General features: G+C 43.4%; 3 protein-coding genes across 9 annotated transcripts; 2 read left to right on the forward strand and 1 right to left on the reverse strand.

Moving 5' to 3' along the window:
- Positions 1-14,191: 14,191 nt before the first annotated feature.
- PRDX4 (peroxiredoxin 4) lies at positions 14,192-23,381 on the forward strand. Of its 2 annotated transcripts, XM_080363598.1 has the most exons (8): positions 14,192-14,492; positions 17,372-17,489; positions 18,492-18,608; positions 19,172-19,294; positions 19,928-20,058; positions 21,677-21,711; positions 22,860-22,906; positions 23,254-23,381. In XM_080363598.1, exons 1-8 carry the CDS (start codon positions 14,246-14,248, stop codon positions 23,255-23,257), a joined length of 822 nt encoding a protein of 273 aa, XP_080219724.1. In that variant the 5' UTR covers positions 14,192-14,245; the 3' UTR covers positions 23,258-23,381. The 2 variants fall into 2 exon arrangements, with proteins under 2 accessions (XP_080219724.1, XP_080219723.1); XM_080363597.1 differs by lacking the exon at positions 22,860-22,906 and having other exon boundaries at positions 14,194-14,492.
- A 2,713-nt stretch (positions 23,382-26,094) lies between these two features.
- On the reverse strand, positions 26,095-48,195 carry ACOT9 (acyl-CoA thioesterase 9). Of its 6 annotated transcripts, XR_013923351.1 has the most exons (17): positions 45,979-46,323; positions 45,408-45,599; positions 45,076-45,139; positions 43,578-43,623; positions 39,843-40,013; positions 39,711-39,748; positions 37,452-37,535; positions 36,792-36,895; positions 35,609-35,682; positions 33,545-33,612; positions 32,484-32,595; positions 31,237-31,327; positions 30,663-30,748; positions 29,787-29,874; positions 29,454-29,604; positions 29,101-29,227; positions 26,095-27,428 (listed from the first exon to the last, which is right to left on the reverse strand). XR_013923351.1 is itself a non-coding variant. In XM_080360028.1 (16 exons), exons 2-16 carry the CDS (start codon positions 45,426-45,428, stop codon positions 29,169-29,171), a joined length of 1,257 nt encoding a protein of 418 aa, XP_080216154.1. In that variant the 5' UTR covers positions 45,429-45,599; positions 45,979-46,323; the 3' UTR covers positions 26,095-29,168. The 6 variants fall into 6 exon arrangements, 5 of the variants coding, with proteins under 5 accessions (XP_080216154.1, XP_080216155.1, XP_080216156.1 ...); XM_080360028.1 differs by having other exon boundaries at positions 26,095-29,227; XM_080360029.1 differs by lacking the exon at positions 45,408-45,599 and having other exon boundaries at positions 26,095-29,227.
- Positions 48,196-56,949: 8,754 nt separating this feature from the next.
- SAT1 (spermidine/spermine N1-acetyltransferase 1) lies at positions 56,950-60,020 on the forward strand. The gene is made up of 6 exons (XM_080363731.1): positions 56,950-57,230; positions 57,536-57,587; positions 57,679-57,762; positions 58,963-59,064; positions 59,156-59,196; positions 59,507-60,020. The coding sequence occupies exons 1-6, from the start codon at positions 57,165-57,167 to the stop codon at positions 59,675-59,677; spliced, it is 516 nt and encodes a 171-aa protein (XP_080219857.1). The 5' UTR covers positions 56,950-57,164; the 3' UTR covers positions 59,678-60,020.
- The last annotated feature ends 10,898 nt before the right edge of the window (positions 60,021-70,918 follow it).

Raw genomic sequence — 70,918 nt, forward strand, 5'->3', positions numbered from 1 at the left:
GAGGCCCCATGCCACGGGAGAGCCTGTGTTTCTGCAGGACGTAGGACACTTCCAGATCACTCGTGGGCCGCAGAGGCTGCTTCAGGCTGTGCTGGGAAAACATTTCCAGCTTAACGGCCAAGTTAGAAAATAACACTATGATAGAAACACTGACAAGCTTGATCACAATACAATAACTGTTGGTATCACTCTAATGAAAGGGAAGTAAACAGTGCAAGGGCGGCACATTGTAATTGTTCTCTCTAGGAAATGCCGGGCTCTGAACTACCCCAGGCAATCACCAGCTACAAGCAGCTCCCTCTTAGAGAAACAATTTCTCATGTTACAATGCGAAAGCAAATTTCTTGCCAGTTTTAGCTCAAGTCATTAGCTGGATTGTAATTCTTGTGGGTTTTTTTTCCAAACTGATTTCCACCTTAATTTGATTTGGAGCACCTGATTAAATTTGCCCTCCCTGAAGAAACAGGCATTCAATTTAACTCCAGGTCAACATTATCAATGTAGCAAAATACAGGTCTCGTGGTTGTACTTTTAGCTATAGAGTAATTTTTACACTATTTTACAGCGGCATGCTCTAACCAATGACAGTATATTGGTTTGCTCCTGCACGCCTGTGTTATACACAAGCCCAGAAAGCAGTTAGAACAATAAATTGTGCAACGCAAAAGGTGGCGCAGTAACTCCTCAGAGAACTACAAAACATTGAATTACAATGTGAGGAAAGCCATATATCACCCATTGCTCAACACAGGTTACCTTTCCCAAGTGACTCTTTTCATCCCACCAAGACGCACCACAGCATGACATGCAAGGTGCAGCACAATTATTCATTTTATTTACTTGTCCCACAAGGACCTGAATTCAATAGCCAAAAGCATGGGTGTCTCTTTGGTTCATTACAATAGTCCTCAGGGCTCTTTCCTCCTCAGGTGGCTGCATCAGTGAAACCTTCTGGATAATTTCTCTTCCGAGACTCCAAGTGGACACCCAGGCTACGTATAAATTCTTTAAGTAGAGATCAAGCCTTAAGACCCTGTGCATCTCCGGGGTATTTTATGTGCCTTTCTCCCAGACTGATTCTTCATAAAAACATTATGCAGAAGAATTACATCAAATCAGATCAAAGGTCCACTTCGTGTAGTATCCCTCCACTGGCAGGAGTCAGCAGTAGGTACCAAGGGAAACAACTTTTAAAAGGAGTAACCACACAGACATTTTCTCCGCTGTGTCCTCCCCACAGCCAGCAGCCTGCCACACAGACAGTTCTGCAGGCTGGAATGTCATCTTGCTGCCTAATAACCTCTGGCAGATTTTTTTTTTCCCCGTTAATTTGTTGGGTCGGTTTTGAGCCCGTCTAACCTCTTGACGCTCCACAGATATTGTGAGCCGGGTTGCAGCTTAATCACACACCACAAGGACCAAGTTTTTTGCTGTTGTTTGCTTAAGCCACTACCCAGTAATTCCACCTGATGTGCCTTGTTATTGTTCTGGGAGAAACGCAAATAATCATTTGCTACTTATTTTCTCCATGCCACTCATGATTTTAAACACCACTATCGCATGCCTTTCTACCTTCTCTTTTTCCATCTAAAGAGTCTGTTTAATCAATCTCAATTCAGAAGCCATTCTGTATTTCTGAAAACACTTGTCAGGTTTCTCTGTCCTTTTCGGGCTCTGCTGTAGCTTTTCTTAGACAGGAATACCAGAACAGCATGCAGTAATCAAGAGGTGAATGCACAGATTATTTTGTTTTCTGTGTCTTCCCTAGCAATTTCTGACAATCTATTTGCTTCTTTGAGCATTGCTCTCCCTTGTGCCAACATTTCTTAGGATTACTGACAGCTAGCCTGAGCTCTCTTACCTGAGTGGTAAGAGGTAGTTTAAAGCCCGTCTTCAGCATCATACAGTCAGGTTTGTTTTTTCCCATGTGCATTATTTTGTGCTTATTGGCACCGAATGCGGGCTGCCATTTTATTGCAGTGCCACTCAGTATTGTGAGATTCTTCCACATTTTTAAAAGTAGATTTTTATTTTTCCTGTCCTGAATAACTCGGTTTAGGAAACATTCAGCACATTACTATTTAACACATTTTCCAGGCCACTTATGAATATGCCAGACACCGCAGATCTTAGCACAGATCCCTGTGGGATTCCACTTGTTATCTCCTACTGAAATATCTGTCTATTCCTACTTCTCACATCAGTTCCAGAGGGGATGTTTCCCTTCATCCTGCTACAGTTTTACTTCTTTAGTATCTTCCGACTGAGGAGCTTACCAAAAGCTTTCAGAAAACCTAAGCACACCGTATCAACCAAATCACCCTAATCCACATGCATGTCGGTGCTTCAGATGAACAGCAGCGGATTTCTTTCAGACACAATACCTCTTGACAAAAGACACGTTGACATCTTTCCAAAGTCTTTTATTAAAAATTGGTGTCAAATTGCTATTTTCCTTTTCTGCAGTCCTTTAGTACAGTGAATTTTGGGGGAGGATGTGTGGGGGTGCTCCTGCTCTGAAAGTTGGCTGAATCAGAGTACGCTGGGGTTGCAATGACCTAAAGTCCCTCCAGCACTAACCATGCAAACAAGGCACCACTTGCTCGTCTGACTGATGCCAAACACCCCTTCTTCTCCTGGGGATTCCCTGTTTGGTAGCTTCAACAAGCAGCCACCCATGCTGGTTACAGCAGTAGTCTCCCTCCCTGTCACAACGCTTTCCAAGCCTACCCAAAGGCACCCACGAACACTCTTGGTTTTTTCCCCCCCGCAGGTGCTCAGTTCTGTTGCCTGTTTCCACTCCTTTAATGCCCTAAACACCCCCAGCAGAATAACCTTCCCCTCAGTAGCCAGGCCTCTCCTACAGCCAGGCCGCCCTGGCCTTGCCAACTCAGGCCCTTACGGAGCTCACCTGGAGAGGCTGCAGATCTGGTTTTGTAGGGGTGAGGCCCCTGCCTTTCTCAGCCCCCCTCTGAGGAACATTACCTGACAAGCTGTCTTTTAAGAAAGGCTAACAAAAGCACAATTTACAATTCATACGGGTTGCCCAGTGCTCAAAATTTTTAACAGACACAACCATGCTGGCCCTTCCTTTTACAATTCTAGGAGGTTAATCATCTTAGTGTTACAGCTACTCATCTAAAGCCTGAGACATTAATTAAATTAATGCCAGTGATGAAGTTCGTCTAATAACATCCAGCTATTTGTCAACAGATCTGATAGTTACTCTAAATTGTTGGTGTTATTCCAAATAAAATTTAACTACGCAAACATACTTAGTTCTTTCTAATTTTACTTTTTTTTTATGTTAATGGCCTTATTCTTATCTTATTCTTATCCCTTTTCAGATTTTTCATTCAGTGCCTCAAAAAATGTAAATGTGCAAGTTTCAGTGGCAACTTAGCTTTTCCGAGTATGTCACAAGTTCTTAGAGCTTTATACATACAATCAATGAAAAATCCACTGGGATCTTAGGCACTGCTTTGCATGTATGAGGTGCTATCTGTAAAATAATTCAATCAGAAAATTCATTACAAAATGTGAGAAATGGCCCAGAACCTCCAGTCTAGTGTATGCAGAAGTTTATGAAGTGGTATAAAGGGAAAATTGTTTCCAGAAGGCATCAGACAGATAAGATAGCAAAGATAAAGACTTCCAGACAAAAAATACGAAAACAGACCACACAGTGATGCCCCAAAATTATGCCATTATAATTCAGGATAACAAGGCTCTGGTTAACAGGTAGATCTATATCCACTCATGGGAAGCAAGTCTGGGGATTAAAAATGTTCCTGTCTCTGAAAACAGATACTATGAAGTGTGTTAATATTAATGAAATATTCTCCGCTAAAGAGGTAAAACCTTCCAGTGGAAAAAAAATAATTAATTTGACTTTTCTCACCAACAAATGTATGTGCCTGTGTGTGTACATGCACATAAAGACAGCCATATGAGCTCATGGAGAACTGTGAAAAAACATGCTTTGAGCTTTGCTGTATTTTTAATATTGAAAAGTGAAAGAGATAAGGTGGCACTACTTTCCTGTGGTGAAACATCTTCAAACATTTCATTTCGGATGAAATGTCTTTTCAACAGGACCATTTACGTCACTGGGGCTACAGTATGTACCACTAGGCAGTAGCTGGTATCATTTACTGCAAAATTAAGTGTACAAAAAAAAATCTCCCTCTGCAGCACTCCAGATGCCAGGACACATGTGTGATGAACTTTTCATTACTTTGACTCATAAAGGAAAATACAGCAGCCTTAGATCCCAAACCCAATCATATTAGGACAATCACTGCACAGAAGCAGAGTTTGAATTAGCCGTTTCCAACTAATTAAAACCTAACTGCCATAGCAATGTTTCCAGCTCTGCATGCTTCACTAATGCTTCATTTTTTCCACTAATGTTCATTTAATTTCATATTTTAGCAATATTTGTGTCTCTTGTTACGTTGCTGATGCCCACACTCGGTTCTGCTTCCTCAACTCTTTATTCCACGTTAATTCTCTCAGGTGCCTGAGTTCGACCTTTCAGAAATCACATCCCTCCAAACCCAGGCCTGGCCCAGCTGTTTTGAGGTATTTTACCAGGGCAGTGGGCCCACTGGGCAGAGCAGGAGCAGACCCTGACCCTGCTCCATCATGTTGCAGCTGCAGTTGCCTGCTGGGGAAGGGAGGGTGGAAGGAGCTGCTGGGCTCTTCCTCAGCAAGCCCAAGGTGGGACAAGCCTGCAGGCATGGCAGGGACTTGGTGGTTGCACAGGTCCACATGCACTCTGTCATCACAGCTGTCTTGTGTGAGAGCCAAGACCAAATCTAACCCCTAGCAAAAGGAGGAGGCTCCTCCAGGCTCTTCTACCTTCAGCTACCCAAAGGCCGGGTGCTGTTCTTCAGGAGCATCACAATATTTGCTTATTTTCCAAAAATCCCTCCTTCAAAAGCCTCAAAATCACATGAAAACTCATCTTTCATTTATTAATAAAACAAGCCACAGTTTTTGACCCCCATGGGAACCCAGATATGTGAACCCTACACACACACATGGAACCAGACAAGTTTAAAGATCTCCAAATCTATTACTGTTCCCATGTCCCCACTTTTTATCATATGGATTGGGCAACATCGCTCAAAAGCTCACAGCACGTGGCTTATCCTTTCCTTTCTCCCGGGCTTAGGGCTCTTATGTGCCACTGGGAGTGAGGGAAAGGGGACAGTTTTAGTGCAGGGACTTCCCCCACTGGTCCGGCAAGAAGCAGGTCACTGCTGCCTAGCAGACCTCATGCTCACCACTTGTGGGAGTATCCCTGTCACCAACAGCAAGCTTTGCATCAAAAGTGTTCAGGTCAGAAGCAAAATCTTTACAGCTTCTGAAAAACAGCCAGCACCTGTAGACAGGGCAGACTTGCATTTTCTTTGAGTGGCTGCAGAAGGATTCAGCATGTTTACTGACCAGGCTATACGTTCTGTGGTCTGGAGCCTTCTTGATTTGTAATTTTTCAAAAAAACACTCACCTAGCATAGAAACAGGTCTAGGTGACATGTCCGCTTGGTGAAGGAGGACATACCCTGGGTGACAATCTTTCCCCTCCCTCCCACAATAACAACGCCACAGCAGCTCTCCTGCTGTTATCAGAGACACCCAGGAACACCAAGATGGGAACGGAAGCAGCGTGGGATTATAATGAGCTACAAATCCTTAACAAATAATTTTATACTGCCACTGCCTGGTAAAGGAATCAAGCACAAAGCCAAGCTCATTCAGTATCGACATCAGCTTGCCACAGCTGTTTCTGGCTGTATCCATAGTTTTCCAGTAAGTAAACTGACCTGACGGGTAATAAAAATGAAATCACAGAAGAGATGTTGTCAGGTATTTTTAATGAGGCGTTTTTTAAGTAATTATTCCTTGCTAAACATTAAGAGGCTCCAGTCTGTTGGTAATGTGGTTGCAGACTCACCAGGACAAAAAGCATCATGTCAGCCCTCTGCAAAATCACAGCAAATGTTGGAAATGACCTTGGAGTCTGTTTTCCTACAGGATGATCAAGAGATATGGAACCTGACTTTTCCTTTTTTTTTTTTCTCCTTTTTTTTTTTTTTTTTGAAGTGCTGCTTGTTTCATTTCCATTAACAACACCATCTGGCAGAAATCTTCTCTCTGAAATCAACACCCCAGACTAAGAGAGGAACTCTGGCCCACAAACTATTCTGTGTTATCAGCTTTCTTAACTGGGAACTTCAGCTCACTCAGCCAACTTTTCATAACAACTATTTCAAAGCGTAGGCTTGAGGAATAATTCCATGTAACAGCTAGCTGTGCAGCAGGTCAACACGTTATTTTATTTATCTCAGCAACAGTTACCATCTTCAAAATCTTGGAAAAAAATCTTTATCTTAAAATCTTGTCTTAAAATATTTTTTTAAAAACTGGGGGAATTATTTAGCAGGGCTTCCCACTCAGTGAACAGCAGAGATGGAGATGACACAAATTTTGACATGTCTGCAGCTCCAGAGCATCTCGGACCCGCCTGTCCCCATGCCTAGGGACAGGCTTTGCTGCCTGGACCAGCACGGGGAGCAGCCCTCAGTGTGCACAGGAGCTGTGCACAGGCTCAGCAGTACGATGAAAAACAGCCATTTAATTTTCAAATCACCCGACTGCACGAACAAACCCGTTGTCTTATTTACCACTTTAGACTCAATACTGAAAAAAACTGTCGTAGTATTTTGGCTTTTACTCCTTTATTGTAATTTAAGTGTGTAAATTGCACACCGTGCTTTGTTTCACGCCTCCAGAGGAGCAGCTACAAGTAAATCAGCTGCACCCAACAGTAGCAAGTATAGTATCTTCTGAACATTTTCCTCTATTTTTTGTTCTGCAATGGTGACTGAGATTGTAGGGTATAAACATACAAATGCTTTGCACATAGGTAGGATACTTTAAGTGTACTATCTTCAATACATGCAGTATCTTGAAAATCCTGTGTTTTCACTTAAGAGTTTATAAACTTACAAGCCTTTCTAAACTTCTAAGAATGAACCCTTTCTCAAGAAGAAGTAAGCACATAGTAATAAATAAAACTCCTAGCTGGAAAATATGGGCTTTTTTTCCCCTTTCATTATGGGAAAACAACAGAACTCAATTTCAAGTTTAGATGTGGTAGATCAAATATTGGCTCTTGCACAAAAGCATGGCTTCTCAAGTCCCCTTGGAAAGCTGATGATCCAAACAGAGAAGCAGCTTTGACACAAACAGGGGTTATATTAGTACTGACCTAAATTAACATACAGTTCACTACCAACACGATTTATACACTAAATTAGACTATAAGAGCTAACTGAAGGAGATTCAACATATAAACCTATGGTCTGGGGAACACAAATATTAGATCTATTTCAATTTCGGTGACTAAGAAATTTTGCTTTGCAAGGAAACCTCTAGGTCCTTGCTCTCTGAAATGCAAGCAAAATTGAATTGCAATGGATGCTACCATAAAAAATGTAAAGTCTTCATTTATTTACAGCAATTCTAAATGGAGCATGGAGATTTCTGAAGCAGCAGAGAAGAACAAGGGCCTGTGCACTCCACTCATCCTAGTCAAAGCAGAGACAATAGCTTCCTGGACTGCTATGTAAACTCCCAGAAAAATGTGTGTAGCTAGCAAAAAAAGGAAGCAGAAATTAAAATCCAATATTTATTTCATTACTCCACAGTGACCAGGTTAAAACCTAACTTCTGTTACAAATTGCTACCTCATTCACCACAAGTTTTATGGTTGTTTTTTCTTATTTTGTCCTCTTTTTTAAGAGACTACTTTAGTATTTCCAGCATCTTCACTCTCCGAGGCACAACAGAGAAAGCTTCTTACTGAAAAAATATACAAGGTTGATTACCTTTATTGTTGTAAGATGTTCACAGGAACTGGGGTTGTTTATGAGTATCGAATATAGATTTCATGTTGTATTTCCTTCACCTGTGGACCTTGAATTTTAGGGAAGAGAGAGGAAAAACAAACAAACAAAAAAAGGTGTTTCTGACACCAGATCCTCAGATTTTAGGAAATTTAAGGCACTTGGAGAATACAGGACTTAAATTTTTCTAATCAGTGTAACAGTATCTTACTGCCACCTAGTGAGCAATGTAAAAGTCACTAACACATCAAGGTGCATGGATATTTCTGGTCAAAAGCCATTTTTCTCTTTCACAAATAGAAGAAAAGGCAAATTTAGATATGGAACAGTGCTAAAAAACAGATAATACAAAAATCTTTTCAAGAGAAGACTGAAAAGGGGCAGGCAGGTAGGCATAAGGAGAGGAGCTGGGAATTTTTTAGTACCATGTTATCCCTGTATCAGGGGAATGAAGCCTCCTCTCCTCCACAAATCTTGATGTGATCACACATGCTTCAGGCAGCAGGGCCTACTTTTTCAAAAACAGCTAAACATTTCATTTTCCCCCACTTAGGCAGCTAACACACCCATAGGCTTGAGCAAGGTTGTTTTAGTGACTACCCACGGAACAGGCCTACCCAGGCGTCATCAACAACCATCAGCAACATCTGACTCTCTTCTGGCTTGAAATAATACGACATTGGGCTGCCACAGGGCTCCCTTCCACCCATGAGGATGCGGTGGCAGGCACCTGCGAGGGCAGGACGCAGCTTCGCTTTTTGTCTGAGCTGAGGTGACAAATTTTCCACCTTTTCCCAGAGGCTGACTGAGCTCAAGACTTAGACCAAAGTGCACTAGCCTCAGCTCAGATCTGAGAAGGAAGAACCAAGAGTGGGACCCCGAGGGCAGGAGCCTGTGAATCCCCATGAATGACACTGATGGAGATCACTATGCTTGGCACAGTGGGGTTACTCCTCTCTGGGTGAAGGTCTGTGTTGGTTAGCAACACCAGATGAAGCTAGGTAGGTTATTTTGGCTAGCAAGCTCCTAGCTGTGGTGGTCTTGGGGCACATCAGCAGCACACTGCCAAGGGTCTAGATGTCCAGCAGTGGTTTCTAGGTGCAGCACCTCGATTGTTCTTCATAGTCCACTGACTTGTAGACAACAGCATATGCCTAACAGGTATGGTTCAGTGTGGGCTTCCTCTGTCCTCACTGTTGTCAGTTTAACTGTCCAAAAATTGTGCGAATGCTCAGAGACATTCTAGGCACTTTATTTGAATACATGCTTGCCAATGGAAGAAAAAATGGGATGGAGCGTAAATGCACTTGTAATTCACCCCTCCAGGTGTCAGCCAAAGGAACACTGACAGGGCTGCCCAAGGGCTACATTATTTATTAGGTCAAGAAGGCTGTTTCACAGTATTTGTTTATCTTCAGCAATTTGTAGATTCTGTCAGCACCTACAGAGGCAGAAGAAAGCATGGAATGGGTGGTGCCTTAGGAACCGTGCTCCCCCATCACCCAGTGACCAGCAGTTTTGCTCACCCTTTTATGCCATGCTCAGTCAAACACACAAAGACCGTGCTCAGTCCTGTTCCTATCACACCAACCACGCAGGGTTTCTAACACTGATGCCACAAGAAGCAGAACCAGCTGGAGGAGAAAGGGAAGGAAATGAAGCAGAACTTTTCTATGGCAGGTGTGTTTGAAGAGGAAAAATATAAATTCATCTCCAAACACTAGCATATTCCCCAAAGGTACATTACAGGAATTATATAGGAATACCTGTTACACCTCTACACTGCAAAGTGGCAGATTTGAAGAAGTTTCTGTTTATATTCAATTAGCCATACTGCTTCAGCTATATTAGGAGCAGGCAGAAGTCAGGATGAACCTCTCATCAAAGCAAATGGAACCACCCCGCACTTATCAGCTTGATACACTTTTTCTTCAGGGACCCTGTGCAGTTAGTGCACACACAGCTGATCCCAGCAGCCTAGCCTAATCAAGAGACAAAAAGGAGACTCCTCTAATTGATAACTTTAATTATGGTCATTCTGATCCAATACCACTTACATAACAGATGTTTTCTACCCTGCTTTCTCCAGCAAAGTTTTCTACACTGCAGATTTTCTGTCATGCATGACAAGCAATGTAATACATTTTTCAAAATGTCCCTGTAAGCCATAAGGAGGATAAACTCAACTGCTAGTTTTGCCAGCACAATATTGAGCATCTGTTTCATCTGTTCCAGGAAACGTGACAGGCATCTTGCTACAATATACTATGTTAATTTTTCCAAGATATTTTTATATTAGGTCATTTAAATGATAGTGAGGTATTTTATCACTGCAAGCAAGGACAGAACCTCCATAACGATCTCTAAACTACTTTAGTAGCCTAAATCACTCGCCGCTCCCATAACTCTAATGCCACCATGGCAATGACACCCTGCCACAATCAAGCCCTTTGCCAAAACCAAACAACCTTGTGGGCCTGAATATGGCATGACATGCAGTTAAGACAGCCTGTTAAAAGAAAGGAAGGATTTAAGAGCTTTCCCTTTGCATGTGGTAAACTCTATCAACTTCAGAGAGCTGTACAACTGCAGCCCTGGAGCCCTCAGTACAGGAAAGACATGGATCTGTTGGAGAGGGTCCAGAGGAGACCACAAAAATGATCAGAGGGCTGGAACACTTCTGCTGTGAGGACAGGCTGAGAGAGCTGGGACTGTCCAACCTGGAGAAGAGAAGGCTCTGAGAAGACCTTATTGTGGCCTTTCAGTACCTAAAAGGGGCCTATAAGAAAGAGGAGGACAGACTTTTTAGGAGGGTCTGTTGCAATAGCACAAGGGGTAATGGTTTTAAACTAAAAGAGGGCAGATTCAGGCCAGACATAAGGAAGAAATATTTTACAACAAAGGTGGTGAAACAGTGGCCCAGGTTGCCCAGAGAGGTGGTAGATGCCCCATCCCTGGAGACATTCCAGGCCAGGCTGGACGGGGCTCTGAGCAACCTGATCTAGTTGAAGATGTTCCTGCTCATTGCCGGGGGTTGGACTAGATGACCTTTGAAGGTCCTTTCCAAGCCAAACCATTCTATGATTCTGTGATTCTGTGGATGAGTGTAGCACAGTGACAAATGAAGCAGTGTTTCCCATATTACATACTAGCAATGTAACTTAATTTTATCAATTTAAACACAAAAATCAGTATTCAGTTCAAGTATTTCATCACTGGGCAAAGAAAAAAGGCTGTCTGTGCTATCCATTTGGACACTGAAGCATGACAGATATTTGGATTTCATCTTGAATTTCATTTACAGATTTTTTAACTTTTAATCACTGGCAGAAGCTTTGATAGTACAGCAGCAGCCAGAAAGTCTTCATTGTTGCTCATCTGAACTCTGTTCCATGTCTATATATACTTAATCACATATGAACCTCAATTTAGTGCTTTCCAACTAACATGTTCAACAGACAAAACACATTTCTGTCCTTCAGGATTTTCTCCACTCACAAGACACCAGATTCTTTCCTATTTTTATTGCATTGATTTTACTGATATCCTCTCTCCTGTACTGGTATTTGCGAAAAATCTTTCAACTGAGGGATGTTAACATTATACAAAGTGCATACCTCTCAGCCTTTCAATTGTTTTCAGCTTTACTGTACAACTACTCTTCAAATCACTGCTCTTCCCTGTGGTTCAAAATACCAGCAGAGAAGAGCAGGGACAACCAAAATAACTTTGTGAGGCCATGACTGTGACTTTCTTTACAAGCAGTGACATTTAGGAGAGCTTGATATTAATTTCAGTATGACTAGAGTTGGATCATGGAAAACAGTGATCTACCAGCACATTTTAGCAAGCTTAAATGTAAGGCATGCATGAATCTGAAATCAGTGCAAGTGCAAAGATTCTTCAAGTGCTTTTCATCCACCAGGGCCAGAGTGCTTAACAGAAGCAAACAGATTTTGTTCATCCCCACTTTGAAGGCATGCCCTTGACAGAAGAAGAAAGTCAAACCTAAACAGCAGCACTGAAAAGAAGATCAGATTTTATCCTGCTTCCAACATTTTAGGAGGTATAATCAGAGCTTGCCCACCCTCAGCTCACTGTGGAAAAAACAGGACAAGGTGATCCCATGTGCCATCAAGTCCATTTTTTATAATTTCACACACGCTGATGAAGCCCAATAACTATGTAGGTATTTTGCTTCCATAGCCATCAGAGGGCTGTTCCAGAACCTTACCCTTCTGACCCTCAGTAATCTTCAACCCCTTCAGGTGGGCAAATATGCCAAAGTAAGGTTACTACCGTGACAGTAACAGTATGAATGGCATTTTCCAAGCATGATCCCTAACTTGCAGAATCTAGACTGGAACTTAAAGGCAAACATGACAAGAGATGGGAAAGGAAAGGAGTTCCTTCTGAAGAGGAGTCAGAGCTTTGGAAGAACACTAAAATCACAGGGTAAGAAGTCCAAGCAAGCTTGCAAGGTCATGTTTCTCCCACTTCTCTGAATTTAATTTTGTGAAATATATTTTTAAAGGGTGGTTTCTGTTGTAGGAAATCAGAAAAACAGCAGGATTTTTTCCAGACACAATATATCATGATAGGTGCCTTGCTAATCACTTTCTTCTTTTACAGAGCCCTTATTATTTGAAAATGGCCCTCAGTGTTTTCTTTTCACTCTGCTCTTTATGTGCCTGTTCTGTATAATTTTTAAAAGAGAGAAATTGTACTGTCCATTCTGGCACGGGTACCATACCATCCTGAAGGTGCACTTAGCACAAATCATCTGCAGAGACAGGATGCGATGCAGATGTTCCTCTGCTAAGAGCCTGACATTGTCAGTCTGGAGTAACCTTCTTAGTGAACCACCAGTTTCCCCAGAGGATGCCACCCACAGTGCTGCAAGCACAAAAGGTCAGTGGTGTCCCCACTTTTGGTAAGGGATAGCTCCAGCCATTTCACATGTTAATTTTTAAGGATCCTGGTTACAATTTGAGGATCCTGGATCCACTTGACATATGACCTGAACTGTCCCAGCCAACGAGGTATGCCTAGCATAACTTAGTTCAACCAGGCATTGTGCTACAAAGCTTCACCTACCCCTTGCCACAGCCTACTCACTGTCTCCAAAATTTTGCTTGTTATTAAATGCGCTGCTGAATTACCTTCTAGCTATGCTTATGTGTGACAAATATGTAACTGTTTTGTGATATGAACCACAATCTACTGAGCACTGAGAAAAATGACCTCACAAGGCAAACTTGGAACAAGATATTTGTGCCACAAAGATCATCACAGGGCTGGAGCACTTCTGCTGAGAGGACAGGTTGAGAGAGTTGGGGTTGTTCACCCTGGAGAAACTTATAGCAGCCTTCCAGTACCTATAGGGACCTACAAGAGAGCTGGTGAGGGACTTCTTACAAGGGTTTGTAGTGACAGGCAAGGGTTAATGGCTTTGAACTGGAAGAGGGTAGATTTGGACTGGATCTAAGAACAAATTCTTTACCATGAGGGTGGTGAGGCACTGGAACAGGCTGCTCAGAGAGGTGGTAGATGCCTCATCCCAGGAGACATTCAAGGCCAGGCTGGATGAGGCTCTGAGCAACCTGATCTAGTTGCAGATGTTCCTGCCCATGGCAGGGAGCTGGACTAGATGAGCTTTAAAGATCCCTTCCAACCCAAACTATTCCATGTTTCTATGATTCTATGAATTAAAAGGCATTTAGTAGTATTGTTTCTGTTTAGCCACATTCTTAATGCAGCCACTTGCACTACATGGTGCTCATTCCTGAATTGCTGCCCAGCTGGCAGCAATGCAAGATTTCAGATCTATGGCAGTTGGCTTTTCCACATTTTGTGTATTCATTAGGCCAGAGCGTACAAGCTGCGCTTGGCATAGAGCGGTACGGCTGTGAGTGATGAAATGCCCACAGAACCCACTCTGCCACCGATAAGGATTGAGACAGGATTATCTCATGTATTGGTAGAGAGTTTCCTTCTGCAATCACACGCACTGGACTACGTGCACGCTCCCTCTCCACATACACGTGTGTTTTTCTTTTGTCTTTTTCTCTAGGCACGTACACAACGTAACATTTGCTCCGGGACTTAAGGCTGAGCCCACAGCGCAGCGGGCAGGCAGCACCCAGCCGCACGGAACGGCAGGGCCTGGGGGTGGGTGTGCCGGGCGGCCGCGGGCCTCAGACCTCCGCCTCTCCTCAGGCAGCGGCCGCGGCGGCGGGGCGGGGGCCTGGCCGTGCGGCGTGTGCGACAGGCCGGGCCAAGCTCCTCCCGCCGCCGCGCCGCGGGGACGTGCAGTCGCTCGGCGGGCCATGGAGGCAGCGTGGCGGGGGCTGCGGGCGTGCGGCGGGGCGAAGGCCCGTGGGTCCGCGCTGCTGCTGCTGGCGGCGGTGGCGGTGCTGGGAGGCGAGGCGGCGGCGGCAGAGGCGGAGGAGCCGCGCTCGGCGCGGCAGCGAGGGGACGAGCAGTGCCATTACTACGCGGGGGGGCAGGTCTACCCGGGAGAGGCGGCTCGCCTGCCCGTCTCCGACCACTCGCTGCACCTCAGCCAGGCCAAGAGTAGGTGCCGGGCGGGACCGGGGAGCGGGAGGCCGGCGGATGCCGTACGGGTGCCCTTCGTTGCGCCGCCACCGAGGGGCGGCCCGGGGCCGGGGCGGGGGGAGGTGCCCGCAATGCGCCTCCGCCGCGGGGCGGGCGAGGGGCGGGGGGCGGTGGCCGCCCCACGGCTTGGAGCGGCAGAGCGGCGGGCAGCGCCACGTCAAGCCGAGCGCCTTGGCCCTCCGCCGTGGGACTGCGGCCCTCCCGGGATCCCCATGTGGCTGTTTCCCACACGGCCGCCTTGCCCGCCTCTCTGCACCGGCAGTAGCCCCTGGCTCTGCACGGCCCCCCCCGTGGGGTGACCGGCTGTGCCTGCGGGTGACCCGGCGGGAGCGGCACTTGCCGCTCAGCCCGCCGCTCCCGGGTGCTTCCCCTCCCCTCCCCTCCCGTTGGCTTGCGGACGTGCGGCTGCCGGGGGGCTCGGGAGGGCCCGGTGTCCTTTCCAGGCCCGCGTGTTTATGGTGTTAAACTGACAGCGAGTTAACGTTTCAATTACTACACTGGTCTACACTTAGTCTGGAGAAGAGGAGGCTCAGAGGTGACCTCATTACTCTCTATAACTATCTGAAGGGAAGTTCTAGCCGGGTGGGGATTGGTCTCTTCTCCCAGGCAGTCAGCAATAGGACAAGGGGGCATGGGCTTAAACTCTGCCAGGGGAAATTTAGGCTGCATATTAGAAAGAAATTCTTTACAGAGAGGGTGGTCAGGCATTGGAACGGCCTGCCCAGGGAGGTGGTGGACTCGCCGTCCCTGGAGGTTTTTAAACTGAGATTGGACATGGCACTTAGTGCCATGATCTAGTAAACAGACTAGAGTTGGACCAAGGGTTGGACTCGATGATCTCTGAGGTCTTTTCCAACCCCGTCGATTCTGTGATTCTGTGATTCTGTTTCACAGACATTCACCAACACTTGCGGTTCCAGATATAGCGAAGGCGATGAGGGGAGCGCTTTGAACAACGTGCAGGAATGCCTTGTGCTCACACGGTGGTTAGAGATAGCCAGCGGGCACCTCTCCTGACACTTACTGGCCATACTGGGCTGGGTTTGCCACTTCTGTGCAGACCCTCTCGTTGTGGTTTAGATGCTTTATGGCAGACTGAGGTGCAAACATCTTTGAGTCGCAGCGAGATGCTCCGGGGCACCCGTTCAAGTGCTCAGCTGCTCCCCAAAAGTCCTGCTTTTTTAGACTGAAGAAAGGAGAGAAGTCACACAAAACGTGTCTTTGCTGTGAGAATTTAGAGCTTTAAATCCTTTTCCTCTGCCGAGACAGAGCATAACTTCTGTTATAAACATTTGCAAACAGATGCTATGAGAAAAATGGAAAAGCAGTCAAGATACTTGTAACCAGCTCTGTTCTTTTTTTTTTCGTCCTTTTGTAATATTCTTACAACAGTTTAGACAAGTCTTTTTCAACCAAAATATCACTTAAAAACAGGTCAAGATACAACATATTTTATTTAATGTCTTTTCCTTCTCCCTAGTAATCTGAAGGTCAGTTGAAGAGAATGTTTTGCTGTGACGAGATTAGATTATGAGTGTCACTGTTTTGTAAAGAGCAATATTTGAAACATTGTGGAGAGCTCAAAATAACTTGAAGATTAATCCTTGCTCTCACTTGAGAACCGTCGCATACCTACAAAGACTCAATAAAAATTTAAAAAAAAAAAAAAGTTAGAGGTCTGTAGCTTGAAATCTGGTCAGAAGGAATTCTACAGAAGACTTGAGAGGATTTCATCAAAACCAGTAAACTGAAATTATCAGTCATACCTACTGATTCTCTGTACTTGTATTGCTGCGTCGCATGTGGGTTATAACATGAGAATCCAAAGCCGACTGCCTTCCCATTCACAGGCACGATGTGTCTGATGATTTGGGGTATTTTTGGCAGTCCTTGTTGTAGGTGCTCAATAACTAACAGCTGTAGGTTGTCCTAAAAAAAGGAGAGACCAACAACATAGTCCTCATCCAGATAATAATTAAGAATTAAGATTCTTTATATTCTTCTCAGCAGCATTTCCCTAGTTCCCTGGGACTGTAGGTCAATGTCCTTGACATCACAAGTGTATTCAGATCACCTTGGATCTCCAGCTTACCCTGTTCTTTGTCTCAGAGTTCACATTGCTACGAAAATAGTACCTGGCAGGATAATTTTTAATGGTTTTAATTCAAGATTAATCTCTTTTGGTAGGAAATACATTTCATGCATTTTAATTGGATTTTTTTGTAAAACACAACTATCATCAAGTTACAATTTGCTTAGGAGTTCTAATTTAATAAATACACACTGTGGTTTTAGGCATTTGTCTCCAAACATGTTGCAGCATGTATTCTTTTTGTGGACTTGAATTCCAAGTAGATTTTTTTGTGGCTAAAAACTGACAATATGAATTTGAACTGAACCATTTTATGTTTCTGATTTGCAACAGCTATTCCTAACGAAGTAGTAAGGGTTCCTGAAATCTTAAACAGCTTCCCCTTCAGTCTAACAGATGTTCTGCCATGAGCTGGTAGCAAACACATGGTTTTTTCAATGCACCCAGATAAGGTTTGTGTGGCCTTGATTATCAGTGATTCAAAGGGTTTATGTATTAGCACAAGTTGGTCAAATTATTGACTTTCCATGTGTACTAAAAACTACATTTATTAATCATTCTGTAGCCTGTGCCAGCTGTGCACTTTTTAAAGCGGTAAGAAAGTTTCATTTTGTAACTGTGTGCAGGTTGTTTTTCAAGCAAAAGGAGGAACAGTTGGCTTTGCGGCCAAGCTCGCTAGTGAACGGCTTGGTTTGAACACGTGCTTTGTATTCTGACTTTTAATTGAACTTTCTTCATATTTCAGTCTCCAAGCCAGCACCTTACTGGGAAGGAACAGCGGTCATTAACGGAGAGTTTAAAGAGCTGAAATTAACAGATTATGAAGGGAAATATCTTGTCTTCTTCTTCTATCCTCTTGACTTGTAAGTAAGATCACTGTAGACATACCAAGACTGAGTACAGCTACGCTAGACCCATAGTTCATTAATTTTGCCCTTTTTTTGAGATCTTGGGTTTTTTTGTTTGGTAGGGGCTTGGGGGAGAAGAAAGAAGCAACGAAAGAAAATATGGTATTTTCATTTGTGTTTTCATCGTGCATTGGTAAAATTGTAACACAATCTTTGCCCTAATAAATGTGTCCACTAATTTGTGTCTCCACACACACACAAAAAAACTTCCCATCTGTAGCAACCTTTATGTTCTGTTTGATGCTGTAAATCACTGCTGCAAACAAGAGACAGCATCCCATCTGTATTTTCCAGAATGTATCAAGGACATTAAAAGATGACATTTTCCCTTTAAGTTCTTTCCATAACACCCTAAGAACATCTGACATTACCCTCCTTTATTTAGAATGTGGTAACTTCAGTGGTTGAGTGGAAACACCTCAGCTTTCTACCAGACAGTCCCATTCATTTCCACAAAATGAAGACAAGAGGACAAAGATGTGTAACTACCTTGGCATTATAAAGGAAATAACATAGCTCTTGGCCATTAGCTTCAAGGCCCTAGAAATTGTGGTCTTTATTTCTTCTGTAGTGGAAGTCAAAGGTCAAAATAGTTAAAATTTGCAGACGTGCACGGTAAAAAGAAATTATAGTATATTCCTCTGAAAAAAATGGCATATTTTGCTTAAATTCAGCCACTTAATATTCATAAAGTCTAAAGGAAAGTAACAGTAAAAACAGTTATACTCAGATTGTAAGACAGCGCAGGTTTGTCATCTTCTTCAGTAATAAACTCTGTGTAACTAAGCCAGAAACTGAGGCTTAAAGATTTGTCAGGCAACATTTTGGTTAAATACTTGAAGAAGCAATAAAAGATAAGTAAAAGCTGAGATTGTTTATGATGAATCCACCATTTTAAGTTAAACAAAATTTACTGTGTCATGAAATTTTGACTTTATCTTGTTTTAAATTATCTAGTACATTTGTATGCCCAACCGAGATAATTGCCTTCAGTGACAGAATCGAAGAATTCAGAGCAATAAATACCGAAGTAGTAGCATGTTCTGTGGACTCAAAGTTCACTCACTTAGCATGGTATGTATCTTTTCCTTATCTTTTACTAAAAATTATTCATGGGTCCATCTTAGCTGAAGAACTGTATCCCCAGATTTGTAGCCTATGTAGCTGTATCATAATCTGTAAAAGCATGATACTGTTGGTACAACTGTTTAAAATATTTTTCAGTAGTAAAATTTTTTAACCCTAGTGTGTGAAAGTGCCTTATCTTTGAGTCTTGTTTGATACGTTCTGCTTGAAATATATCATGTCGCAGTCCAAAAAATATTTCAAATACAAAAGAAAAAAAGGGATAAGGGTGCAGGTATCTGTAGAGGCGCTACACTGTCCCAGTTCATGAGCACATTGGTATAAAGCTACTGTGACTGATAAGAAAGAGGTCACTGTTAATAAATGCGGCCAAAAACTGCGAAAGATCCACTGAACATTTTGCTTCGACTATGAATAGTATTCATCTCCTTTGTATGCAGAATAAGAAAAATGTCACTTGCCCTAAATCCGTTCTGATTTATGACTTTTAACTTTGTGTAGGGAATATAAGTCTTTATGAGAAACACATCTGTATCTGATTTCTTTCAAAGGATTAATACTCCTCGAAAACAAGGGGGACTTGGACCTATGAGGATTCCGCTTCTTTCAGATTTGACGCATCAAATTTCAAAGGATTATGGTGTATATTTGGAAGATCAAGGACATACACTTAGGTATTTCACTTGGTTACTGTTCATTTTGTTCTGCTGGAGTGGTACTGACTACTTCATATCTGAAGAAGCTTTTGAAATTTTTCTTTGAGAGCAATTTTTACTTGGGGATTCGTGCCGAGAGACAAAATATATATTCAATAACACAAAAAAATTAGCCATAATGAGTCAGAACACAGATGGAGGTTACTGTCCTGTTTAACAGCAGATACCTGGGGCAGGGCAAATACGCAGAATACCCCAAAACTGCAGCTACTCAGGGACCTCCCAAATACAAGTGGAGTCAAGACTAAGAGTAACTAATAGATTCAAGAGATGCATGTTTCATAAATTTGATTAGTTGCTTTTGGGATCCCTGAAATGTCTTAGCATCTGCAACATCCCCTGGCAGGGCCTGCCAAAGTCTAGCTTTATGTTCTGCAGAAAATTATCCTATTTTGGTTTTAACTTGCCGTCATCTCATGTCATCAGATGCCTCAGGTAAAGAATTGTAGGTTAGTAGTATTCTAAGGTGGTGGGTATTGTATGGTGTTTTCAGAGATCAGATTCTTCCCATCCAACAAACATGAAATAGTGTGTAAACACATCACTGTAATTCATTCTGTTTCCTAACACACACACAAAATGTCTTCACAGAGGCCTTTTCATTATTGATGATAAGAGAATCCTTCGACAGATCACGATGAATGACCTTCCTGTTGGGAGATCCGTGGATGAAACACTTCGTTTAGTACAAGCATTCCAGTACACAGACAAACATGGAGAAGGTGCTCTTTTAATTACTCTACTTTGATGTTGAAGATTGTTTTACTTAGAGTGGAAGCTGTATTTGTAGCTTTTAGGAAGAAAGGTACTCAGTAACTTTAGAGACTAATCTCATACAGGGAATGAAGTGGTTTGATTGCCCTGCTACAAGATTCTGTCATCCCAGTGCATTCATAGGTTGTTTCTAGAATAGTAATTCATGTTTTGCTTCACATCCATGAGAATGCAGAGCATAAAGCATTCCTTGCTCTGAATTAAAGCATTAGGTACCATCTGTCACAAGCATAAATCTGTACAAAATATGAGGCCGTGACAAATCAGGCCCAATATTTCGGTACGTTTTGACATGCTACAGTAATTGAGATACCAGTCATCCTTGTCCTGTGTCATTCATTGAGGATCTGTGACAAGGAACTGAGTGTGCTTCGTGCCAAGATACGTGGTGATGCTGTGAAAGTTACACCACCATACTTGGGTTTTCTTTACAAGTGCTATGAGATCATCTTCCCCTGACAAAGAAGCTTTCACTGGCTTCAAGTCATTACTTTGTCTCAACAATTTGTATCCTCCTCAGATCAAGCATAGAATGTACTTTTCACATTTCTTTAATTAATGTGTTTAAATACACACATTCTTTCATTTAAAGATTCGTTTAAGTATTAATACATGTTCAGCAGCTGAACTTCCATTTCAACTCAGCTTCACCTGGCATTTGAAAGTGCATTTATCCTAAGGTACAAATCATTATTATGCTTTGCTGTACAGATTTAAAAATATAAATGCTGATACTTAGGCTATACACAGTTGACTGAGGAAATTTAACCTCTCTTATTTAGTTACAAAGCTGTTTTACAGAATACTGATCTGCAGCGTGTTTCCAGAGTAACATTTTTTTTTTCCCAGCTTTTTCATGAATGCAGAGGAGAGCCTCCCTATATGCCTTACTGCCTTCTTTGCACAGAACAGGAAAAAAGTTCTCCGTGATTCCTAATTGCATTTGTGGCATTTTGTGTGGCAGCGTGCCTTAAAGCAGTGTGAGATGGCATAACACATTGAGATAAAGCCTCAGAGGGAGAGCTCTGGAGAGATAAGAGCTTTGCTCCAGAATGTGCAACTGCACAGGTGGTCACAGGGCTGTGTGCCACAGTGCACGTTAACCACATGCTGTAATCCCTTTACTCCTGAGCAAGGCTTCAAATAAAATCACTCAGTCTCTTGTGGAATCTTTGAACTGATTTATTTGCTATATTTTTTTTTCCCTAGCATTGGTTTTAAAGAAAGAAAGGTAGGTCTCTGAATAGTCACCCGAATTTTGTTGTGAAACTTTTGTTTCTGCTAGAATAAGTGTTCATTCTCAGACAGTGCTTTGTCTAGAAGGGCACAAGAATTAAACCAAGGCATCGGCATCCATCCAAAGATAATGGAAGTGGTAGCTGGTAGCAGGTTATCAACTGTTATGACACCATCCCATGTATAAAGCAAACTGCAAGTTGCAGATATTTACATATGACATTTGTGTGCTGTGTTACTTCAGGTTCAGAAAGATAATGTTAAGTGCACAGAAGTAAGTGTGTGTAGAAATACTTTTACTAACTTTTGTCCTTTTTTTTTTCCCTCCAGTTTGCCCTGCTGGTTGGAAACCTGGCAGTGAAACAGTAAGTCACTGTTTATGTTTAAATGCATGTACTATTAAAAAACTCCGGTGAAGCCAAATCCAAAATCTTTGCAATTTTCAGTGCGATTATATGAGTAAACTCACATTATTATAGTTACAGCTTTTGGATTACTACTGACTTCATTAGGAGCTCGTTTCCCTCACGCTATTCCAGTTGTTTCAGACTCCCTGTGTATGAACAAAACTCTCTTGAGCAGCAGTTAGTTAGTGATCAAGAACTTTTTTTTTTCCTATTAACACCTGATGAAAGGAAGTTGGAAACTCTTGAGTGTGTTTTCTCGGTTATTTGTCCATATAAATCCTTGGTTCTGTCAAGTGCTGCTGTGGATCCTAGCTAGGCACTACCCAAAAAGAGAAAGTTGCCAGGCTGCTGTAGTATTTGGCAGAGCTGGTGTGCCACTGTCAGAACTCCAGCAGAGAGCACTGCTTTGCTGCACAATAGCTCTTCCTCCTTTGTTACAACTCGCCTACATGTGACTATAAGCACAAGAGCAAGGGCGCAGATGAACACCCAGAAACCATTGAACTTGTTTGTGTTCTCTGGCTTTGATCAAACCTCAGCAGAATAATGACATTTTTACTAGGGGTCTGAGCCGCCTAGGTCGGATGAGATCACTGCCATTTAATTGAGCATGTGGCTTTCTTCTGAACCATCTGGTGATGAAAGAGCATTGTTGTTTAAGAGCTGTCTCAACAAAATGCAGGTCCAAGCAGCCTCTAAGCAGAGTAGCGAGCATTGTAACTGACAGTTAAACCATGTTTCTTTGCTGGGTGTGAAAATTGCCCAGAATGACCGGAGGCTCAGAGTCACCTCTTTGGAGCAAGCAGAGTGTCTCAGTGGGGCAAGCCGGATATTCAGACTGCAAAATGAAAGAGGGGTGGCTGGCCTAACAGACATGTTTTGGCAACTGGAAAGTTCTGTCCTCTGTAACCGTGGATGACCTAAATAATATGACATTAATATAATTACAATGCTGAGATCAACAATACTACCAGTGTGAAGATCTAAAACAATACATAAGCTTTCTCCTCTGTGCAAAAGATGCAGATAATTTAAATAGCTTAGTGGTTCAAAAAGCCTTTCTCGAAGATGTAGCCATGCCTTCTAAATGTGTTTGATTTAATTAGATCAGACCAGAGGAAGCCATGAGAGTGTGGTGGCCAAGGGAAGAACTGTAAGTAAATTCTAAGAGTCTTGATTACAAATATTAATTTATTACAGTGTCTTGCTTTTGGGACAAGCAACATAGATGTATGTGGTCCCAATTGTCAAGATTCTTCCTTTGGTAGGCTGCACTCTCTCTTTGCCCAATTAGTTAAAACTTTCTGCTACTGTTGTTAGGTATCTTTAGAGATAAAACAGTAATCTAGGATCAAGTCCACTGATAAATTACTCTCTGGTGTTGCTTGTGGGTTGGCCTTAGCATCATATTATGAAATACTACGCTGTTCTGGTATTACAGTTTGTTGTGTTTATGTGTTTTGTTTTTCGACTAACATTTTCATTTTCTTTCTTGCACAGATAATTCCAGATCCAGCTGGAAAACTGAAGTATTTTGATAAACTAAACTGAGTCTTGCTTCCGTTGAATTACATAGGTCATGTTCAACTTGATTTTTGCCAATAAAATTTCATTAATTTTGTTACTTTCATGAGTTTGACTAATATGTAACTGCAGTAGACCATTAAAGGTCTTGTTTCTTAAATGGGAGTTTAACCTGTGCGAAGCGTGGGTACCTAACTAGTTATCAGAAAATATTCTTATGAAATACATATTTTCCCTGTAAGTTTGTTTAGATGCTTGGTTTTCCCAAAATTTACTTCTCTTAGCTTCTCAGGCTTATATTCATGACTTTTGCTATTGATAAGATTACTTAATTTTTGCAGAAATGTTGTCTTGCTTGGTCACGTTCCAAGAGCTACAGCTAGCAAAGAGCCACTTGGTTATGGTACATTAGTCTGTGGTCCAGAGGCAACAGCAGCTAACCCGAAAGCCAGAAATAATTTACAGTTGCTGAATTAAAGTTCCAGTTTGTCCAAAGCTGGAAAACAATTTTAAAGTGCTAAGAACATATTCTATGCTACATAAATCAGTACAACAGCACTGAAAAAAATACAGCTGTGTTGGTTCACGTGATTCAAGGGCTGAACCAGTAATTTTTTCTGTGCTTGTATTTGTAGTTTACATGTTGATAAGATCAATTCCATTTTACTTGGTCTGAATTATTTCCCTGGCCCTCCACTATTAACAGATGTACACGGTAGTCAGTGTCACATGCTGATCCATTCATTAACTGCAGCTCCTAAGTTTTAAGGCCATAATCGTGGTCTTTTCGTAAGATTAGTACTGATGTGTCTAATGATCTGTCAGAAGCTCTTGTGGCTCATGTACGTGAATTTCTCCTTTCACGGGAAAGGAACATCTCTGTGTGAGACACACTTCATGCTTGTATGCCCTGGAGAAGCCTTTCAGAAGAATGTCTATTCTTGCTTCTTCCCACCTCTCTCTCTTTTTAACATGGTGTTCTGCAGTCTGTGCAACTGGAGAAACAGCACTTGAAGTCAGGGTCACCTCTTTACCAGGATCAGCCTTGAGAAGGCCCCAGAGAAGGCATCCTCCCTGCTCCAGTCCAGCACGGGCACACTGTTACTCTTGGTTGGAGCCCACGCTCTTGAGAACTTATTTCCCCTTCCCCCACCAGACCATACGGTTCTCTTCCTTGGACACAGATGCTTCGGTTCTCTTCTGCGGAACTAGACCAGCAGTTGCATTTTCACTGTCCAGTTAACTGATTTTGTAGACTTTGGTGAATACTGAGCAGCTCTCTTGATTAGTCACTGCGGACAGAGAGTGGAAGTGGCTGCTTGCCTTTTGCTTCAGCTTCCATACAAATAACACAAGCCTAGGGCAGAGGCCACAAGGGCTGGAGCAAGCAGGACTCCAGCAGGCCCCAGCCTCCCTGCCCCTGCAAGGCCTGGGGAAAGGAGGAGCTCTCACCGTGGAAAGGTCATTGAGGTGCTGGAGGGAGTTCGGAGAAGGGCAACAAAGCTGCTGAGGGGTCTGCAGCACAAGTCTGATGAGGAGCGGCTGAGGGAACGGGGGCTGTTCAGCCTGGAGAAAAGGAGGCTGAGGGGAGACCTGATTGCTCTCTACAACTACCTGACAGGAGGCTGTAGCACGGATTGGGTTGGTGTCTTCTCCGAAGTAGCAAGTGACAGGACAAGAGGAAATGGCCTCAAGTTGTGCCAGGGGAGGTTCAGATTGGATATTAGGAAAAAATTCTTCACAGAAAGGGCTGTCAGGCATTGGAACAGGCTGCCCAGGGAAGGGTGGAGTCACCATCCCTGGAGGTGTTTAAAAGAAGCATAAGATGAACCTCTTGGGGACATGGTTTAGTGGTGGACTTGGCAGTGTTACGTTAATAGTTGGACTCCATGATATTAAAGGTGTTTTCTAGCCAAAATGATTCTGTGATCCCATCCAGAGGGCAGAAGCACAGCGGGACCAGCACCAAAGGCTGGCAATGTGCTGCTCCAGCCCGTGTCATCTCAGAGACCAGAGGGCATCATGTAGAGGCGCTTTGTCACATTACTAGGCTGTAAACCAGCTGCTTGTGTTTTGCTTAGGATTTTGTTCCCCTTTCTCAACTGTGAAACACCAAAGCATGAATACAGAGAATGTCAAGTAACTCCGAGCAGTTGCAGTGTGATGAATGCAGGCCTAGCTATTACATGGAAGTCCATAAGCAGCCCAAGGCACAAAGCAAACCTAATACACGTGCCTGCTTTAGAAATGGCACTTGTGCACTCCTCCAGCCCCAACTCTCAACTCTCCCCCTCAAACACCAGCATTTTTGCTATGGAACAGAAAATAAAAGAGTAAGAAGCAGCTGATGCCCACAAGTGCCTCCAGGCTGGTAGAAGCCATGCAAGGACAAGGATCCCCTGCTGTCACGGGCAAGTGTTCCGGTGTATTTTCTGTGTGGGTATCATTATCCAACTACACCTTCCACAACAGGAGCCACTAGTTTCTCTTTCATGGAAGCTGACTATTTATCTTTTATTTTCCTGTTAGCTAGTGCCTAGCCCGTGAAGAAATAATCTCTCCCACAACTAGTTAAAAATGCATTCAGAGGAGGACTCGCAACCAAACAAATCTGTCACCCAATGAAGGCTGCATGGAATGTGCAGTAAAGCCAATTAAACATGCAGAAAGTTTAGAGCAAGTTTCTAAACTAGACCCTTACTCAGAGGCCCATGCTGTGCCAGCTCCAACAAGCTTCTTCCCAGAATACTGAACCCCATGACACGGCTGCAAAGGAATCACGCATATTTGAAGAAACGCCAGTGGAGGCTGTTACAGTCTGAGTAATATTTATTTTTTTAAAAACACATAAAAATAAACACATTCAAAACAAAGTGCTTTTTGGAGCACTGAGCTCAGCCAGTCCCACAGAAGTCTCCTTTTCTATCATCACCATTAAGTGAGAGGGTTAGGGGAGGCAATCCAGCCACCACAGCGTTCCTCCTCCTCACTGTACTCCAAGACACAATGGGCACGGAAACATTTACTTCCCACTGTGGAGCTACAGCCAATTACACAGATAGGTACACTATAAATAAAAATATTTTTCTACCGATACCTTAAAGCCTATGTGGTAATGCTTACTCATTTACAGCAGTGATGGGCTGGCCATTAAGTTGCAACATAAACTTGACATTAATTACTATGTTAAAATATTTCAATTTCCGATTTGAGATCTGAGAACAATTTTATCTCACACACAACGGTATACAGCGACGTGCATAGATAATGCCCTTGAACCAAAGATACATTTAGCCTGTTATCAAAGAGGGTCACAACCTGGAGTTACCTTCTCAGATCAAAAAATATATGAGGACATACTCTTTGTCTGTTTATTACTATATATATTTTATATCTTTTACATATGTATATATATACACACATATTCTCTATTCTATCAACTCCTGTGTTTGCGGTACTTGATTAAGTTATCATGAATTTCAAAAACACACTAATTCTTCCAAGCATTATCATTTCCAGGATTCGTTTTCTTCACTATGTCCGGAGATTCTGACGCCATGCCTTGCTCCCTACTCTATTACCTCTTTTTGTCCTGTCCAATCCCTTCCCAAAGGCTGAATTTAGAAATTATGATAAATTAATTTTTCAATACAGCTGAAAAGACAGTAGAGGAGGAACTTGGTATCCCCTTAACTTACAAGCGCTATACAAAAGTGACCCAGGCAGGCCTACTGGGTCAATGGTAAAAACCTGCAGTCAGGAGTAACACATAGTTCTGAAACAGATCCCTCCACTTTCTGCCTTCCTACTTATTTTGTAACAGCCAACAGTGACCCATGCAGCAAGGGGGGAAAGAAGCTGGGATAGAATTTCTGTTCATAATTGGTGTGGTCAGTCAAGTATACTCAGCTTTCAAGGAGTTTTTAAAAGTAAAAAGCCAGAAAATACAATACATATGCACAGTCTCATTAAAGAAAAACATTATAACATCATACAGCTGAATAGGCACTGCAGTGAGGCTGAAAAGAGAAAGTCTGTGTAAGGAACCAAGAGCTTACTATGACTGCAGCACATTAATGTGATCCAGATCAGGCAACACCGCTGTGCCTCCACTGGAAAGCGATGTAACTGGGACATCCAGGCAGCCCAATCTAGAAAGGAAAGGCTGATGTATAACACGCTCGTTATTATAACACAATGCTCTTCCTCCTCATGTGAGCAGCAATCAGCTCTCAGGAGCCATGAACTTCACGCTATCCCAGCGCCAAAGGAAGCTGGTCCTAATTGTGAATTTCTCAAGCTTTCTTACTCAGAAATAAAATTTCAACATGTCGCTTTATTTTATCAACCTGTTTCATGCATCTGTGCTGATTCACATAGTGTGTGAATTCTGTGCTGATTCATACTTGCTGCTTCGTCCTTTGATTTTAAACCAAGCAGGGAAGCCACAGTCTATCCTTGTGTATTACAAGACATCATATTTCATCAATTTAACCTACCATTGAGCCCACCTACTCCTCTGTGAGTGTCCTGCTCAGACGGGATATCAGCCTTGATTTGAAGGTATCAGAAGTCCAATTTTGCGCTTGTGACTAATCATCCTCACTGCTAAAAGGTGATACGTCCCATCCACCCACCTTCTGAATTTCAGCATGTTGGGCTTTATCTGCCAGATACTGGAGACATTGAAACTTTCTCCACTACATCATAAGCACTTCAGTATCAAGTACTTTCTTCCTGTTCCTTCCATGCCGTGGTTATGTCCACTGAGGTGTCCCCTCTGTGGTGGGGAATTACTCTGTCCTTCTCAGGTAAACTTTGACAACCTTTAAAGCTGTGCAATACTCCTATTTCATTACAGTCTACCAAGGAACCAGACAAAGAACCCAGCTGAGGAGGCTGCCCTCTAGCTGTGCCACCCCTCAGCGGGATAAAAAGGCTCCCACCATTCAGCAGCTGACTTGGGAGCTGCTCAACAGAGATTCTCTGCACCCCTAACTCCAGCAGCAAATATAACCATTACCATTTAAGCAGTGTTTTACTCTTCCTACTCCCAATCCCTAACAAACCAAAACATTCTGCTCTACAATGCCTTTTCTCAGTCCCACCCAATGTCACCAATCAGATCTCTACAGGCCACGAGAAATAATTCATTGAGGAACTCACAGTTATATCCCCCCCATTAAGAAAAACAAACACACTAGAAGAGGCAGGGAAGGACTGGCTGTACACAAACAGAATCCCAGAAGAGACCATCTGGCCACCTCATTTCATTGCAAAAATCAGTTTCCTCCCAAGGGAACGTGAAACCATCCAAAACAGAAGCTGCAGCAACCTTGTAAAATCCCAGCTAATGGGAAACACCTGCTTGACATTGTGCACACACTGGTGACCTCTAAGCTTATGCTGCCCAGATGCATGTGTCCTTGTTAAAAAAAAAAAAAGACCCTAAACTTAATCTACACAAGCATGTAGGTCAAATTATTGCATACATTTTTCTGATAGAATTTCTATCCCTTACCAGGGAAATACAAAGGAGAGCTGCGAAGCGAAAGTAGGCAGATGGTGACAAGACAGCAAAGGTCATAATGAGAGCTCTCAAAGCAGACAAAGAGAAGCTATGTAAAGCTTAAGATTGTAATTTTTCAGCCTTTTTTCCTAGCTTCGGCATGTAAAAGTAGATTTTAACAAATCCTATTAGCAGAGTATAAAAAAATCCAGATATATGCAAATACATAAATAGCACTAAAAAGGTATTTTTTGTTCTGGAGTTTAGGTTGGTTTGGGGTTTGTTTTGGACTGGGTTTTCAGTACTCCAAGCACCTGTCTGTGAGCCATCTCTGCTGACAGCTCCTTCCAAGACAGCACGCTGATGCAGCATTCACTGTGCGTCAGATTTCTTTCATGGTTGCAGCAAAGTGTCGCTTCCCATCTAAATACAACATGGACTCTGAAATAAGGCGGAGAAAAGAGAGAACCACATTAGTAACTCAGTATCAATACTGGACAACTATAGAGAATGGTTAAAATTAAGCAGCAATCCACATTGTCATCAAAGCATATGGTGTGGTTTGCCAGGAAATCCTGCTAAATTCATCAAATGCCAATAGTTCACCTATTAAAAAAGTCATCTTTTCTACAGAGCTATGATGACAATGTTTTAACTGGATACTTGCCTCCATACGTTTTGGGGACAACCCGTGGGACCTCGTTTTCCGATATAAATGTAAAATGGAAGATATTGGTTGTCTGGTGCTCTCTGGTATCTGCATCATAAACCTCACTGTGTACTCGAACCTGGATGTAGTTTTTTTCTGTGTAACAGACCTGCGCAGTTAAGACAAGAGTTATAGCTTGTAATGTTGTCATTGGCACTGAAAAGCTCTGACAGACTTCATTGCACTGTTTAACAGGAAAATCACACGCTCTCTTAATGCAGTGTTCATTATCAGGGATTAACGACTACAGCAAATATAAGTTATTCTTTTCAAAAAGAAATCAGCTCCTACCTGTCCAGAAAGCAGTAATAAGGATCCAACCTCAACTGGCCTCTGAAACATGATATCATCAACAGATACGATAAATGGTCTGGAACCCCTGAGCAAGAAAAAAGAGAAATTTCTTCTCAAGAATAATGAGGGTGTTTGGAGAAATTTAAAACATTTCATCAGCAGCATTTTAATCGAGGGTTACTAGAAAACAGCTCTCCCTCCTAAACATGGGACACAGGAAGCACTGAAGAATTATGTCACCGCCCAAGACAAAAATATCTAAAGGAAACCTCTCACGCATAAAAATACACACTCTCGAAGGAAACATTATTGCATCATTCTTGTATCTTATGACTTACACATGCTAGGCAACCTTCAGGCCATCCTTGCTTAGGCCTCAGTTTTCCAAGCACTGACATGAAACACTTCACCTTCTGTCAAGCAATGCAGCCTCCATTACATTTACGCACTGACCTCAGCTGGGTGGTGACCCCAGTCACACTTTCTAAGCACAAGTAGTTAGTAGAAGAAGTTCAGAAACTACTCCTCTTGTGTACGGAATGAGAACATGCCATATTTATTTGATAGAATGTCTATTTTATACAGTTAGAAAGAAAACGTATCTTCAAAAGTCAGTCTCAGAAAAAGGATGTATTTTCTAACTTGACATATAATGCTTAAAAACCAAGCTCCAAGGAGCAAGACACAAATCTCTTCGTAAGTAGAACAGATGCTCTAAGGAAAACAGTGCTGTGCCCCAAGAGTGCAAGATTCTACTAGACGCCCAGGTCTTTTCTACTCAGATTGTCATTAGGTTGGTTACCTTGCCTTCCTGACCTACATATATGCGCACAATGCTCAGGTTTATATAAATATTGCAGGTGTATAACTCACCCATAGCTGCAAGCATTTGCCCATCCCAGTTCAAACGCCTTTCTCATGAGAAAACCCCCAAAGATCCTATTGAAGATGTTCCGTTCCTGTATGTGGAAACAAAACCAAACTGCTACATTATACTTATTATTTTCAAAGCATTGTGTTGAAGTCTGCACTTCTGTTCACAGTATATAACAGAACTCACAGCATTTGAATGTATAAAAAGCATGACTGAACTATATATGCAAAAGTCCAAATGGCTGAGGCAACTCTACTTAATAGGAGCTCAACTGACTTATCTGACAATATAAGATAAAAACTCAAATTGAGACAGCAACCAGAAGCCCAACTTAAACAGTTTGCAAAGGAATTTCTTTACACAAAACAAACAGTCTGGTAAGAAAACGAGGTAATTAAAAATCTTCTGGTTTGCAGTGACAATCCATATAGATAATAGAAAAATGGCAAAAGAAACTAAGATCTAAATACATTGCAAGAACTGCAGAACTAAAACAAAATAATGGATTGACTAGTCTTACAAGACAATTAATAAGTAACTATTTCTGTAATCCATTGATATTTTTCAAAATACCTGAGGATGGCAAATCTGCAGGCCTTTTAGCTTTGCATCTTCCATCCATACCGAATTGGGTGGTAATTTACGACTGCGGAAACTTACTGTCCTTTGGAAGAGACAATAAAGTTTATAGCCCAAATTAGCAGAATTCAGCAAGTCAAAAATGCACAAATAGTAAAGGCAGACACACACTAAAAAAACCAAAACACCACACATACACACAAAAACCCCAGATCAAATGGAAATGCTGTCACTAAAAACTGTTCCAACTGACCTTGAAGCCTTATCTAACATGATACTTTGATTTGTTACTGCAATAAGCGCATGCTCCTGATCTTTCCAAAACTTCTGCTAACGTTCGAGCTTATGTAAATGAACAAGCTTGAGAAAGGTACACCAAAAAAAAAATTAATCACAACTACAAAGCACACACTTTGTCAGAAAAGCCTTACTCTACTTTTTAAGTCATAATATGAACGAAAAGCACACAATGAGCTAACAGAGTAATTCAACATCAAACATGCAGACGGTTTGAGGTTTTCAAATCCAGACAGAACATGTACAAAATATATCTGCCAATTTTAAGGGAAAGTATGTCTCATTTTGCTGAACAGCTTTGAAAACAACAATTGTATAATGTTAGTAAGCTAAAGAAATTATAAATTATCCACAAATACAACATTGCACTAATGTCATTAGGCAATGTTCTATCACCATTGGCACTGGACAACTTCACACAAATCTCAAGTTTAAGAGAAGCACACCAACAACAGTCTTCCTCAAATAATGTTGTCAGGTATGACATTTAAAACACATTGCAAAGTTACCTGTTCAAAACATGGCCAACTCCTGCCCTCACAGTTTTTTTTTCTCTAGATATAATGGCAGAAAACTCTTAGGCTGTGCAAGTCACATGGCTGCAAAAGCATACTGTTCCCCTGTTTGGTTAAACATCATTAACCTGTTCCTCAACATTATTCCTAACAGCTTGCTCAGAACAGTTTGTGCTCACGCTGTCACTTTCACCATCTGGGCACAGCTAACACTCTTTAATGACAGAAAATTCTTTTAAGAGATGCAGATGGCACATTAAAGTTCGTAGCTGTGTTTCAAATAAAATTATATGGAATTTAAACAGTGAAATGGGAAAACAAAATGCATGCATTTATTTCAGACTACCCTCTTACGACCACTCACTCAAAAGGCACATCACTTTTCTCTTACATAGGACTTCAGTTCTCCTCCACCCCTCCCCTTCTTGCCTTGTGTCCAATGTATTAAGGAATATGTCATGAATAATGTTTCTTTCTTCTGCAGTGGGAGCCATTTTCAGTAAGGAAGCAGTGCTGAAATCAATCCTCTTCAGCTTGTTCACTAAACATGAAAAAAGATATCAGGAAAAAAAACCACACACACACACAAAACACACACACATCTGGTTTGGCTCTGAACATTTTTAACCTGCAACCAGCTCTTTCCTCTTTTCTCCCCTGTAACTTAAAAGCTGTAACTTCACAGCCTCATAAATTGAAACAGAAATTTGGCTTTTAAAATTGACTGTATCAAAGAAAAAATGAGGCAGAAGTTCACTGTTTCCAATGTGATGAAGACCTTTTATCCATATACCGTGATACTCAGCCATGACTCCTACAGGAAACTTAAGTACCCTCCTCAAAGTACAGAAAAACCTATCAAATAAGAAATCCTACAGAACAAACAATCTTCTTCAGGTTTTGCTCATGGTACAAGAATGCAAGTTCATGATAGAACTCATTACCATAGACCACAACGACTGAAATTTTAGCTTAAAAGATCTTTTGTTCAGTTTATTCAGTCTTTAATGTTTCTCTGATTCTCTGCTTTGAAATTCCAGCTTGAAACAAAAGATGGAGCTACACACTCTTTCCACTGCTCTCCCCGCTTCCTCTTCTGAGTTTCTTTCCAAAAAGAACGTGGGCACCCAGACAGGTGAGGAGCTGCGACGCACCCAGCAGACCCACCATGGGGACAATCAATCAGTCAGAGCACAAGGAAAGCCCGTGCTGCACTCAGGTCTAAGGTGGAACCAGCATCCTAGAAACAGAGGAGTCTTGGAGGGCTGCAGGGCACACCAAGAGCGCCCTTGTTTAGCCAAAGTGTTCCCAAACATGAGAGCAGGCTTTTAAACTATCTTACACTACTGATACCCATGAGACAGAACAAAAACCTGATTTTAAACAAACTAGGAGCATTTCTAAGCAGCAGAACTTCCACAGTCTACTTCCTTCCAGCTCCTAAGCTGAGCCTGAGGCAGATGCGTATGCTACCAGGAAGCATGACATACATTCCCCTTGCTTGATGATTTCTTCCTCCTCAGGGGTCTCAGGAACAAGTGGATTAACAAATGCTGGCCTACGGACAAGAATTATTTTGAAGTTATGAACATTGCAAGAATCTGTCCTGTGAATACATTATAACAGTTTTCTATGTTTGCTTACATACACATTACAAGATGAAAATACATGCACTTCAGGTTATGTGGCAGCTGCCAGGAGAATATCATACTAGCTTTAACTCTGAAGAAGCAGTTAAGTGATCCAACCACTATTTAATTGAGAAAGAGTAAGCAATGCACTTCTGCTTCTTAAAGAGCTAAAACTGTACCCATACATTATAATGAAGAGTATCCAAGCAGAAAACTGCTTAGAAACGGAGCAAACTAAGGTGTGATGACCTAGGATAGTCTAAAAGAGATACAGAAAACTTGAATGGTGGTGAAACAGAAAGAGCACGGTGCTGCAGCTGGCAAGCGTTGTTATAATCTACACATTCCCATGACAGCCTTATCAACAGCCAAAAGCTGTTTACCACATGTACCACTTATCAAAGATGATACGAGGCCGCCTCGCGTACAAATTTGTATGTGTACTGCATAAGGATGTTTACTCTAACCTAATTATATAACATTTAATTATTTCTTTTCACAAGACAAGGCAAATGCTTATTTTTAAGAGCCATTCTTTCTCATTATTTCCAATTATCGACTTTGCTGAACAGTTTCACCTCTCCCCCAAGCCTTTACTTGAGCTGGTGACAAGAGGTGTGCAGAGAGGACCTTTCCCCTTGGATCAAACTGCCCTTTCCTGGTTTGCTAAAGCACTGGATTTTAGAGACACACCAGCTCCTTCTCCTCAGCTCAGGAGACATCTACATCAGCTCGTCTGCCCAAGACCTGAGCTGCTGAGATGCAGGTTTGCTGTGGTCCTCAAGCCACACATCCACATTTCTGTAGCACTATACTCAACCTAACACAGCCTGTACTTCTCCGAAAAGTTTTTTTCTCGTATAAATACCCTGCTGATAAAGACAGAAGGCTTCCAAAACACAGCTGGCTTGTGGACTGCTGCATTGAAGGGCAGCCACTGAAGTTTTTATCTAACTGCACAACTCCATGTAGACTTGTGCTTAGTCAATCTGCTAGCATACAATTACACCAGATTTGATGCAATTCTTTTGCAAAATAAGTCCTTGAAATGTGAACCATAAATATAAGTTTGTGTATATACATATATTTAAATGTACAGTATGTTAAGGGATTTGGAAAATATCTCACAAGTCAAATGAAACCAACCTAATAATTACTTAAAATATTATCAGGACTAAATAATTATGTCAAGCAAAAGCCCTTCATTAAACATATGCTTCTTAATTAAATACAGGCAATTATTTGAACTAGTTAGAAACAGAAAATTGTTTATTACTTTTGCAGGCTATATAAGAAAGGGATAAGAAAGACAACTGATTTTTCTGGTGCTGGAGTCATAAACCAAAACTGAAACTGAGCAGCCTGCTATTTTAATGACTAAAGAATTACAGAGAGAGTAAAACCAGAAAAGTAAGAAAGTTTGTGGATTTTTTAAATTTCTGTGGAGACACTTATCAGTTCCATGTTACTTACATAAGCAAGTTTAAGGTCAAATTACTCTGATGACACCTATCATGTCTATTAGGGAATTAATGGCATTATTCACTCAAAGACTAACCATTGAAACTCAATCTTTTCCATTTTTATGGCTGAAGGCAATTAATTCTAACAACTACTACAAGGCAGGTGAGTTTCTAGCAGGTTCATTAACTTCTGTGTTCATCAGGACAGACATTCAAACACAGGGAAAACTGGTTAAAGGAAAGTCCCAAGACTAACACCAGTTCCAGTATCATCTGACTGCTGATAGCAATGCTCTGAAGCTGGCCCCAGGGAAGTAACACTTGCCAGCAGAAAACATCAACTATGTGATTTATTTAGCATCTACACTATATGGCTTCTGCACATACATAGCAAGCTGCCACGTTTGCTGTTTTCACCACAGCAGGAGTCTGAAAACTATTTTCCTGTCCTACAAATTACCGTTTATTCTCTGGATCCCGGGCCACCATGACAAAGGTTGCATCTAACACAGGGCTGTAATCACCATCATGTAGCTAAAAGAGACAAGAAACAATTATATTTTTAACTCTCAAATTGTAAATGTGTTTAGCAAGCTATTCAGTTGACATCAACTATTTCATCACACTGTCAATGTGGTTTACTTTCATGTTCTGTCATCCCTTCCAAGATCTCTCACAACAGGTCGAAGAGAAGGAAATAATACAAATTAAAACTCTGGTTTCATGAATTCTGCAATGGAAACATTAAGCAGGGAATGCTTGTTAACTGCTACTTTCAGCTGGGAAGCAGAGGAAATCAACACAGGCTTTGTAAAAGGACACACTTACCCTTTATTCTGAGAAAAGCAACAATTTGTTGTCAATAGCAAATTGCCACTAATGCCAGCACTGCGAAGAGTTCAGACAATAAAGGTGTGACATTATCTTCTACAGCAGATACTTTACTTTAGGAGACCAACTGGATTTAAAAAAATACCTGTTTATCTGAATTATAGCCACTAATATCACTGAAGTGTTCATAGCGTATCTCTGTTACTCTACATAATTAAACAACTGAATTAACATTTCAGTTAATCAATTGTCAGTGAGTATTTAACAAAAAAGTTAAGAACTTTTTAATTGAATTATTATTATTATTCCTTTTGCTTCCTGCACAGTGTAGCCTAGTTACACCATTCATTTTATTTATTTTCTATTATTTAGTATTTAATAACTTATTATGCTACACAGTAGATAAGATGAACACAAGAGATACAATTTAATACTGAATCTGAATACTAACATTAAAATTTATAAATCTACAAAATGCAAAGGTATAATGAAAACGAAGTTTTTCAAAAGCAGGGAGAAAAGAACATGCAGAGCACAGCCACCGATTTTTTTCTGTTGGAGTACTGTGTTGCAACTTAATTTAAAAATGTTGGTTAGGAAAAATGCATGCCTTGAAAGAAAGAGTAGCACAAGAGTATCTTGCTGCATCTAGAAGATTGCAAGTCGTCTTGCTCTTGAAAACTAAGGCTGTCTTGAGCCCTTCAAAAGCAGTTATTTTAGAAAATAATTTAGATTGCTAATGTCATCATCCAGACTTCCCCCTGTAGCACCTCATGCCTGTCGTAAGATGGAGAGAAGTCACAGGAACCAACCTGCAGCATGTGCATCTTCACTTCCATTGAGGTCTTCCCAACCCAGGAAACATTGCCTGTGAATTTGATGTCACAGTCTGGATATATAATCTTCTTGCACAAATCTACAAGACAAACATTAGTGGTTACTGGAGACAGACCACTCACATCTAACAGGAGAAACACCTGATTCTCCAAGACCTTTTTGTGTTCTGCAAGTGGTAACACATGCAAAGACAAGCCAGGAAAGGCAACTGTTGCCAGGGAGCATAGCACTAGCCTGCAGCTTTTGCCTCATCAGACTTGTAAAGCCAGAGCAGGAGGAGGACACAGGCACACGGGTGGCACACAGGTGCCAGACTCACAGAGGTGTTCATTAGAACATGTGACGCAAGCAAGGTCCAGCTCCACCAGAACAAACACTGTTCAATAATGACATTAAGAAACTCACATGCCAAAATAAAACTAAACACAGAAGTGCAGGAAGCATGAAAGCTGTATTTTGAAGGGAAGGGAAATCTGAAATGACAAAAAGCATCTCAGAGTTCAAAGCCAAAACAGGATCAAGTGAACTAAACAGAAGACAGACAAAGGTCTCCTCAGCAACAACCACGGGAAGGCAGTAGCTGCTGGAAAAGACAAACAGATTAAACCTTCTCTACTGACCAAATTGCCACTTACTGATTTTATCCACCAGAGCTGTAACTACGGACAAGGGAGACCTTGGCTGCATTTCCTGCTTGGTGTGCGTGTAGCAAATAAGAACTGTGGAAAGACCAAAAACTGAATCAGCTCATTAACAAAAACAGCAGTGGAGCAGATCAACACCATCTTTGTGAAGCATGAGAAGTATCTGCAAAGCACAAACTAAAGTATCGTACTGTAGGAGTGCACATGAATTCCACGTTTTCACATATATGACTCACGGGGTTGCTATAAAGAAACCAGTGATTCAGCAGCTGTCTCAGTTATGTGCATATTTATTTACTACAAAGAGAAATTTAGCTGAGCACTTTAAATCAACCCATCGCTCCACTTCCAGTCCCACATAATCTCTTCCCTCTACCCCTGCAGCCTACTGTCTCACATCCTTCCTACCTTCTATTTCAATTTCATGCAGGTTGTCCAATGATACATGCTGTCTGAGGACTTATTTTCAAATACTGATTCCTTTTAAGAGGTGCAGATTAGATAAACTGTGCCTTACAGGCATGAAAAGCATCATAAGAGATATTTATCACACTGTAATTACTACTAGCCGAACCACCATTTAAATTCATTAGCTCTGCTTATAAGAGCATGTCCAAGTAAACAGACTCCTTAAAGTAATATAAGGCTATAAAGATTTTTTTTTTCTAGTACTCACGTGATTTTCACTCAACACAGATTTCCATAATCAGAAGTATCTGTTTGTACTTCATGAGATAAGAGAGAAAGAAGATACCTGCCCTTCCAGGTAATGTAAGATCTGTTTTACCCAAAAGTTACTGAAGCCACAATTCTAAAAACTGTTATACCTATCAACTCATGCCACTAATGTGATTAGTAAGAGTCTGAACAGGATTTATCAGAATCCTATTGCCAAAGACAAAAAAGTAGAAGTCAATCAGACCTTTATGCAGTACATCTGCTGAAATCACAGAATATACTGGGGGCAGGGGGCACAAGGGTAGATGAAACAGTACATTTTCCTATCAAAACTGCTGGCCAGCATCCTGAATATTGTGTAATTGGGATAAAATATTGATTAACCCAAAAAGATACATCCCCAGTGGAACTGGCTGAAGCCCACTATGACTACAAACAAGGCAAAGACATTCTGTGCTGCAAAAGGAAAAACCTAAGCTTCACAGATTTCCAGGGAAAAAAAACAAGGCACAGAATGAAAAACAGGTTCATCTCATCTACCAATGGAGAGCAGTCAATAGTTTCAAGTCTCTTATTCTAATTCAGGACAGGTACTGAAGCCACCATCTTCCAAATCCCAGAAATAAATATCTAGCTACTTTTTCTATCCTTGATAAATACGCGACATGCATTCAGTTGTTTCTCTGCCCTCTTCAGCTTTGCCCACCTGGACCCACAAAAGGTCTTTCTTTCCTGCTAAAAAAACCCACACAAACCTGTTCCATTCAGAACTTTCCCTTAATAAGCACTTCTTCTTTGTCAAAAACCTCCACCAAAATGTTCTCAATGAACAAGAGAACCCTGATGAAGAAGGAAGTCACCTTGTGACATTTTAAGAGAAAACTATCTCCAAGTTATATTAACAACCTGGCACTTACTCAGCTGCAAAACCAAAAATCTTGAACTTTTAAAGACCATGAACGAATAAAAAGGAGGAAAGAAAAATAAGAAAGCTAACTCATTAAACAACTGAGTTGTTTGTACCCTTAACATCAATTTGCAGACAGGTCCCAAGAATCTATCTCAAGTATTTTTCATCTGTTTTCAACAGTCACTTTCTGTTCTTTCCAGATTATACACTCTTCCCCCTAAATGGAAGATTAAAATATTTGCACCTCACTATGTGTTGGGTTTTGTGGCATTTTGGTTTGGGTTTTGTCTGTTTGTTTGTTTTTTAAGAGAAAAATCATATGTTTTAATTTGAAATGGTGTGGTCTGCAATTTTTTTCTGATTTAACACTCAATGCAGATTCACAGTCTAGGCTCCTTTGTCAGTAAATCATTCTGGTCCCTCACAAAATTGACAGAGACAAGAAGCTGAGCTGAGTGATTTTGTTTCTGTCTGTTCTTTATCATCCTTCCTTCTCTTTCAGCATCAGTATCCTTTCTTTTTTTCCTTCTCTTTGATATAGTGCATTGATGTGACCCCCTCCCTGAGGTCATACTATGTCACACCAAACAGCACTCAACAGTACTCAAAACTCACTTTGTCAGCATTACTTGTGCACTCTTTTCAGGGGCACCGATACATACCTCCTAAACTGTCAAGATCTTCAAGTATCCTTCCAAACCTGTAAGATACATTTTTTTGACAATTAAATACCTACATCCATACTAAATGAAATTTAACACTTTCCTGTATGTGTAACATGGTTGCTTTGTTACCTTACACTGTTGTGTACATTCAGGTACTTTTCTCTTATTTCAGGTTGACTTCCTAGAGGCAGAATAACTTCCAAGTAGCTGTCCTTCATTCTCCTAGGAGGGAGATCTTCCTGCCGTTTTGCCAACAAAGTGTGAAGAGCTTTTCTTTCTTGCATTGCTTGCACATGATCCCTGGTAAGAAAAACACCACTCTGTCTGGCGTATGGCCACAGAACTGCAACCCTAGCTAAAAGAGGTCACATTGAGTATTATCAAAATGAAAACAAAGAAGAAGTAGAAATAGCAAGACACAGTAAACGTGCCTTGAAAAGAAAGTGAAATGCGCATAACGAGATGTGCTAAGCAAGACTACCGCAGAAAACTTTTAAATAGTTTTGTGTAGAAGTAGCAAGCATGTACCTTGCTCTAAACAGATGAAGAAAATTTATCTAATTCTGAATGCTACCAAAATGGCTCCCCTTAAAAAGAATAAATCAGACATAATTTAACATATGAGGTTTTATGCATATTCATTTCTCCCACAACTACTGCATTATAACTCTTCCTACAGTGCCGATTTTAAAGTACTGACTGTTAATTTAAAATCTCCCCTCTTGAGAGGGCAGATGTAAAGAAGTTGACAAAAAAACCTAAAGAAGCAGATATATAGCATTGGTTAGTACCAACAATAAAGTACTAATCTGCTAAGACCTGCTATCCTCCACAGGCAAGTTCTCCCTTTACAGCATCAGTTCATATAGCATACAGTCAATCAGCAAGTTAAAAGAAAGGGAAAAATTATCCATTTCTCTTTCAATTCCTACCCAGTCATCTTATGACTCGACAGGAAAGTTACAGAAAGACACAAAACCGAAAAGGGAGCACTGCCCCTCCAGAGCTGCTTTTCCAGCACCACGAAGTCAGAGGGGTTGCAAATCTCCCAAATGAGTAAAGGCCAATTCACTGTCACTTCTTTGCGACCTACCAAGTCAGTTCCTCGCGCGGGTGTCTACAAGACAGAGCAACTTGGCCCAGCATTCTCTTTTGCCTGTTCCTCCAAAGTTTCCTCCCGCCAAAACCGCAACCTGACTGAACAAAGCAAGCATTCCACCACATTCCTAGAATCAACAACAAAGCCCTAAAAAACCTAACGGTTACGCATGCAACAGTTCTGATATAAAGCCAAGGAGTAACCAAAACGATTGACCCATTTCACAGAGCAAGAGAAGGCATAAACTATCATGTAACCAAACTGAATTTTAAACTTGTGGATATGTGCCGTTCATTCAGTCATGCATGCTGCATTGCCAAGATCTGAGTGCCATTGTGTTTAACAAAAACAATTAAAAAAAAAAAAACAAAACTTTAAGAAAACAACAGAAAGAACCTTTTCACCAAAAAGAAAATTTGTCTTAAGTTTGACTTTGGACGAATCCTGGGTATTAGCCATTTAAGATGAAGACTTTTTTGCCATGAGTTTTATTTCTGGAAGAAGAGAGGTACAAAGCAGTCACGCTTCAACATACTTATATTCCCTCTTTTCTGTTTAATAACTTTGAGGGAAAGATTAATAATCCATGATCAAAGAGAGTAAATGTCTAGCAGAAAATTTCAGTAAGCTTTGTTTGTTTGTCTCTTTTAAATATGAAATATGGTTTACCTCATCTGGGCAACATGACTACTGCATAGTTCAGACAACAACCTCCTCCAGAAGGTTACTGTTTGAAGTTATGCCACTGCATAGAAATACAACATACTACATGACTAAGGAAAGATGCAATGTCCAAGATGATGCACCTTTAGGCTTTTAAAAATATTTGTTTCCAAGGCCTTTCAGTGAAAGGTTTAAGAGCAATTAATCAGAAATTTGTCTACAAACACAAAGAAACCAAACAATAAAAATGTAACTATATTTTCTTTTCCCTACTCCCATCCTGGCTCCTCTGAGGTCAGCAGCAGAACTCTTCTTGACTTCAGCTTCAGAATATACTTGTCAATGTATGGAAGTATTTGGCTCCAGGCAGTAACAGTTTTAACAGATAAACACTGTTACATACTGCAGTACCAGCCATATTGTAGCAATATTGCATCTAAGTATTAACTAATATCTGCCCTAAACATTCTGAGAAATTACATTATCTATTTCTGAAATGGCCACAACTCTATTTAGGCTACAACTAGCAATGAACAGATTAACAGTCTTAATTACAATTTAAGTACAAAATGATAATAAATATATAAGCAAGATCTTTCTTGCTAACACAAGGTGCCACTGGCCCTTGCAAGATAAATCATGAACCAAAGTTTCCTTTTAACAAAATCAATGGCCTAAGGCGTTCCTCCAACACACAGCACTCCCTCTCTCCCAGCAACCCAGGCGTACGCACATCAATCCTTCCCTAGTTCCCATCTTGGGACCCCTGTCAAGCTGTTCCCTGAGGTTTGTCCTCTTCAGTCATTCCCTGGCCTAACTCAGTTAAAACACCAGCTGTTCAGTCTCTGCATGTGTCAACTGTATGTCATTCCATTATAAAACTAGGATCTCAATGGCCGTACAATCCTTGTCTTCCAAACCTCCCCATATTAAACACATCATTCTCAAGCACTCCCAGCTATGGGCTCCCCAGCTTTACTCCTTCGTGGCACCTGAAGCATCCAGCACCCTGCAAACCATTTCTGCTGTATTTTCTATGGCACAACAGGCATACCTATCTAAGAAAAACGCTGCTGTGCTGATCCTGGCTTCAGTCTGTTTTCCTGCCAGGGTGAGAGCAGTGGGGGAAAAGAAATGGATGGAAGATGATATTTGACCAGAGTCCTCTCAAATCTTGATCCTCTGATGGCATTTCCATATGGCACGGTTCCTCCCCAGCCATCTTGGGCTGTAGCAAAGGTTTTTTTAAAAATCTGCTTCTGGAGCCCTTTCCATCTGAACTGCTGGAAATTTCAAGCCCCTTCATGCTTACACACTAGTCTTACTCAGCAAAAATCAGCTTCCATGATTCAGGCATTTTCTTTAGCATGCCTGTAATCCTGCTTAGATAAACCTTGTCAGAAGGCCTGGACACATCAGACACTCAACCCAGGCACACCTCTCTTCATTTCCCTATCAATGCACAAAGTGAGAAAGAAAAGCTCAGCAAACACAGTCATAAGAAAATTAACAATCAATACAACAAATATGGGATGAACCAAACCACAATATGTCATTCCCCCAGACTGCTATACTTTTTTCAGAAATATCAATAACAGAGAATTACAGTCAACTTTGGCTTATTCAGCGTAATGGAGGGGGAGGAACGTAACCTGAATAAAGCCAAAACATCAATTATTTAAATTATATGTAAATTAATTCAAAATTAAGTTACAGCAGAGAACATAAATGCCAAAGATGCTCCTGACTAAGGAGACCTCAGCCCCAAGCTGAGTTTTCCAAAGCGACATGGGTGCTGCCAGGCTATTCATAACACAGCCTGCTTCACACTGAACCAGCTCAGCTGCCTCAATCCAGTGCAGGATAAATTTCAACACATGGATAATCCACCAACAGACAGCTCAAGAGGTAGCAGCAACATAATATTTCAAGCCAGACTTTACAGCTTCCATTGGATTCAAAGCTAATGGGAGAATCTTGTAAGCCTCAAGATCACCTTTTTTTGTTCCTTTGGTGCTAAACATTGTTAATTCCACTACCACAACTCTGAGCTCTACCTGGGTTTTGCAAATAAAGTAAAATACATTTAATGTACACTGTACCTCCAGTTGGTAGATGCTCCTACTATATCCCTCAATCTGCTCCGCACTGAAAAAGAAACAAAAAATCAAAGCAAATCAAGCTTAGTTCTGCCAGTGATGAACATGAGGTTGCCTGGGGCTAAAAGGCACAATCCTCATCCCAGAACAGGAAAATTAAGCAAATACATGCAAATAGCAGCCCAGAAACAAAAGTTTGGCCAAATTCATTGCTGCTGTTAGTAGGCATATCACAATAATGGGTTGAGTAACACGATTCCGTAGCTTATTGTGTATAGCCAACAAAGAGTGTTTGTTAATGCAGTCAAACACCTGCAGTGCTAATTAGCAGCTAAAAGAGACAGTGGATCAAGATCACACTGAGGAATTTTAATGTGAAAATATTTCAGCTTAAACATAAACAAACTGTGGAGATAACACAAATCAGAAAGTCATAAAAGAACATTAAAAAGAACAGTGCAGCTGGGAGACAGGGAACGAGAAGAGTAGTACTTAAATAATCCCACCCATGAAGGCAGGCAACGTCAGCAGACTGGCTGTTGCCAGCAGGGTTTCATAGCCTAAAGAACACAGTGTTAAGACACTGAAGACAGGTCCATAAAATTGTTTCCGGCATGGTTTGCATTATCAGAGTTAATAATAGTTCTGCACAATTTTTTTCCTAAATTTCAAGAATAATCTTCATAAGCAGTTTTTCTGCTCTTTCCTTGGATGAGGCTAAGCGTGCTGAGATCCCATCAAATCTATCAAACTACTATATCATTGTCATGCAGTTGAAGGTATGCTGTTCGGAAACACCTGAAAACTAGCAGCAACAATTCCCAAGCTCAAAATAGAAGTTGAAAATTGCACAGTAGGGATTCCTTGCTTAGTTACAGAGATTGTTATATAAGGGAGTTCAAATATTAGGACAGAACAGTTAAGGACACATCAAGGAAGGGCTACCAAAAAAAAAATCCAAAATTCAATGGTGAAACAGAAGGAGGGCTGCTGGTGACTCATGAGCTGACCCTTTATATTTTTAGGTGATTAGACATCATCAAGCTTGGCACTTCTCAAGCTAAATGCCCAGTCAGAGTACTCACAGTGATGAGTAAGCTGTCCTGTGAACCCTGGAGTGAGCAGAGCCTGATTTCCTAGGTATTTACATCACATACCCCTCTCCCTTAGACAGATCCACTCAGTTCTGGCCCCCTCCTCCCCACACAGTCACTTCAGCTCCTGCTGCTTCCCTGCCCAAGTCCTCCACACCCCCAGCCCTGCAGTACCCCCAAACCTCCCCTTTCTCATTCCTTCCCCTGCAAGACCCCCAGCTCCTGTCCCTGCACCCCCAGCCTGCTCCTGTTTTGCCTGCCCGCTAGACAAGCACCAGCATGATCTGTGGCTAACGCCTGGAGCTACACAGGCACTGACTGACAGCCAGCACATGGATCCCTGTCACTCCACAACTGCCAACAACACCAGGGTCCATGATTTGGAAGCCAATTTTCACAAAGCTTACTGAAACACGGTTCTCTTCGAGAATTGTGTTCATCTACTGGGCTGACATCAAGTAACAAAAGATTCTGGAAGAACAAAGAGACAAGAAGATAGGCAGACAAAGACACAAACAGATTACTTAGGCCTCATTTCTTTAGGAAATTAGGATAAAAACATGTTTTGAAACAAGAAGAGTTCCACTACTAATTCTAAGGACAAAAAAAATTCAATGGAAGAAACTGACTGAAAATCCTCGAGTTGATTTTTTTTTGCAAGAGGGGGGTCTGATTTTTCTTAAGAAGCAGTGGGCTTGTCTACAGAATAGGCACTAGTTTCCTGTTACTCATACTCCACCTGTGAAGGATGCCATAGCATGCATTCGGTCAACACAGTGTTAGCAGAAACACTGTAACAGCTTCTAGAATACAAAACCTCCGTTTTCCAACAGTGTGCAGACTGTGCTGGGATGGAGGGGGAATGAACAGCACCTTCTCTTTGCTTAAACTAAGGTCATCTTCCTTTTCAACTCCGCAGAAGTAAAGAGCTCTGAAAAAAAATATTGGGTCCAAACCCGCAAATGTGTGAATACACTCCTGATTTCAATTTCAGGGATACAAGTAAACATTAGCTAGGCTGAGATTACATAATTTTTATTTTCATAATAAAAAGGACAAAGTGTAAGTGCATTTCTAAAATGTTGCCAAGCTAAATCTAGTCCATTCTACAGGCTCATAAGTATGTAGTTTTTATCTTTTTTTTTTCCCTTGGGAAAACTATATTGCTCTTCAAAATATTAGTTATTTTACGACAGAAATTTAAGTAAGTAATTAAGCATTAAAATGCACAAATTCTTCCTCTTCTCTTATTTGGCAAATGTCTTAGAAGCGCAAAACAATTACAGCAAATGGGGTTTATCAATCATTACCATTCTGTATATTTCATAGTATCTTCTAAACTGTGGTCAGTGGATCACCAATGCCAGAGCAGCAGGGCCTGGGTTTATCTGCACTGTGCTGCAACGAAGGATGCAGGGCAGCTGGACACAGTCACCGCATTCATCTCCACCAGTGAGACCTCTGTCCCCTTGTGCTGCTGCCTCCCCAGGCTGCATCCAGGTGCAGGTAGACTGCTAGGATGTATTTTACCACCAGTTTTGGTGTAGGGCTGGGTCTGTACTTCAGCGAACGATGCAGATTCAAGTGTCTAAAACAAAGCTAAGTGCTGCAGGAGCTGCTGCGTACGAGATTTTGTATCCCACAAGCCTCTTAGGAATGGGTTATCCAGCACACCTCCAGAAATACACCGTGCTGACAGAGACCTGGTACAACAGTATTGCCACAAGTAAGATCAGAGCTGTTCACTGAAGACAAAGAGGCTTTAAGCAAGTTCACAGAGAAGAATAATAGCGTTTTTCATGAATGCTGAAGTAAGGAAAAATAGTAGCCGACGAAGTTTAGTGTTACAGCAAATATTAAAATATACACAGATTACCACAACACACCATTATTCACATGAATGGGTAAGTGTCCTGTGGAGTGGAAAACACAGGTTAGATTAACAATTTAAAGAAACAATGCAAATTACTTCTATTAAGGGATTACCTGATCATGTTACCTGATTGAGTTCTATTTATATACACATTCCTTAATTTTAGTAAGCAACTGTAGGCAATTTGTCCTTGCCTGATTAACAGTCAATATCTTTGTGTTTTCAACTGGGTTTGCCTTCTCTTTCAAAGCCAGCTCTCCAGTTCCTTTGTCTCCTGGCTCTGTGTAGTATCTGCTTGCAGTGTAATTCCAAGTTTTTCAAACTTGGTGCTATCAGGTAATGCTGACAAACACTATTAACTTTGGGAAGAATATCTGGAGCATTTTTCAGGAAGCAGGATGAGAGTTATCTTGGAGGAGACTTCCAAATTCCTGCGTGGTGTGCCTTTGGGAGAGCCACGGAAGAAGTGAGGGTATTCACAACTGGGACCCAAAGTTGGGAGGAGGCATGTGAAAAGCTAGTAAGAATGAGTATTTGGTGTTTTGTGAAAGCATGGATACCAAATTAAAGGAAAATAGTTTACATGTCAGCATAAGGTTGTATAATATCACTTTAATGTCACAATTTTGGAATAGAATCTTGACTATCTACAATTACTACAGTCCAAAAAATATTAGCACTCCTGGAAACAAATCAGAGACACAGCCAAGATGACCTCACTGCTTCATTACTTTTACTGGCCTTCTAGGTGGTATCATTATGAAATATCCAAATAAAAGAGTGGGGTAATATTTTCAAGTATGCAATATTCTGTACCTTTGCTTTTCCCCTTTAACCTCTCAAATTGCTATTTATTAACAATAACAAAAAGAAAAGTTCTATAACAATCAATCACCCTCATCTTCTCTTTCACTGGATTACCCAGGTTTTCTATTTAAAGAACACAGTGGAAAATAAGATCTCAGAAACAACCAGAACTCCATGAAGGAATTATTTGTACCTGGCTCCAGTCCTTTTCCTTCTTCCCTTTTCTCAGTAAATGGGATTAGAATGCAAGAAAACTTTTCTAAAAGCTTCTGAAACAGGAACATTACGGTGTATTACCATTAGAGAGCTCAAACAACCTTTCAACACAAAGCTCTATTGACATGAGCATTTTCATGAGGCAATGCAGCTGATCTGATTAAAATATTTCTCTAAATTAACAGTATTGACACATTAAAAGCTCTGTAAGACATTCTTTCCACTCAGTTCCTCCATTCCTTGGCCATTCTCTGCACTCATTATAGTACTTTTCTGTGCTTTGTTGACTTTCTAACTTGAGAAGCAGTTGTCCCTCCAGAAAAGAATCACATGCTCTTCCAAGACTAAAGAACCAGACAGCTTCTATATCTTCAAGTATTATACATATTTGTTGCCATTAGTCTCCAAACACACACAGTGTTTTTCTGCTAATTCCTAAATACTCACACTGTGAGCTAACAGTCAAAAGCATGTCCATTATCCAAATAATATTAACACATTAAGAGCCACCACCTGAAAGAATAAACTCCTTAGAAACATTTCTAAATCTCCTAAAGTACAGCAAATCACTTTACCTTCAGACATGTCAGGAAGCACAGAGGAGCCACTGGAGCCAGAAGTCAGTGTCCTAGCCAGAAGAGAAGGAAGCTTCCTCATGGTGCACAACCTATAGACCAAGCAGAAGAATTTAGTGCCATTAAAACTAATGCCACGAAAATAACTTGGGATTTATTTGTGGAATGGCACTGATTACTTCAGAAACTTCCTTCCTTATTTTTAGCTGGACTTTTAGAACAGGGCACAATCAGTAAAAGTTCAAAGCCAGGTGAAATCCCAGCTGATACATGTCCTTATCTGAAAACAGGAAGAATGACTTGCTGGTGGCCGCTGTTTTCTTCACTAACTACTCAGATGCTCTGGGACAATCAGCTTAGACAGAACACCAGCTTCTACCTTGTAGACACCCTAACAGAGACAGGGTTCATGTGCATTTAGGAAATCATCCATGACCCTAACCATGCACTTCTCATGTGCTTGGCTGGCATGCATAGCAGTGGAAGGTGAAATACACCAGGAAGGATATCACAAGGCCTCCAACACAGTCACATTCAGCTTAAACCTGGTCTTCTCCTCCGTGGCTTAGTACTGCTACAACTCAGAACAAGTCTAAAGTGCAGGACATAATCTGCTTAGCTGTTCAGCAAGACAGGACAACCACAAAACCCCTCAGAGAATGCAATCCACCCAGCAATTCCCCAAGCGTTCAACCAAGTAGTAGCCAGTATGACTCCTCCAGGCAAGCAAAACTGTGACAACACAAAAACACACACAGAGGGTCAGTAGGAATAAAATCCCTCGTGACAGTTCACAGTGTTATCATGCCAAGGAACGTGGGTTGCCTGTCCCTTAATTTTCTTCAGCAGAGGTTTCACCTCAAAAAAGAGGGAAGTCTCCAGCCACCACTGGAAAAGTAGGGACATGTGTATCTCCCTATATATATATATCCCTCACGTACATACCTACACATATATATCATGCACACACGTTTCCTTTGCCTCCAGGTGTACCAGGATCAGTGAAGAGTGTCAAAGGGGACACACAAAAACCCCCGAGGAACCAACAGAGCCTCGTATGCACCAGAGATGTCACGAATGGACACGGCGACAACGTGAATGGAGACGGTGACAACCCCCTGTACCTGCTGCAGCCTCTGGACTCAACTCGTGTCCCAAGGCAGGGTCAGCAGCCGCCCCGCCCGCCCCCCGCAGGTCCCGCAGCCGGGGGCACCCAGACCCGCTGAGACCCGCGGCCGCCGCTCCCCGGGCCGCCGGGCGGACGCTGACAGGACCAGACGCCACCACCCGCCGAAGCCGCGCTGCCCGAGTGCGGGCGCGCTCCCCCACCCACCGCGCCGAGACCTCGCACGGAGGAGGCGGGGGCAGCCGCGGGGCGGGGGCCGGGGCACGGCACCCCCGGGCCGGGCGGCGAGTAGGGCCCTGCCCCACCGCCCCGCCGGGAGAACCGCTACCTCGGCCCTTCAGGGAGCGGCCTCTCCGCCGGCCGCCCCCCACCCTCGGCCAGGGGCTGAGCGGCACGGGGGCAGCCTTACCGGGTGCCCAGCATGCTGCTCGCCGCGCCGGGACCGGGACCACGATGGGGCCAGTGCCGGAGCCGTCAGTGGGGGCGCCGCTCGCCTAGCGCCTGCGGGGCCACGCCCGCCACAGGCACGCGGTCCTCCAGCACCATAGATTCGCGGCTCGCATGGCATAGAAAGTGCTCCCCGCGCGGCCCCTTCCACCCCGCGCTCTATGCCCTCCTCACGCAAGGACCGCTTGGAGCGGCACTGCCGGCACTTCCCGCTTCCGGGCGCGCTGGGCGGTGCCCGCGGTGCCGGCCTCCTGCCAGCGACCGCGCCTTCCGCGCACGGACGGGCCGCCGGGCCTTGCGGGCCGCGCCTCACGGTCGCTGTCAGAGGCGGAGGCTCATACAGTCACAGAATGTTTGGGCTTGGAAGGGACCTCAAAAGATCATCTAGTCCAATCCCCCTGCTGGAGCAGGAACACCTAGATGAGGATACACAGGAATGTGTCCGGGCGGGTTTTGAATGTCTCCAGAGTAGGAGACTCCACAACCCCCCTGGGCAGCCTGTTCCAGTGCTCTGGCACCCTCACCGAGAAGTTGTTTCTTCTCATATTTAAGTGGAACCTTCTGTGGTTCAATTTGTATCCATTGCCCCTTGTCCTATTAGGCTCTGCGTGGGCGTCGCTTTTACTGAATACCGTGATTTTTCTTATTATTTTCTTTAAATACTCGTTTTTCCCGCCGTCTCCTGCCACGGAGCGGGCCCGCGGGCGCGCAGCTGGGCGCTGCCGGGGCCTCAGGCGGAGGCGCGGGCCGGTCCCGCACGGCTGCGTGGGCCGGGACACGGCGGGACTCGGCCGCCTCCCCGGGTCTGGCACTCGGTGGCACTGTTGGGGAAGGTAACCGAGAGCCTTGGTGTTTTCGAGGGAGGTTTAAGAAAGCACCGCCGTGCTGAATAAGCCCTGCGCTTTCCGCAGGCGGAGAGTCAACGACTTTAATGCGGAACCGAAAAGTCTTAGGGCAGGCAGGACAACCCGCCCACGCCAGACTCCGCGGGCAACTCCTGCTCCGCACGCAGACGCTGTGGAGCCGGCCAGGATCTACCTGCCAGTGGGAGAACCGGCCACCGGCCGTCTTGGCACCTCCCAGGGACCGGTGCACCGGCGGCCAAGTGCAGCCCCTCGGCTTTCCCACCCAACAGAGTGTGTGTGGCCCTCCCCGGTCATTGCAACTTGCCAGCAAAATGGTGCTTATATCAAGTGGAAGTTAGCTATGGGGTTGCTCAACATGCCTTGCTAAAGACTTACCCAAGACACCACTGAGATTGTGCGAGGATATGAGAAAACAGATGTTCTAGCAATCAGTGAAAGTGCATTAACCAGATTATTACTTGCAAGAGTAACATGAAAGGTTGAAAGAGCTGGGTCTCTTTAGTTTGGAGGAGACTGAGGGGTGACCTCATTAATGTTTATAAATATGTAAAGAGTGAGTGTCATGAGGATGGAGCCAGGCTCTTCTTGGTGACAACCAATGATAGGACAAGGGGCAATGGGTACAAACTGGAACACAAGAGGTTCCACTTAAATTTGAGAAGAAATTTCTTCACAGTGAGGGTGACAGACACTGGAACAGGCTGCACAGGGAGGGTGTGGAGTCTCCTACTCTGGAGACATTCAAAACTTGCCTGGACACATTCTTGTGTAACCTCATCTAGGTGTTCCTGCTCCGGTGGGGGGATTGGACTAGATGATCTTTTGAGGTCACTTCCAATTCCTAACATTCTGTCATTCTGTGATTCTGTGGTCAGTCTTTTTTTCTAGTATCACCTTACTTTTGATAAATTGCTTCCAAACCAACTAAACTAAGGCTATGTGAATTGAAAAGTAGAATTTGTGTCTTTTTTTTCATAGGAGACTTGTGACAGATTGCAGATTTTGGGTTCGAAAGGCTGAGCGGCTGAAGTTGTGTGCCTTGTACACCAAGCAAAACCTGCCTGGAACCAGCCCTCGCCACTAGCACGGTTTTTCTGTCATGGATGTGGTGCGAGCACTTAACTCCTGTTTCACAGCCATGTAACCGAGCACAAGTGAGGGGCCTGGCAGGTGATCCTTGTTCACAGAGCAGGCAGGCTGGCACGCAGGGCACAATAGGAGAAAGGCTCTCCTCAGCCAGCTGACACCCCCAAACATCTTACAAGTCCCATCCCCAGCTCCAGCCCTGGTACACGCCAGCCCGTGCAGTCACGCACCTCTTGCAACATGACCACAGACAGACCAGCTCTGTGTGGCTGCAGACGAAAAAGTTGAGAGTGCTGTTGCAAAGTTGCTTGTTTAGTTCGGGCATGGGAAAAAAAGTCTGGAAACCTGTTGCTGGTGCGTGCTGTAGGTTCAAAAACCAAGATGCCATGAAAAGAATCACCTCTGGACAGTGCAAAAGACCATGCCAAAATTATGATTGTGACATGTAGGAAAAGCATGTGCTCATCCTGCGAACCCCCATTAGTTTTAAGGAAAGATTTACAGTCCCCAGGTTTCTTTTTAGAGCCTGGGATAGTGCACCCAAGGACACCAATTTAAGTATGTTACAGGATCAGAGACAAAGGGACTTCTACTGTATCTAAAACATAAAAGTTACAAAATTAAGTCTTGATTTTTTCCCAATATTTATCTTTGTAACTTTTATACCCCAAATTATTTGCATGCGTGATACAGATGATTTGTGGAGACAGGCAGACAGCTATGTCTAAATCTCAGATTCATCAAATTGCATAATTACACATGATGGATGAGATGTATTAGCTTACAGGAATAAGGTTCTAATGAGCTAAAAAACATCTTCAAAGCCAATAAAGGAAAATGATGGTCCTTTTGTTTCCAGCATATGGAAATTCATGTAGTCTCACTATGTGAAACTGTTAATTTTGCATTTGGTCCAACTTCTGAGCAGTGCTACTGCAGTATTTCTTTACTATTCTGTACTGTTCTGATAGAAATGAACATTTTCTATGTACAGCCTAGTGTTGATAAAGTATAAATTACTTGAAAAAAATACCTGGAAGCAACTGCGAACTCATAAATATCAGTGCAAGTTCTGAGTATCAGAAAGAAATTATTCAGTTGAAAATGCTACGAGAATTCTGAATGTTGTCCAAAAACTAATCTGGGAAAATTACAGGTCAATACTGAATACTAATTGCATTTTCTGCATTTTGCTCCAGAGATTTCACAGGAAATGTAATTTGGAGTTACAATTTAACAGTTGGACTCAATGATGTTAAGAGTCTTTTCCAAACAGAATGATTCTATGATTCGGATTGAAATACCTGAGAACACTTAATAGTGTAATAAAAAATTATTAACTCACTGCATTTTAATGTGGAATAAGCAGTTCTTCTCCTTCTCTCTTTTATTTATTATGAACAGAGAACCTTTGAGGTGCGAGAGAGGCATTCATACAGGAATGTAAGGAATCTTCCTAGCGAAGGAGGAAATCAAAAATTAAAATACAAGAAATAAAGAGAGTTTGATTAGTCAAACAGCAAAAAAAAGAAAACTGGTGCCCACTTTAAGCCTTTCCATCCAGACTCCAAGAAAAGAGGCTATTCAGAAATTTAGATGCAGATAAAAATATGCTATCAGTACAAGTCCAGCTGAGGTCCTGTAACTCTCTGAATAAATCATTCAGCTGCATCGCCGTGAAAGGTTCTTGGGGAACTGACCTGGCTCCTTCCTATGGCTTGAGACTAGACAAGACCTCCAGCTCTGGAGAGGATGTGGGGAAGACTTGCCTCAGGCAGATGCGTAGCACTCTGTATGCTTTTATTAATAGCAGTTCCTGTTGCATGCTAAAACAGAAAGTGCTGCTTGCTATTTTGCACAACATTTTTTGTTGCCCCACTTACAAGTAAGATTTAGGGAGGAGAGAAAATGAGAGTAAGAACAACAATACACATGGTCTTTTTAGATAATTCTAACCATTCTACCTCTCAAACATGGAAGCAGCAGCCCTCCTGGTTGGAATGGAGACGGATTCATTCAGGTTCTGCACAGAAGCAGCTGCTGGCTGGTAACAGAAAAGCAAGTGAATCCAGACTTCAGTGCATATTTCATTACAACAGGTTATTTCAACCTCAGTTTACCTCAAACACACCTGCTAATTGCTTTCCAGCATGCACATTTGCATAATTTGAGAAAAACTTGATCCTGTTCGGGAGACTTACCACTATGCATTCCCTTGGAGACAAGTCCAAAGAAACAGGCTGACCGCTCAAGGATAAAATCTGAGCCCTGTGAAAGTTGCCAGAGATTTCACCACTGACCTCAGCTACACCAGGATGACACAAAACGTGCTCAAAGAGAAAGAGATCTGAGACAAAAGGCAGGAGCTGTACAATATAAGGCCCATCAGTTTGATTCATTCACAAAACTGAGTTCTTTTAGAACTTCTTTGTAAAATATTCCTACAATTCTTATTAATCTTAGTTATTCTGAAAAATACCTCTAGTATAACTAAATAATTGCAGCATAGTCTCAGAAATCTAGGTATCTTAATTGGATATTTTTATTTTCTTTTTTTTTTCCCTCTGAATTTCCTATTGTTTCCTGAAACTATTTTTGATACTTTGGGGAATTTTTAAACTGTTTTTTCTTCTACCTTGTGAATTTGAAAGCCAGCTCTAATGAACTGTATTCTCTGGGGTGGCACAATATCGGCATATTTCTGAACAAATTAAAGCAGGACTTTCAAAAACAGTCAAGGTGGACAATGCTTTTTTTTGGGCTGAAACCTCAGTTTCTAAAAATCATATGACCTTTTTGACTTGAGAATGAAAGAAACCAGGTACTTTCTGCTCTTACATAAGAGTAGGTTTCCTGACAACATGACTTCCTCGTTGTGAAATACAAAACAAAAAGAGCTGACACAACACAAACACTGTTGAACCTTTCAGAGGGACAGTATTCCCCATTTCTGATACCATTCAGATAATTTCTAGGCACTGAAAAAAAAGTATATTCATTAAGTATTTGTAGTTAGGCTAGGTCTGTTTGCTAGTTTATCCAGATTCAGTCTCCATACCAAAAGCCCTATCCTGAAGGATTTACAGATCCTTAACTCCTTCTGAAACAGATCTTAAATTTTCTGCTACCAGCCATTGGCTGTTGTTTTGTGCTTTGGAAATGCTTCTGTGCTTTGGGCATCTCTGGTTTTGCTCCAATAGAGGATACACTGAGCCAGTCAGGGTGTTTGCATAAATCCTAAATCACTCTTCCAGAGCTCCAAGAGCTTTCCACTGTGGCAAAGGATTTTTTTTTGGCCAACACCAGCCACCAGAATACACACCTATATACAATTCTCTTGTAGTCTCACGTTCCATGCTGGTCCTCTGTCTAAATGAAGGTGAACCTTGTCAGATACACTGAAAAACAGGGCACAAGTGTTCTAAGACTGTTTGGGAATCCAGGTTTTAAGGATTGTTACTTTGCAGAAGTAGCATGACTTAGTGTCTTCCCATATCCCAAATCATTCTTAAGTCTGATTAAACTAAATAAAGAGCTTCTTTACAATACCTAAGAATGGACATGACGGTTGCAAAGTTTATAGAAGAGGGTGAAAAGAAAATCATGCATATGCCAAATAATTTTTTCTATACTTCTCCGGGTGCCCTATAGATCTGCATGGTCAGGGTGCAGCTCACATTCTGCAGCAGATACAGAATCACAGAATGTTAGGGATTGGAAGGGACCTCAAAAGATTATCTAGTCCAATCCCCCTGCCGGAGCAGGAACACCTAGATGAGGTCACACAGGAAGGTGTCCAGGTGGGTTTTGAATGTCTCCAGAGGAGACTCCACAACCCCCCTGGGCAGCCTGTTCCAGTGTTCTGTCACCCTCACTGAGAAGAAGTTTCTTCTCAAATTTAAGTGGAACCTCTTGAGTTCCAGGTTGAACCCATTACCCCTTGTCCTACCATTGGTTGTCACTGAGAAGAGCCTGGCTCCATCCTCGTGACACTCAACCTTTACATATTTATAAACATTAATGAGGTCACCCCTCAGTCTCCTCTTCTCCAGACTAAAGAGACCCAGCTCCCTCAGCCTTTCCTCATAAGGGAGATGCTCCACTCCCTTCATCATCTTTGTTGCCCTGTGCTGGACCCTCTCCAGTAGTTCCCTGTCCTTCTTGAACTGAGGGGCCCAGAACTGGACACAATATTCCAGGTGAGGTCTCATCAGGGCAGAATAGAGGGAGAGGAGAACCTCTCTGGACCTACTAACCACCCCCCTTCTAATACACCCCAGGATGCCATTGGCCTTCCTGGCCACAAGGGCACAGTGCTGGCTCATGGTCATCCTGGTGCCCACCAGGACCCCCAGGTCCCTTTCCCCCACACTGCACCTGTAGGTGATGTTCATATGACGAGCTGGGCTGGGGATAATTCTTCCTGCCTTTCATACTCCAAAGCCAATTTGGGGAGTTTATCCAGATTGAATTCTTTCATCACATCATCCATACCTCCATGGGAAAGGGGTCTCGGCCTCCCTTATGGCAGATGACAGGCAGACCCCTCTCATTTTTAAAACACTCTGGTCCTTTGTGCTTCTCCCGGCACTACCCCTTCTGGTATAGCGGGTCGGTTATTGTGCGTGCGTCAGGCTGGAAAATGCCCAAAGGCCACAGTGAAACTCTGACCCCTTCTCCATCAGGTCACTCCTGCACTTGGCACGGGACAGCCCCGCAGAGTGCGGTATGGGTCACTATTGAGTATTTCAAGGAAGTACAGAGGCTTTTTTTTTCTTTCTCTTCATACAGCAGTGAAAAATACCGTGCCGAAAGCCGCCGTCCACCCTGAGCGCTGAGCCAAGGCGGCGCCACGGCCCCCAAGATGGTACCGCGGTGCCCTGCGTCCCTGCCCCGCCCGCCCGGGCTCGGTTTTCGGGGAACCCTGGCAGGCGGTGCCGGGAGAATCCCGCAGCCCCGAAGGGCGGCAGGGCGGGATGAGTAGGCGCTGAGTGCCTGCCCTCAGCCCCAGGCCCGCCGCCCTGCCCTCTCCCTCCCTGCCGCTCAGCCAGAACGGGCGGGTCCGACCAGAGCTCCCTGCAGTGCCGCTCGCCTCCGCTAGGGGGCGCCACCGTGCGGGGAGGGGGAGTGGGCGAGTCACGGGACGCCCCGCACCAGCTGTTGCTGGCAGGCTGAGGCAGGATTCCGGAGCGGGGCGCTATCATTGGCTGAGGGCGAGCACCACAGGCTCTCCCATTGGCTTGCGTGCCGGGAGAGGAGGAGCGTGGGCGTCTATAAAGAAGGATCCCGGCGCCAGCACCCGGCACAGTTCGAGTCCGGGACGCAGCGGCTGCTGGTCGAAGGTCGCCTGTCTGCTGAGCGCCGCCGGGACATGCTCGGAGCCTGACTGACCGCAGGTGGCCGCCGCGCCCGGGACACGAATGAAGAAGCAGTTGCTCCTCCTGTTCACACATCGGGGACTCGTCAGCCGAGGGGGCCGCAGGGGGAAGCGCCGTCGAAAATGGCCTCGTTCAGTATCCGCGCCGCGCGTCCTGAGGACTGTTCCGACCTGCTGCGACTGATCAAGGTGCGGGAGGGGCGGCGGTTGCGGGGTCGCTCCGGCGGCAGGCGGGGTGGCCGGTGCCTGTGTCCCCCCCCTCCACTCAACACCCCTCCATGGCTGTCCGGGGAGGGGCCGGAGGCCTCGTCTGGCGCCGCTCTCCCCGCGGAGCGAGGGCGGGTTTGGGGCAGATCCGCAGCCGTCATGGGGGAAGCGGGGGGGTGTGCAGCTTGTCCTTCGCTGTGAGCAAAAACAAGCTCTTGCGCAAGGCGGTCACGGGAAGGGAGGGAGCGGCCAATGGGAAAGTCCCCTTACGTGTCGTTATCTTCCAGGAACTGGCGAAATACGAGGACATGGAGGATCAAGTGGTGCTAACTGAGAAAGGTAAAAAAGCGAAGCGGCACCTGCTCACCGGGTCGGTAACCGAGTGACGGTGTCTGTAGCTCAGGTGCCGGTTTATTCTGTTTCTTTCTAGAGCTGCTTGAGGATGGTTTTGGCGAGCACCCCTTCTACCACTGTCTGGTTGCTGAAATTCCAAAGGAACAGTGGTCCTCTGAAGGTGAGACTTGCTGATGCTTAAACTTTAAATGCTAAATGTGTGAGAGCCATCTTATACTTAATGTTATCACTTATACATAGGGTTCCACTAGTAAATTGGGGTAGGAGGAATAGGTTAACCATTAAATGCAGTAACATACAGTAATACTCAGCTGAAGTAGTTGCTGATCCTGGAGGCATGAGAAGATCAGGTATAACTTAATGTACTTGACTCCAATTAATTAAATGGTTTTTCTTGTTTGACCCTGACTTACCTTGATGTAATCCTGTTGAATCACATTTTTTTCTTTAATTTGTCCCCAATCTTCAGGTTACAGTCTCTAGCTTCGCCATGTACATGGCCCTTCTGTGTACATGGATGGGCGGGGAGGTAACTAAAAGATCCGTTACACAATAAAGTAGATGATCATAATATGAGGTAAGGTCTACAGGGACAAGTGCTGTTCCCAAACCTTTACCAAAGACACAGTAGAACAGAAATCTGTTTGCACGCTTCTGTTACAGTATGTGCAGAGTGTTATGGCAGATGTGGTTAAAATACTTGAGGTTCAGGTTTGAGTGGGTTGCTGTTGGAAGAGCTGATTTCTCTTCCCTGTTGAAATACAAGAGTTATAATTGAAGCTTGAGCTTTGCTTACCTTGACTGTAGGGTGCTGAAGGTAAAGAAAATGGTGTGGTGCTGTCCGTGGAAGCGTAAGTTGAGGTGCTGGAAACGCTACTGTGAGGGTGTGCTGTGAGCATGCCCTCCCACACAATGTAGTTGCTGAGGAATATGCATTGAAAGATTAGTGTTGTGGAGTTTCGTAGACTGTTTTGGTTGCTAAGGAAGCAGAGTTGGGGCATTCATCTGGATTGTGAACTGCTGTGTAAAGTTTCTACCTGTGTTCCAGAATGGAAGTACTGGTTAATCAGTAGGGCATACATTTGTTTGTAGAAAAAAGCTTTGCGTTCAGCTCTTACTATGATAGTGCTTTTGAGGATTTCAGGGTATGGCAATGACAATCTTCATTCTGTTGGGTTGATAAAATTAGCCAGAACTCATATTTTCAGTTGTGTGCTTATTTGTAAACTTCATTATTAATTCTAACCTAGTAGCCAATATCTGCATGTCACAGAGAATCTGTATGTTTAAACATGCATGTAAGACTTAATATTTTTGCCTCTTAAATTCAGACTAGCTGAAGTTTCACCCTTTGTTTCAGAACACTGCATTGTGGGATTTGCCATGTATTACTTCACTTATGATCCATGGATTGGGAAACTGCTGTATCTTGAAGATTTTTATGTGATGGCTGAATATAGAGGTATGTATTATGGAATTAGATGAGTTGCTTCCTGTAGGGCTTCTTTAAAATTCAAACTTAGTTTCTTATTGTGTTGTTCTTATTTTTTTAGGACTTGGCATTGGGTCAGAAATTCTGAAGAACTTGAGTCAGGTATGTCTAAGTGATAAGTCTAAACAAGCAGAACTGAGTACACATGGTAAGGCAGTATTCTTGCTCTTCCAGCTGCATGAGAGCTTCTCCTTCAGCACTACTCAGAACTAAATTAAAGGAGTTGACAGAATACTAGACAGCTTAAAACACTGTCTAGAGTCTGTTGAACAGTGACAAGTGCTGAAGTGACTGACAGAATGAACTTGATGGCCTTTGGTGATAAACAGTTGCTGAGTAGTCTCACCAGTTCTTACTGCACTCGTCATCTGGAGCTGTTGATGGAAATGTGTTGTGTTGCACACTTCTGCAGGTTGCTGTGAGGTCCCGCTGCAGCAGTATGCACTTCCTTGTGGCAGAGTGGAACGAACCGTCGATCAGGTTCTATAAGAGAAGGGGTGCCTCTGATCTGTCCACTGAGGAGGGGTGGAGGCTCTTCAAAATTGACAAAGAGTATCTCTTGAAGATGGCAACAGAAGAGTGAGAGATTATTCCAGCAAATAAATTCTTTCCGTGAATGCATATGCTCTCTGAATAAACTTCCTGCTTTCTGTGTACAGTTTGTAGTGGAATAAAGTAGTGTGGATGCTAATAATGAAAATGATATGCAGGTGTGGTCATAGAGTAATTGGTACTGTGATCTGGATTTGAGGCATCTGTGAAGTTGGGTCCATGTGCTTGTGTGCATCCTTTACCAGTGTGGGCTTGTAATCTTTGTATATGGAAACTTCATTCTTGTAAGTGTCATTCAAATGTGTACAATGTACACACTGGTAGGGTTTGTTTTTAATTATTGCCTTTTATAAAAATAAAGTGTTTTCACTTCATGGCAGTAGTTTTGACTCTAATTCTCACATACAGTTTTCAGTTAGATAACATGTGGATTTTAATAAAAGACTCTCTAATTCCCCCTAACATTTTCATGGGCCTTACTGCAGTCCCAGAGTGCTGAAAGGAACACTGTGCCTGCAGGACCTAGTGGTGAGCTGCAAGGTGTTTGGAGGGGTTTGAGATCAACCCCTACTTTGTGTGTGGTGCAGAGCATGCTCTCTCTAGTGAGCACGTTGTACAATTGAGCTATGTGTGAGGTACAGTTGGAGCCCCTAAATTAGGCTATTGGAAAGCAGCTTCAGAAAATCTGGAGCCTGCAACATTGCCTTCTTGAGACATGTAAATCACAAAACTAGGTTTGACTGGTCAGGAGTAGGAAGAAGTATTTTTACCATGGTCTCCTCTATGTGATTCTTAAAGCATCAAACTACAATGCGTCTGCTAATGTGGGTTTTATGTGCATGATTTCAGATGCTGCACCGAGTTTCTGCATGTACCTCAGTGCACTCTAGTCAGTGGCAGTAATGAGATGCTTGAAATTAAATGCTGTGTTAAGCAGTGGAAACCAAATGTGTATTTAAGCCTTTGTACTGCAGTAAGTGAAAAGAATGCTGCTTGTGAATTTTTTTAATCAGTTTTGAAACAAATTTATCAACTTTGCAGTACTGTGTCTGCCCTTATCATGAGCTGATAGTGAAAGTGGATGTGTGCCAGTTTTAACGCTTCTTGCCCTGTAGTAACCCCACAACAAAAGGCTGCTTTTGGCCAGCATTGCTTTCACTTCAAAGGAAAGGAAGAGGCTTACCTGCCTTGTAACATGCACTGAATATAAATAAAACAAGGTTTTAAACAGATTTTAATCACTGCAGTAATCATGTCATCTGGAAGATGTCTTGTAATCCTAGAGAGTGCTGGGCTGTGACTGCTTCAACCATGGGTAAGGCTAACCTAAAAGCAAGAAAGTATTTAGCATGAAAGTATTCTTGGTTCCTGGTTTGTTTTTTGTTAACTAAGGTGTAAGCAGCAGTGTGCCAGTTCTCCCCAGGTGTGAGATACAGCTGTCAGCTGTTGCCTCAGGGATGAGAAGATAAATAAGAAACACAGGAGCTCTTGGAAGCAGAAGGTGGTGTATGTCCAAGTGGTTGGACAAACACATGCTGGACTGAGCCCTGAATACGTCACATAAATAGCCTGATTTAGCAGATCAGTTTCTGCCTAAGAACAGTAATTCCCAGCCACTCCCCGTGTCTGTGCAGCACCTCAGCTGTGAGAGATTCATACCACATGCAGGAGCCTGAGACTCAAATCCCCCTCCTGCTCAAGGGGAACGTAAATCTGTGTTTCTCACTTGGCAGCAGATGAAATACCAGGCTACACACCTCCCTGCTTGCTCTTGCTGAGCCTATGCTCTTCTGCAAGTCCCTAGGCCAAAAGAGGTGAGAATAAGCCCACCTGATGAACTGGCCTGGCAGCTAGTACTGGTGGTGGCATGGGAAGGATGAGATAGTCTCTAGCAGCTCTCACTGAGCACCAAGGTGGTATGTCTTCTCATGGGTGAAGCTGCAATAACTTCTCTGGTAACTGAGCTACGGTGATCTACCTGCACATCTCAGTCCTCCTGCAACCTGGTTTGAAGTTATTTTAAGCTGACGCTTTTAGCCCCGCATCTCAGCCCAGAAGGTGATTACTAGTAGAGCAGTTTAAGAATGTTTTTATTTTCAAATTAACAGTTCATTAGATATCTAGGACAGACCTGCTCAAATCTCAGGCCCCAGACTTCTGGAGCACAATAAGGCTATCAAAGCTGCACGACTGAATGGAACAAGCTAACTAATTAGGCATTATAATTAGGAAAGTAAGCAGCTTAGTAAAATTCTCAATCAATTTGAAAGTGCTTATTGTGTCTCGTTCATCATCTTCTGCCACTGCATTTTCTAAATGAATTCTGCTGGAATAGATTTTTGGAGAGTCACAGAAAACAAGGGAGGCAGCATTAAATAAGAAGACCTTTTCTAGCTGACTGCGATTATTTTAAACATTCACATGTGAAAGTAAAGACAAGGATTAACCTTTCAGATGTGACTTTTACTGAGGTCCCACTCAGAGGCAGAGTTTTTAAAACCAGCAGAAATATTCTTGCAGTTCAGGTAACAGAGTCTCCAACAGAGTGATGTGGTAATGCCACGGCTCAAGAACAGACCGATTTCAAATGCCCTCAATAACTTTTTCTCAGGCTACCGGGGGACAAAAGTGACCCTGTAACTACAACTGAGACACAAAGTGGCATATTTTCTGTGGCTTGAGAGAGGGGAGAAACCTCACCTGGCTTGACTTGCTTTGTTTCCAGGACCATGATCACCCTGCCAAGCTGCAGTGCAAGTGTATGATGGAGGGTAAGCCATACCAGCAGGCTTTGAGCTGGTCACTGGTCTCACAGCAGTGGGAATCCATCACAGCCCAGGCACAGGGCTGGCATGGGGCCTGCAGGTACATCACCCTTCTCCCTTGCCCCGGTTGCTTGCCTCTGGGGAAGCGCCGGAGCGTGGGTGTTACGGCAGTACTGATAACATCTCCAAGGTGAGGTGCAAAGAACCTCCTGGCTCTCAAGCTCGTGACCCGGGAAGTTCTCTTCATGCTGAGCCAGCCAGCAGAAGACTTTGCAATCACAGCATTCCTGCGTTCCATTGGGTGGGGATGGAAGTGGCCTCAGATGGCCTCGAGACCAGAGGACACGGTGGAGAGTCATACCCGGCTGCAAGAAGAAGGAGCGCTGGGCTCGCCACCCCCTCTTGGCTTGGTGTTTTCCTGCTCACAGGCTCCCACACAATGATCTGAGCTGTAGCCATAGCAACAGCATGGAAGGAGGCTTTTTTTGTCTACATAATTTAAAACATAATATATATGAGAAAAACAACCCTTCCCCCTCCTCTCTTCTTTTAAAGAGCCTGTTATCTCAACATAATTTGAAAAGCCAGGGCAAACTTTTTCCCCAAAGAGCATATAGGTGCTTTAACGCATTCCTGCGTACAGCAGGAAGATGGGAGATGTGCCATCTGGAGCCTGGCCAGGTGAATGTGGAGGTGTCTCTGACACAGCTGCAGGGAAAACACCAGCTACCTCCGGAGCAGGGCCTCAGGAAACCATTGCATAATTCGCCGTCACACAGCATTACCTCAGGCTGGAGGCTAGCACAGGGATGTGCTTCATGTCTCCCTTTCTTTGAGCTGAGTACAAGGTTTATTAGGTTTATTTCCTTCAGCTTGCATGAGCTCCCTCCTCACAGTGGTCACTCTCCCTCCACATGCCTCAGGGGAGCAAAAGCTGAGCTGAAGGTGCACATACACTCAGCCATGCATGTACAGCTGTGCTCATACAGCTGTGCATGTACAGCCGTGCACGCACACACACTCAGGGCACACAGCAACTGATGGCAGTGCCAAAGAAACCTGCACAACACAGCGGTCTCCCTTGGTTTAACTGATCTGCCTCACGTAACAGACTCAGCTTTGCCTAGTTGTTTTGCTTGTCTGGGCAGGATTGCTTAACTGTTTGTTTGGGGTTTTGGCTGTGGTTTTTTGTTTTTTTGGTTTTTTTTATTTTTGGAACAGGTTTCACAGAAGTGGCTGCAATTTAAACAGAGGCATTAGCTGCTATCAGAAACAAAACAACACACAACTAGTGTGGCTGCAGGTAATGGTCAATCTCACCACAAACTCAAAGCAGGCTGTAACTTCACCATCCAGGTGTGACCCCCTCCAGGGCTCTTCTTTCTTCCCCCAAAGACCTAGCTAACTTTTTGTTGCTGTTGAGCGGGTTTTGGGGAAGTGCAACCTTGATGGAGGGCTTGGGAGCCCATCAGGAGCTCAGGCTGGTCTCCATAGGTAGGCCCTGGAGGGGAGGGCATGAAGCTGAAGGTGATGGACAAATATCTCAAGGGTAGGTGTCAAGAGGATGGGGCCAGACTCCTTTCAGTGGTGCCCAATGATAGGATGAGGGGCAACAGGCACAGAGAGAAGCACAGGAGGTTCCATCTGAATACAAGGAGAAACTTCTTTACTTTGATGGTGCCAGAACACACTGGAACAGGCTGCCCAGAGAGGTTGTGGAGTCTCCTTCTCTGAAGACCTTCAAAACCGGCCTGGACACATTCTTGTGTGATCTTCTCTGGTGAACCTGCTTTAGCAGGTGGGTTGGATTAGATGATGTCCAGAGGTCCCTTCCAGCCCCAGACATTCTATGATCCTGTGATAGATGTGTGCTTTGGGGTAGGAGTACAGCCAGGTGCACTTCTCCTGTTCCCCCGGCCTCACCCTGCTGTGCTCTGGCTTTTTTCCTGGCAGAAACACTCACAGTGGTTGATAACCAAATAAAGCACAGCTACACACCTCTATCAGAAATAGGGAGGTGGAGGAAAGAAATCCATCTTCAAACCAGTTTCTGTTTAATTTCACAGTTTTACTGGAGGCTAAAGCAAGAGGAAAAAAAAAAAAAGGCCCCAGGGGATAATTAGCTCATGAGGATGAAAAACAAACACCAGTTGCAGAAACTCCTCTAGGTAGTATTGTTTATTTGCATTTGGACATTTACGTATTTCTATTGTTCACACAGCAGGTGTGGGCTGGTCACATTCACCCGAAGGGAAAAGGCATCTCCATTTTCTTAAGCTCTGTTTCCCTTCTCCACCAAAACAGGTTAAAAAGAACGTGCTTTGGTAAGATGAAACCAGGTGCCCATCCTCCCCTGCCAGTTTGCTGTACAGCCCCATGAGGTGGCTTCACGTCTTGCAAAACACCTCCCAGGAACCCACCATCCAGGAAAGCGACATGGACCCCTGAAATTCCTATTAGAAACCTTCTTCCACCTGGGGAAAAACACATGAAAGAGATGGTAGCTTTCCACATGAAAGTCCATACATGTTTCCAGGCAACCTGGATATTGCAATGGTGTTTTTAAAATACGCTGGTAAAAGTGCAGAGTGAGATTTTTCAAAACCGGTTACTATAATTAGGCATCCACATACCACTGTAAAGATACCTTTGAACAGTCTTCTTCTGATTGCTCTCATGATGAGCAAACTCCGGTCTGGCCTCTTCACATTCTCCTTGAACTTTCACATTTGTCCAATATCAGTCACTGATGTAAAAATGCCACTGTGCAGCTTGCACAGGAGGAAACAAAAGGACTCTTAGTTTCAGCCTATAGTTTTATGCCTTTTGCAATCAGTTCATATGGCAGGATTTTGTTGTTGGTTGGGGTTTTTTTCTGCAGCCAGCTTCCTGCCATGGGCTAACACGAGTGTACAAGAACGTTTCTCACCACATAGTTTTAGCCACAGTTGCAGGCACACGGGTCTGTTTTTTCCCCATATTTTCAGAGCCAACATGGAGGGAAGGATCAAAAATCTGTGTTTGCCACTCCTGCAGATAATTACCTGTGTACAGACCTGTCATTTTGCTATTGGGGCATAAAATGTAAGGAAAAGAAGAAGCCGGAGAGGCCTGCAGCAGTGAAGAGATGCTGGGTGCAGTGGCTGACCATGTAAGCTGCCATGGGGACCTATGCACCCCATGGAGGCCATGGCATCAAGGGAAATGGTTTAGGCTTTATTCTTTCCAAGTAAATGTAATCAGAAGAAACTAGAAGACTCTTATTTAGCAAAATCATAAGTCTCAGAGTTAAATTCCTGGGAAACATTAATAATTTCTGGATTATTTTTAACCTCCCATCCATCTCATTAGCCATAACTCAATGGATTAGCAAGCACTGGATTTAATGGTGCAAGAGCAGAAGTTATTTGCTGCCAAAAAGCAACAGGCAGAATTGCAGACAGAAGCAGCAAGTGCTAGCATCAAAGAAATAGCACTATACTAATTCAGTTTTGAACAAAACACACACCTGAGAATTTGAGGGCTAATGGCAGTCAGTGTTATGCTGTTCCTTGGCAAGGAAACACACCCATTTCTTGTAACTGTATATCTGTGATAGCTGGCAAACTGTAAATAAGACTGATAAAGTCCACCATATTGCAAAGTGCAGCTGGTCCAAATGATGGTGAAGTGAGGACAAAGCTAAAGAATCCCAGAGGGAAAACAAAAAAACCTTTTCATAAGCAAATACTCAGGATTTATAGGCATCAGTTGACTACCTTCTCAGCACAGTGAAGTAATAAAATGATTCTGCATTTCCATGCTGAGTTTGCAGTCACCAAGATTTGACTGAAATTTGATTACTGAAGTCCTGTGGGGAGTCATGCCCAGGGCAAACCTTGCGTGTATGAGGAAGCTGTGCAGCAGCCAGAACCACAGAGCTGCTTTTCTTGCCATTTGGGCTTGACGTCAGCAAGTTATTGTTTTCAGCTGTTAAAAGTCAGAGCACTTTTTCACCCCTGCAGTTCAGCACCCTCAGACATCCCTGCTTCACTCCCAGGCGGGAGAAGGTTTGCCTCTGCCACCCCCTCTGTTACCCACAGCCAAGTGCCTCCCCAGCACAGGTCAGGCAGCTGGGGCCTCCCTTGCACACACCTACATCTGGTTTCTCAGCTAGGGTATTTTCTTGGCATAAGCACAGGGCTGCAAAAGCCAAAGGTCCTCCTAGCACAGGTCTAAAAGCAAGAAGGGTTCATGAGGTTGTGGCAGATATACCCACCCCGATAAAGACCAGGGCTTTCAACAAGGCAGCCACTGGCTCTTTCGTGCCCTTATTTTCGTGCCTTTTGCACCGCACCGTGGCTGTTGTCACGTACACGCTTTTGTTGGGCATTGACTGCCCTGTACCCAGGGCACAGTGACTCCAGTCATGTAAACCCATCATTTGGGGGAGCAAGACAGGCAGCACCCCCTTGGTCAACAAGCAGGGTCCTCAGCCGAAGTGCCCCAGCCCAGAGAAGCTTCTGAACCATGCCCATAGATGACCACAGCTCAGATCTGGCCAGGTTACAAATGGGGCCCCTGGCCAGAGACCCCCTTTTGAGTGGTTTCCTTGGAGCAGTGGGACTGTGATCAGAAACTATCCCCTTGGAAACTGGGACACTGTCCAAGGAAACTTCCCGGAACTGAGTGTCCTCACCACCCCTTTCCCCTCAATGAGTTATTGTATCTTCTGGATATACATCCTTGAGTGAGAGTTTCTCTTATTGACTGAGTGCATGCATGCTTTTGATCATCATTCTTGTCTGCTGTCATGTAATGATAATATCCCCAACTGGTACATCGAACTTAAGAGTTTGTTAAATGTTAACAGAGTGTTAATTGATTTTTGATTACCCGGGCTGCTTGTTGTTTTTTGTCATTTGGTTTTGGTTCCCATTCTGAATTAAAGTTGATTTAAGCTTATCATTTTCTTGGAGTCATTTTGGGATGCCTCCATGACAGGAGTGTAAAGGAGGACATGACATTATCTCCTTTCTTAGAGAAGCTGTTGATCCTTTGGAATCCAATAAATGATGGTCCTTTCATTTAAAATATAAACCATCAGGTGCTTCTGTTTGCAGCAGTAAAGAACATAAAACAAATGTAAATCTGCCTAAAACTATGTGTTACTTGCAACAAAAGTGCTGGAAACACAAATATACCATGGGCTGTTCTGGCTGGGGTGTAGCCCCAGCAAGGCCCCAGTGTTGTGGGGACAGTGGCACTTGCAGCTGATCCTTCCGTTTCATGATCTTTTTTAAGTTCAGCCCTGGTGGTCTTAGTTTACGCAGCTCCAAACAGCACCTGCATCCTCCACCTCAAACCCACCACAGGCACTGCAGTACGTGTTTCAGAGGAGCTTCTGTGGGAGCTGGCGCAGGATGGAGGGGCATGGGGGTGGCCATGAGCAGCTGGAAGCCCTCAACCTCTTGGTGTGGTAAAACTTGCCTTGCACTGAAGGATCCACCAAGTACTCCATGGGAGAGCTGCCTGCTTGGGGACATGGTCACAGACAGGTCCAAGTGTCACTGTGTCACAGCGTCATCCCTGGTGCTACTGCAGGCAGCAAAGCCTGCCCGGCTGCAGCGTGGGGAACATCTCCTGCAGGCTCAGAGCCTGCTGACACACCATGCAAGAGCTGGTCAAAGCCCAAATAACGTCCATTTCTGCTGAGGCTGAGCCCCAGCAATCTCATCATACCACAAACGATGGGAAGAGCCCAGATAGGTCCCAGCCAGCTCCTCTGCCGTGGGGCTGAGCTGTGGCAGCCAAGATTCAGCACCTGCTGGGATGTGACAGCCAGAGTTGTGGCCATGGGCTCGCCGTGGTCTGTGGCAGGAGCAAGAGGAGAAACATGCTGAGATAAATGTGGGAAGAATTGGGGACCAAACACAGGGTTGTCCGTCCTCAGACATTTAGCCATCTGACTGGCTGGCGGAGAGGCCCAGGCAAGCCGAGGGCAGGGGAGGGCTGGCAGCTGGTTCACTCCACTGCTGGGCCCCCTCGGTGGCCATTTTACATCATGGAGGAGAGGAAACTCACACTTCTCCTTCAGGCAAGGAAGTGTTTTGTCTGGAGAGATGTTTGGATTATGAATGTGATATGCAAAGGGTGTTTTGTGGGGCCACAGACACACACTTGGGTACGCGCCTCACAGGCTGCTGCCCAGCACACTCAGTTAAACATCCACCAAGTTTTATAAGCAAAGAACTACAGCCCCCTGCAGTGAAACAGCAAGCGTTCCCCGAAACAGCTTTCTGCAACACAGCTGGCATGAAACACAGATGTTTTTTCCAGAGAGCCTCTTTTACGAAACCTCTGCAAACTCAGCCTCTGCCTTGGCCAGGCAGCTGCCAGAGGTTGGGGCTTGCACGCCTGCGTTTTGGCAAAGCACGGGGGCACGCCAGGGCTGGGCGAGGATGGCCAGGAGGATGTTCAGGTCTGCCCTTGAATCAGCCCTCGCTGTGGCACCTGCCAACAACCTCCTTGGGCATCTGGCAGAGCTGCCGCCGTTAACTCAATACCCTTTTCTTCAGTGTGGTTCATTAAATCACAGAGCCTCGTAGTTATGTGTGACTTGCATGATGTGTGAGTGAGCATGTGTGTGTGAGCTTTTCTTTTACTCCATTAAAACTATAGTTAAAAGACTTTTCCCATAGAAATGCAGTAGAGTTTTACTTAATTCCCAGCAAATACAGCACCTCAGTGATAATGTGCATAAATAATGCGTACGTTGCACTCGGTCATTATGCATTTTTGTGTTAATTTCATTAAAAGACTAATGGTGAACTTCTAATGACCATGTCTCAAGGAAGCCTAGAGAAAATCTGCTGAAGACACTAAACACTACCTTTATGTATAATGTAATTTATTCTAAGTGCTTTATTACTGAAACAAGCAAATGTACTATTAAAGCATTAAATAAGAGACTTTTACAACCACTATTAACAAGTGCGTACCATACCCGCTCTTTTGGAAACTGCTGCCCATTGCAACCAAGTGCCATATTTTGTGTGTTCTTTGCCCAGCTGAGAAAGACCAGCAGCCCCATTGTGTCCTCGGCTGCGTGCCAGTGGGGTGAGGAGCTGGTCCCTGCAGCAAGGACCAGCAACATCAGCACACCCCATCCCTGGCTGGTACCTCCCAGCTGCCTCCCTGAGGTGCTACAGTGCTTTTAGGCATGGGAGGAGAGCTCATGTCCCGCTGAGCCCCGCGGTGAGGATGACTAATAGCCAAGCCACATCTCTGGTGCAATCCTATTTGGTTCAACAAGCCTGTCTCCCCTCTTTTCCTGGAGGGCAGGGGGTGACTGGGTGCCATTCGGACTTTCCTTTCATTTAAGAAAAAGGGCGGGGGGCCTGATGTGTGGAGCGCAGAGTGTCAGCATCACCTCAGGAGCACCTTCCTTGGGCACAGCCTGACACTGTGGGTTTCCACCAGTGCTGCTGGCAGTACCAGCTTCCTGCAAGCGAGCCCTAAAAACACCAGTTGGGCATTCGAAACCTGACAGTTTCTTCTTAGTCAGAGGCTCCATGACACTTGATTTTATCTGTCCTTTCCTGCCCTGCCAGAACCCCTCATTTCACTGACTCATCTGGAGGTAAACAATGCCCAGGCAACCGGGGAGTGAGGGGGCTCAGCAGGAAATCCTCGCTTCTACTGTTGCTGCTGGGAGGTTACCAGATGCAGCTGTAACCTTCAAGCATGCACCAGGAAAAACATCTGGCACACTCTTCAGCAAAGCATTTAATAACATTTATTAATCCAAAACCACCAGTGGACTGGGATTATTATGTATTACTTCAGGGTGTTCACTTTTGTTTTCAGTAAGATAATCAACCGCTCAGGCTTGTTAATCTATAAAGAGAATTAGGGCACTGTAACTGCACAGGAATGCTTGGAGAGGCCCAGATAGTTTCTTAGTTTCTTCTTTGCTATAAGCACAGTTTTGCTTGACTCTTCCTTCTTTTTTTTTTTTTTAAGGACAAATTAAATAGATCAGCTGAATATATCAATGGCTAAATCTCCATCCCGGGAGAAGCAAATAGTTCTTCTGAACACCATAGTTTCTTTACATGTTTTCACATGTCTTTTCTGATCACATTGCACATTTTTGCTGCCTCCTGCTCTGATGTTTCTTTTTTCTTTGGTTTGTCATCACCCTTGTCCCCACAGTCAGCATGGTGGGAAGCTCTGGTCCAAGGAACTCACCTGCCAGGGGTACCACCACATCTCACCAGTTGGGCTGCTGGTCCCCTATAACTGACTTCACACGAGTGGGAAAACAAGCATTTGAAAAACAAAGGTAATGCCAATCTCTTCATAAATAGTCATAGAATAATTTCGGTTGGAAGCGACCCTCAGGATCATCAAGTCCAACCATAACCTAACTCTGTCACTAAACCATGTTCCCAAGAACCTCACTCAGGCATCTTTTAAACACCTCCAGGGATGGTGACTCCACCACTTCCCTGGGCAGCCTGTTC

Source organism: Nesoenas mayeri (genome assembly GCF_963082525.1).
Source record: "Nesoenas mayeri genome assembly, chromosome: 1".
NCBI classification, from domain to species: domain Eukaryota; kingdom Metazoa; phylum Chordata; class Aves; order Columbiformes; family Columbidae; genus Nesoenas; species Nesoenas mayeri.

Bases quoted from the DNA above. Each gene is read 5' to 3' on its own strand.
- SAT1 (XM_080363731.1), top strand. From the start codon at position 57,165: ATGGCCTCGTTCAGTATCCGCGCCGCGCGTCCTGAGGACTGTTCCGAC. The intron at 57,231-57,535 runs GTGCGGGAGGGG...GTTATCTTCCAG, and splicing joins ACCTGCTGCGACTGATCAAG to GAACTGGCGAAATACGAGGA. The intron at 59,197-59,506 runs GTATGTCTAAGT...ACACTTCTGCAG, and splicing joins TTCTGAAGAACTTGAGTCAG to GTTGCTGTGAGGTCCCGCTG.
- ACOT9 (XM_080360028.1), bottom strand. From the start codon at position 45,428: ATGCTATGGCATCCTTCACAG. The intron at 29,605-29,786 runs GTAGGAGCTGAT...TTAACTGCGCAG, and splicing joins TATTACTGCTTTCTGGACAG to GTCTGTTACACAGAAAAAAA. The intron at 29,228-29,453 runs GCAAGTATCCAG...GCCTTATTTCAG, and splicing joins TGTCCCCAAAACGTATGGAG to AGTCCATGTTGTATTTAGAT.
- PRDX4 (XM_080363598.1), top strand. From the start codon at position 14,246: ATGGAGGCAGCGTGGCGGGGGCTGCGGGCGTGCGGCGGGGCGAAGGCC. The intron at 18,609-19,171 runs GTATGTATCTTT...TTTCTTTCAAAG, and splicing joins AAGTTCACTCACTTAGCATG to GATTAATACTCCTCGAAAAC. The intron at 19,295-19,927 runs GTATTTCACTTG...ATGTCTTCACAG, and splicing joins GATCAAGGACATACACTTAG to AGGCCTTTTCATTATTGATG.